We start from the raw sequence: 71,862 nt of genomic DNA, 5'->3' as shown, positions 1-71,862 counted from the left end.
CCACTTCACCTTGTTTTTCAGGCTTCGTACCGAAGTGGTGCACAGCCCTACTGGAAACCTCTTGCATACAGGCTGAGTAAAATGTATGTTGATACCAATGATGTGTGTGCCAAACATATGGATCTCAGAGTACTGGTTTTGAACGTATTTGATGGCGTTGCTCAAAGTTTGCAGTTTTTTAGAGAGAGATATGTAATATGATTTTACACCTTTAGATACCCTGATAATTCTATTCTGTTGGGTTATTTAGGGTGCAATCCTGTGCATGTTTAGACAGAATGAAGTCCTACAACTCCAGCATGGCCCAGCCAGCATGGAGTGGTAGGAAACTGTGTGCTTAGAGCAGTTTCCTTCAGGCAGTTAATTTGGAAGGTATTTACCACTGCAAGAATTTTGGTATCTCAAAAGTGAAGAAGCACCCCCATATCCTCACTTACAGAATGGTTAAAGAAATTTCAGAAATTGAAGAATTAACAAAACTAACACAGTTTATAAGAGGGACAGCAAAAAGAAAATTGAAAATTTAATATTAGATGGTTTCCTTTAATTTTAATAAATTAAGGTATACTTTTGATATTGATAAGAGTCTTTTCTTCTCATAATATTGTAGTATTTTATATTTAAATTATGGCAGTCATGGATTTATTGATAGACATTTATAATGTTTACAGTCTGCATAATGACAAGAAATTAAAAAAGGAAATAAAAAAGAGAAAAAGATGCATTGTACTCATGAGTTATTACATTGTGTTTTACATTGTGTTGATTATCTTATGCACCAACATACAATGTCATATCAAGATTGAGTCTTTCTGGCAAATCCTTCTAAGTACAGTGCTGCAGGTGGCTGATGTGATTTTGTTGTGCTTTATCGCTCCACAATATTCTTCTTCATCATGGTTTGGTTCATTGATCCTGCAGAAGAAAGGAAGGGACACTGACCTGTCAGGGTTCCAGGCTACGGCAGCTGAACCTCTAACTTTCCCTCTCTGATGATGTTGTTGACAACCTAATTGGGAGTCATTGCAAAACTGAAGGCTTCCATTGCACATTCAGATACTCTCTTAGGTTGTTCCCAAGACTTTGGGTGTCTTTAACCAATAACTTCCACAATTTGGCAAGGTGATTAACTGTTTATTAATTGCCTTTACAATGCAACTTCCCCCAGCTCTGCTCTGCTTGGCCCCTCCCTCTTTTAACCCTTTTGTCTTTCCCCCTGAACCAGGAACATCTCTCACTATCTCACCTCCAAAGTCTCCATGTTTTTCTGGCCAGCTTGAAAAGCAAAGGATAGTAAAAGAGAAACTCACAGATTCTGGTCCAACTGGGAGTCTGAAGTCCACATCCATTTCTTCTCTGGTAATGATAAGGAGAGTCCAATCCAGTACATATAATATTTATCCTGCGTAATCTGCATTACAAGCTCCTATATAAGAAAGAAAGCATTTTGGGTGGTACAAAATACTATTATTTTCTTATATTGTTTGCTAGTTTTGTCTTCTCCAAGAAAACCCAGAGACTGAGCATGGGACATCTCACCAGGGAGCTACTGCTTGCCTATGGATACATTCACACGCATGCATAGTCCTCTGTCCCTGCACCTTGCTGGTCTATATTTGGGGCTTCTTCACACAGAGCTTTTATCCTGCTATTGAGATTGCTCACTCACGGAAGTTTCTGGTCTTTTTCATGACATCATTAACCTCCAGGGCACATCCAGAGGTATTTCCTGGTTATTTCATCTCCAAAAGATCCAGAACTAATGAACTGTCTGTGGCAATTCCACATGCACAGTGTGTGAATGGTAAAGGTTTGTATACCAGGTGGCCCAAAAGTAGGTATACAGTTGTTTAGAATGTTGATGGGATGGGGAGAGAATGTGTGAGTAGAAGATGTGTGGGTGGAGGCAGAATGACAGTTGGGAACAGGGAGTGACAGTTAAATCAGTTAAGTGTAAAGAGTGAGGGGAGTGAGGCCCTTAAGTAGGTATACAGTTGTTTAGTTGTTTAGTGTTTTTTTTTACTGATATTGTGAACGATGGCAGCAAACTTGAGTCAAGAACAAAGAAAGTGGATTCTAAAGCAGTACTGGAAGACTGAAAATGCTGAGCGGGTGCGCACAGCGTGGCAAGAAGCATCTGACGCTCCTCCACCAACACGTCTGACAATTTATCGTCTTAGAGATAAATTTGAAGCAACAGGTGCAGTGGCTAATGTACCGAAATCTGGACGTCCTAGGATGTCTATGATAGAGGAAAATGAGATGAGAGTCGCTCTGAACTTTGTGAACAGTTCAAAAAAGTCCACACGGTGTGCATCTAAGCAGCTATCCATACCTAGAACATCCTTGCAACGCTTAACGCATAAATTGAAATTGAAGCCATACTGTCCAAGACTGTTACATGGTCTTCTGGAGGATGACCCAGACCGTCAGTTGCATCCTGTGAGATGATGCGTAACCAAATGTCTAACGAACCAGACCTTCTTGATAAGATCATCTGGTCAGATGAGGCTTCTTTCAAGTTGTCAGGCCACGTGAACAGGCATAACTGTGTGTATTGGGCAGATGAAAATCCTCATTTAACTATCACATCTCAACTGAACCAGCCAGGTGTCACAGTGTGGGGTGCACTGTCCAGTGAAGGTGTTGTAGGACAGGTTTTCTTTGATACAACTGTGGATAGTAACAATTACCTAAACATGTTACGTGATGTGGTAGTGCCACAACTCAGAACCAGTGCTAATTTCACCGAACTGCTCTTCCAACAAGATGGGGCACCTCCTAATTATGCTTTTGCATTAAGGGACTATCTTGACAACACCTTCCCACAGCATTGGATCGGATGACGTGGCAGTATTGAATGGCCGCCACGTTCACCCAACTTAACACCAATGGACTTTTTTGGGGGGGGCGTAGTAAAGAATAAGGTTTTTGAGAGGAATCCCTAGACAGTGGACGAATTAAAAGAGTTAATCTGAGAAGCATTTGTGTAGTGTAGTGGTGAGAGTGACGGACTGGGAACCGGGAGATCCGGGTTCTAGTCCCCACTTGGCCATGGAAGCTCACTGGGTGACTTTGGGCCAGTCACAGACTCTCAGCCCAACCTACCTCACAGGGTTGTTGTTGTGAGGATAAAACGGAGAGGAGGATAATGTAAGCCGCCTTGGGTTCCTTGCAAGAGGAAAAAAGGCGGGATATAAATGCAATAAATAATAATAATGCAGACCGGAATTTGTGTCATACTGTGTGTCACAGTGTTCTGGAAAGGTTCAAGGAATGTTGCAATGTTGATGGAATACATTTCGAGCATTACGAGATTAAACAGTGTTAAACAAATGTATATGTAATAAACAATGTAATAAAATGCAAATAAACTATACTGTATAGCTACTTTTGGGCCACTCTGTATATGCATGGTAGCTGGTAGGTATCTGGAATGATTGACAGGTGACTGTGAGGCGGGGTTTGGCAGAGCATGGGCAAGAATGACAGTTTGGCAGTGGAAGAAAGGGGGAGTGGCTGAGTGAGAATGGAATGCAGTGTGATTGGAGGAGAGCTTGTGCAGAAAAAGGTGGGGGGTGGCTCCTAGCAAGTCCGATCAGTCTGGGAGGAAGGTAGACTGGGTGCAGCTAGAGAAATCAAGATGAGGTTGGGAGATAAGAGTGAGAACAGCTAGTGAGATAGTCCGTGAGATAGGGAGTGTGTCCGTGTGAGAGAGAGTGTGAGAGGTTTTTCTGAACAGAGAATTAAAAGCAAGAGTTATATTGTGCAGTTTATAGTGCTGACTTATGTTAATCATCATCCCTGTTATCCTTTCCTCATCCCAACCCAGTTCCTATTTCCAATCCTGTTGTACCAAATGAACCTTCTTTGTTTTCAATTTTAGAAGACAGTTTCCTTTTTAGTTATTAGGAAGGGTTTCGTGGAATAACCCCATGTGCTGGCTGCTTGGCCTGTGCTACCAAAAAGGAAAAAAGCAGCTATAAAAGGGTTATTGGTGGCAGCAATGGAGAGAGTCATGAAGCGTCACAATACACAAACAGAGGGTTGTGGGTGACAGCCTAAAAGTGGCAGGGTGAGGAGTAACACTGACCAAAGCACCACACTAGGAAAGGCAGACCCGGTGGCAAGGAGTTCTGTAGTCACCCAGGGGTGTGTGGAAAAGAGGGGCTTTGGGGAGAATCTCGCCAGTGCAGGAGCATAGGTACCGGTTGGAAGAAGGGAGAGAGCCCCCCCTCAGGTAAAGGGAACCTCACAAGTGGTGACAAGAAGTGGGATCGTGAGGTGGTCAAAAAGGCCTCAGGGTCCTACACCATCTTTTTAACTGGGAATGTTAGTAGAACCTGATCTTCTGGCCCTGCACAGATGTTATTACTGGGGAAACTGAACAAGTGGGGAAGGGAGAAGGATTGGGCCTCTCAGCCTTGTTCCTGCCTTATGCATGTTTGGCATAACTTCTGAACGAGCCTACATGAAAGAGTACATGTTGTATAAGCATAGCAGAAATCACAGAAAAAACTGCACTTAAGTATATGTTTTAGTGCATTTTATCTCAAAAATACAGATTTATATGTGTATTTTCTCCTAAAGTATACAGGCTTCTCCACACAGAGGCTTTTTATCCTGCAGTTTTACCAGGGCTTCTGCGTCCAGATTCTTTGCAGGATTAAGATCAGCCCTTTTCATGCACTTCCCTGTTTTCTCCCCCTGCCCTTTATCGGCAAGTTCTATATGTTTCATTATATAACCACTAGATGGCGCTGTGGTATAGTGCCTGTTATTGCGTGACTTCCTCTTTTCAGGGAGAAATTCAGCTGGCTGTATTTTAATGGCTCCTTATCTCTGATCTTAAAAAAAAAATGAGATAAAGGACAGAAGATGGGGGGGGGGTGCCCTGGAGGCTGATGACGTTATGTAAAGGACCTGCAAACTTCCAAGAGTGACCAATCTCAATCGCAGTATAAAAGCCCCATGTGGAGAAGGACAGCATTTAATAATGCATTCCAACATGTTTTTTGAGCTGATTGCTGCAACAGTACATTTGGGAAGTGTGAAAGGTGGTGGATAACCAAGTTCCAATCCACCCATTGATATGGGATCAGAACTGGTAAAGATTGAATTCTGAACCTGTGAGAATATGATGGTATGGTACTATTGTTTATACTGTTGTTTTTAAATTCTGATATTTTATACAATTTTAATATTATAGATGATTTAATTATATTTTTAACTTCTGTATATTTCTATTTATATGTTTTAACTGTACATGTTTTTTAATGTTGTAAAGCTGCCTTGAGTCCCAGTATTGGGAAAAAGGCAGGATATAAATATAATAATAATGATAATAATAATAATAATTTCCTCATAGCATCCCTAGTTTTCCTTGTCAGCAACTTTTTATAAAGAGACAGGAGAACAAAGCTACAATTCATTGATTTCACCTGAGAAGCTGCCCTGGCTTTAGTTGCTGCAGAGCCTGCTTCTTAGGAGAGACTTCAGTTTGTCCGAAGAGGGGCTGCATTTCCATGTGTCAGTGTATCTGCCAGAGTCCCTCCAGGATTTTCGTTTCTCAGCCTCCAACTGCTGCAACGCTTCCCCACAAGAACAGCCACATAAATCAACAGGCACAAGGTAAAGGTTTAGCTTCAAAATAGGGAAGCCAAGGAATGGAAACAGAAGTGGACATTATAAGGGAGGGTGACCAACTATATAAGAGGATCGGACACCTGTATTTTTAATCCTGTTCCTTTAATCATCATTGCGAAGAGGAAGGAATTCTGGCAGGGACAGTTTGCTACACAGGGATGTGAGAAGTTGCACCCACAAAATTCCCTATTTATTAAAAGCACGGGAGTCCTATCCTATGAATATTATGAGATACCAGCACTTTTTTATATATAGAAAAGTGTTTTTTTTTCTTTCCAAAATTCCTCTGAAAGGAAGAATAATTTTATTTCTACAATATCCCCTCTTCTCTGCTACCCAAGGAGAAATTTTGCATTGGAATAGTAAGGGCATAATCCTATATATGTTTAGACAGAAAAAAGTCTTACAACTCCCAGGATGCCCCAGCAAGCAAGGAATGCTGGGAATTGTAGAACTTTTTTCTGTCTAAACATGCATAGGATTGCACCCTATGCTAATGAAAAAAGGAAGGAGCCAGGCTGAAAATATAAATTGCTTCTATCATCTTTTTTCCCCTTGGAAAAGTATCAGAATAAAACACTTGAAAGAAATCATTTTTTTCCCCAGTCTTAATGGTTAGGATAGATACAGACAACCATTTGATCACAAATTAGAGAGCAATCAGATGGTTGGATCCTGGAGGGGGTAGGATCCTGGCCTTTCTCTGTGCCGGTAGATCTTGGAGATAGTCCACCACTTCCATGCCAGTGTATTGCTAGTAATACATTGGGGTAACTTCACATCAGTGTAATCCACTACTGGTGGAACTTTGCCAGTAGAGGAACTGAATGTAGGTGGCATTGAGACATTTTAAGGGTCATGTAGTGAGCCCCCACTGATACAGGAGGCTCTCTTCTAAACAAAGTTTCCTCCACGTGTAGAGAGTGACAAACACAGTGATGGAGTGGGCCGGGGCTAGCCTGCTCCCCCTCCTCACATGTTTATTGTCATTGGTTATAGAACACCTGAATAGGTTATTTGTTATAGAACTCCTGAATAGGGCTTCAGTCTGTGGCCTCATAAGGCTGTGGCCTCATTATTCCTCATTAGGCTGTTTTGGGGTGCCTCCCTAGCCTTTTTCTAAACATGTTTTGTATTTCTGCAAATATTGGGGTTCCCCCAGGCCTGCCGATACCTCCCTCTTGTGTGGGTGGGTGGTGCTGTTTTGGCTGCATAAGCACCAGCGCTCGTAAGAACATAAGAAGAGCTATGCTGGACCAGATCAAGGGTCCATCTAGTCCAGCATTCTATTCACACATCTTGTCCAACCAGCTGTCGACCAGGAACCCACAAGCAGGGCATGAGCACAACAGCACCCTCCCACCCATGTTCCCCAACAACTGGTGTACATAGGCATACTGCCTCTGATACTGGAAGTGGTGTATAGCCAGCAGGACTGGTAATCCCTGATAGCCTTCTCCTCCAGGAATTTGTCTATCCCCCTTTTAAAGCCATCCAAATGGGTGGCCATCACTACATCTTGTGGTAGCGAATTCCATGGTTTAACTCTGCACTGTGTGAAGAAGTCTTTCCTTTTATCTGCCCTGAATCTCCCACCAATCAGCTTCATGGGATGACCCCGGGTTTTAGTATTTTGAGAAAGGAATGTCTCCTTATCCACATTCCCCACACCATGCATAATTTTGTACACCTCTATCATGTCTCCCCTTACCCTCCTTTTCCCCCGAGCTAAACAATCCCAGCTGTTGTAACCTTTTCTCACAGGGGAGATGCTCCAGCCCCTTGATCATTTTAGTTGCCCTTTTCTGTGCTTTTTCCAGCTCTGAATATCTTTTTTTTAGGTGTGGTGACCAGAACTGTACACAGTATTCCAAGTGTGGTCACACCATAGATTTGTATAAGGGCAGTATGATATTTGCAGTTTGATTCTCAGTTCCTTTTCTAATTATGCCTAACGTGGAGTTTGCCTTTTTGACAGTGGCCGCACACTGGCTTGACATTTTTATTGAGCTGAACCTCTGAACATTGGAAATAGAAGGCATTATAAATGCTTCAAGGAAATGCTAAAGACGTTCTGCTTTCGTTTCATAATGAAAACATTTAGAAAGGGGGTGGATTTTTTTTTGTTTACAAACTCTGTGAATACAACATGAACTTTATTTGTGAGACTCCACTAAAAGCCAATCACTTATAAATATAGATTCCTCTGATACTCACCCAGGGCTATCACAGCTGTTATGAGGATCACATTCCCAATATATGCTACCCACAGAGGGATCTGGTGCCAATGGGGATGCTGGGAAGCATCTGTGAAAAGTGGAATCTGATGTATGAAATTGAAGGATGGGTGTAAGAAGAGTTTTAAGTGCCTCCCTACAAGTGATTTCAGGTTGGGTTGACACCCCAGTGATGAGTAGTGATGGGCAAACTTTCCCTGAGTGGATTAGTTACAAGGGAAGCATCGAGGTATATTACTCATAGGCAAAACATTATGCACACCACTCATACGCACAGTATTTACAGATAAATAATTGGCCATGGCTTCCAGAAGGGAGCTCTGTTGTCCTGTCCTGATCTGAAAACAAGTGTTTCCAGCTGTTAGATAAAAAGTCCTTGCTTTCGGTTTAGAAGAAAAGGATGCCAGGCAGGCAGCAGTGGATCCAACACTATTTTATTGATCGTTTTGAAAAACAGGTGCAGAGCAGTCTGGACCCCGAGGCACGTGTGCAAAAGCCTTTTATACCTTATCACTTCTATTGTTCTTGCCAGTAACCAATGAAACAGTCAGTACATCAGCTTACCAAGCCATTAGTCATGAGCGCGTCAGTATGGTTCCCTTTTTGCTCCGCCTACATTTTTCCCGCCACTCGGGCTCCTACGTGACTGAGGTGCCAATGGTTATGGAGTCTCTTTTTCTAACAATTCCCTCCTTTAAGTCTTTACTCGTGTCTTAAAGCGTTTAAAATGGAGCCTCTTTATTGGTACAATAAAGCAAGAGCATCTGTTTTGACAGAGCGGTTTCTATTAATCGCTGGGATAAGCCTCTGACACAGGGGATAATGCAGCAACCAAATAATACCAGAACTCTTACCACCACTACAAGCGAGATAAGGATCGAGGCTGCTAGGTGTTTCTATTTTCCAAACCACTTTTCTAGCCAGGCAGTCAGGGGGTTGTTAATCCCTGAATTCTCGGCTAACTTCTCAGATAAGGTGGTGAGACCTTGTAATGCTTTTGTTACTGTGCCGTCTGGGGCAGTGTTGTTAGGGATGAAGGTGCAGCACCGCCCACCTAACATAACACATACCCCTCCTTTTTCTGCTAACATCATATCAAGAACACGCCGATTTTCCCAGGCCATTTGGCTAGTGGCATCTAGTTGCTCAGCCAATCCCTTTACAGCATCACGGGTATAGTTTATTGAGAGTCTGGCACTCCTCTTCTCCCCACGCGTCAGGGTGTTGGAACAAGCAGATCACACAGGTGAGGAGGGAAGGAGTGTCTCACCCCAGAGGAAAAGGCATCACTCTCGCTACCGATCTTCCTGCGGCACAAACAAAACAGTCAGACTTATTTAAGGGCTTGGCGGTATACTTTACCTATTCTATCCACACATTATCAGTCTCTTTTGTTATTGGGATCCCTAGTCTGGCTTTCCAGGGACGCTTTTCCACCACAGGAATTTGCACCAAAGGTGGTTTGGGAGACGCAGGTGGTCGAGGGTCTCTTTTGACGGGGATTAGTTTACCTTCTTTTTCTTTTGCCTTCCGTATTAGCTGATTGACGGTTTGGTGAACCTGTGATGGACTCCACTCACCTAACCCCCATTGAGGAATAGTCCTCACACTCTCTGGTTCTGGTAGCTCCCCTCTGCGGAGGCAAACTGTGCTACTTACTGGTAGAGTGCCTCTCTTTTCACCAGTGTAAAGTGGCTTAATCAATTGTACTTTATAAACCCTTATCCCATTACAAGTGGTGGATTTCTTGGACTTATAGTACTCCGCTCCCAAAGAGGACCTATCAAATGCCTCTCCCCAGTGCCCATTTTCTTGGCAACAGTTCCTTGTTGCCCCGGCTGTTATGCAGGAGAGCAACATCAGGATCCATAGCCACTTTATTTTAACAATAGTGGTTATGTTATCAAGCCCGATTGAGTCGGATCCTGGCCTTTCTTAGGTGCTGAGATTTATAAACAAGAGGCGATTGTGGCTCCCGGATGGCTTCTTTGCCTGTGTCCCTGGCAGCTTCCGGTGGGGTGCCAGGGAGCAGAGGACCGTTGCCCGTGTCCTCCTGTTCTCTCTGGGTGACAGGAGGAGGCAGGGGTCATCTAAATGGCTCCAATCGACTGCAATGTGTCCATTTGCTGGAACCTACAAGTTTTATACATGAATGGCTGGTTGGTCCCACTAGGTAGGGCCCTTCCCACCCTTCCTTTAAAGCTTCTTTATTTTACTTTTTCAGCAATACTTCATCTCCCGGTTGGAAGAGATGAATGGGGGCATCCAGCGGCAATCTCTGGAACGGGACAGAGTAGGCTCGTAGCTGTGAAAGAACAGACTGTAGAGAAGTCAACTGGCCCCTTAACATTTGATCTCCCATCTCCCATTTGACTTCCTCCCTCCTTCTGCAGTGTTCCCGAGGCGGGAATCCAAACATTAGCTCAAAGGGGGACAGCTTTATGTCTTTTCTTGGCATTTTTCGAAGCTTTGTTAGGGCTATTGGCAGAGCCTCAACCCAAGGGAGTCTTACCCCTTGCTGGAACTTGGTTAGAGTCTCCTTGAGACTCTGATTGGTTCTTTCAACCTGTCCACTCGCCTGGGGCCTCCAGGGGCAGTGTAAGTGCCACTCTACCCCCAGAGCTCGTGCCAACCCTTGCGTAACAGCTGAGGTGAAATGTGAGCCCTGGTCAGACTCTATAACTTCAGGCAAGGAGAACCGGGGCACCACCTCCTGTAACAACTTAGCAACTACAGTTTTTGCTTGACAGTTTCTGCATGGGAACGCTTCTACCCACCCCGTCATTTGACACACTATTACAAGCAAATACCTGTAACCCCTATACGGTGGCATTTCAGCAAAATCAATCTGTGCCCTCTGGAAGGGATAGTACGCCCATGGTCGCCCTCCTTTTGGTGGTGGGGGGTGCCCTGGGGGAGTTAGTTTTCTGGCAAACCTCGCAGGTTGCGGCTAGTCGATGGGCACGTACAGTTAGGCCAGGAGAGACAAACAGCCTTTTGCAATAGTCAATCATGGCTGATGCCCCAGGGTGTCCAAGAGAATGATGCACTTGTTCCAGGATACCTCCCTGCAGGGTCTGCGGGAGAAGCAGTCTTCCATCCATCATCTGGATCCATCTGTCGTCGCGGGGACTTACTTTGTGCTCTTGTGCCATTTGCAACTCGGAGGGGGAGTATGTGGGGCGCTCTTCCCTTCTGGGTAAGACAAGGAATGTCCCTTGGATTCCTTCCTTGGCTGCTCTCTTTGCGGCCTCATCTGCCCTTTGATTTCCCCGCTTCCACTTTTCTTCTCTCTCCCTTCCATGGGCTCGGACGTGGATAACAGCTACTTGCAAGGGTAGTTGGAGGGCATCTAGAAGGTCCACTATTAAGCCGCCATTGGCTACCGGGGATCCATTTGCTGTAAGGAATCCCCTCTCCTTCTACAGTTGCCTGTGAGCATGCACAACGGCAAAGGCGTTTTTGCTGTCGGTGTACTCGCTTCCCTTTGCCTGCCTGCAGGGCTCTTGTTAAGGCTACCAACTCAGTGGATTGGGCGGAGAAATGAGGAGGCAGTCGTTCTTCATGTACGCTCTCGTCTTGCGTAACAACAGCCGCTCCTGTGTAACGCTTTCCATCTAACATGTAACTACTAACTAGACCCGTCTACAAACAGATCTTCGGCTCCCTCTATTGGTTCATCTTCAAGATCTGGCCAGCTTTTGGTGTCTAGGTCTAGTACTTCGAGGCAATCATGATCTGGGAGCCCCGGTCTACTTGTGCCCTGTATTGTCAGCAGCAGTGTGGCGATATCGACTTGGATTTGGTACGGCCAGGGCAGGTGGCGACACAAGGGCAGCTTTGAGACTGAGGAAAGACTTATTTATTTCTTTTTAGTCCATTTCCATTTATTTAATTTATCTTTTTGCAGCGCCTCATATAGCGGTCGTGCCATCTCCCCATCCATGTAGACAAGAGGGTGGGCAGCTGGCTGGGGTTGAGGCACATGGAGATCCACCCAGGAGGAGATTTTACATCCCACAGAGTTGTGTCAGGGCAGGGCCCCTAGAGGTCTTCATCACCAATGCCCTCAAAGGCGTAGTTGCCATGGAAGTTGTTGGCCCCAATGTCTGCAGAAGAGCTGGAATGGCTGATGGCACGCAGACTGACGGAGCCCAGTTTGCTCGAGACCTTTGCAATAGACTCCCTGCTTGCATCAGGAGGATCCAAAAGAGGGGGAGCCTTTACTGCTTGCTGGCTGCTTAGTCAATAAGTCCCTTCTTAACAATGCCACCGGACAGGAGGGGGTACAGACAAACGCGTGTTTTGGGTGTGTTTTCCTAACCTTGGTGAGCAAGGGATGAGAAAGGGGCACTCAGGTTGCCCTTCGCTCGACCCCCACTATGGTGGTAGATCCCCCACTTCCCGTTGGTGGCCTGCTAAGGGGGAGGATGGACAAGGCGGCCCCTGTATCTACAAGGGCATCATAGGAGCGGCCCCCAACTTTAATTTTGACCATGGGGTCCCCTCTTGCCTCGGAGACGGCTAAGAGGGGGGCCGGGCCCCGGTCTGTCCTAATCTCTTGTTCATACAATACTCTTTGCTCTTCCCCTCTACTTTCTTTCTCTTTCTGTTTTAGGGCTTCACAGTCTCGCTTCCAGTGTCCAATCTTTTTACAGAAGGCACTGATCTTTTCCTAAGGGAGGCCCTTTTCTGTTCCCCTTTCCACCCTTCTTAACCCCTCCTTGCTCTGGCCTGAGAACGGCAGCGAGGAGTTTTGCTTGCCTCTTGTCTTTCATAAACCTTTTGAACTACCTCTAGTAAAACATTTAGGTCAGCCGCTAATCCTCTCTCAACCTTCTGCAACTTCTTTCTGATGTCTTGGCAACTATTTCCCACGAACTGAGTCGTGAGAATCCTTAAATTATTTGGGTTATTCAAGTCAACATCAGTACACTTGGCGAAGGCTTCCCTTAGCCTTCGGAGGAACACGGCAGGAGGCTCGTTTTTGTCTTGTTTTAAAGTCAGGACTTTTTGCAAATTGGGGGCCCTCCGTGCGGCTTGTCTCATGCCTACTAAAATGAGCCGAAAATACGGCATGCCTCTGCCTTTGTGCAGCGGTGGCTAGTCTCTGATCAGGCTGTCTTAAAGGCAACACCGCTGCTATCTCATCTTCGGTTACAAGGGGGAGCTCCTTTCTAGATGTCAGGGTGGACACTGAGCCCATAGAATCCCAGAGTAGTTCTGATGCTGAGGAAGAGCAGTCGCTCCTTCGGGAGAGGAGCACACTCCTTTTTTCCCAGGACCAACAACTGACAGAGCTTTCTCCCACCCACATTCCTAGTTTAGAAAGCAGTCCAGGGAGTGACTCAGCACAGATAGCAGACTGGGGGGGATGCGCGGCGCAGACGCAGAGAGCAGCGCCAAATGGTTCGCGCTCAAAGAACGGTTGCGCCCAGAGGATCCAAGGGAAAAGGGGAGGGATTCTCCCTAGTCCTTATATTCAGGGATCTGCCAGTTATTGCCCTTCAAACGGGGACCAACTGTTCTAACTTAGGGCATAGGGATGCTGCTGCTCAGATCTAGTTGCTACCTGTAGAGCTGTTAAGTTGTAAAAGAAAAATAAAGCTTTGAAAAGAATCCCTTTGTCTGTGTCTGGACTTGGCTACTAGATTAGACTGAGAGAGGCCTCCAAGGAGCCCTTGACACTAAGCTTGGCGCGTGCGCCAGCAAGAATAGTAGGCTTCTGACTGAGAAAACAAGTATTTAATAACATTTGAGTGTTATTTCAGGTGGGGTTGTGAGTAAGCCTCACATTCTCCATTAAGGATAAGAGCGGCCCAGGATCCTCATCAAAAGGGGGTTGAACTGTTTCTAATTGTACAAATCAGATGCCGTAAAGGGGACGTAAACAAACATTGTCCCCTGAGGGCGTTGGGCGGTAGGATCGGGGACCTCTCTGATGGGGAAGGCTAATTTCACCGGTGGCTGGGGATCTTTTTGCAAATTGTCGCTAGGCCTCCCTTTTGTCTCCCCGCCCTTTTCAGGGGCCCTTTCCTGTGACAAGGGTCCCCATGTGTCCTCTAGTATTTTCAACCCCTTTTCAAGGGATCTTGCAAAGTGTCCTGGAACTCAGCTAGAGGGACGGGCCCCTCTGGCACCACTTCGCGAGAGGTGTCTTCCTCGGGGGCATTTGGCCATCGAGTGGGCTCCTCAAGAGATGGTGGTGCATGTAATGGGCGCGGTTGTCTGGCTACGGCCGTCCCGTAGGGAGGAGGAAGCAGTGGGTCCTCCGGTGCCGTGGCCACGACCCTAGGTGTTCCCTTCCTCGTCAATTTTTTCCTCAGTTATCACAGGGAGGGCCAAGGACATACATTTAACTACCCACGGGGCGGGCCTGCCGCCGAGGGGTACGCAAGTTGCCCATGAATCAATATAGGGGAACTGATCCCAACTTCCCTTCTGTGTTACTATTATACGCACAGCAGATACGAGGGTTGGGTCAAATGACCCCTCGGGTGGCCATTTGGGTTCTAATACCGGCCATTCCTGGGCGCAAAGAAGGACAAGTCGATCCTTCGTCATTTTAGTTCCATAATCTTGCTTAAAATGTAACCAGTTGCGCAAACAACACTCCAAGGGTGTATGGGACTCTCCTGTAGGCCTGGATTGGGACCCACCCATGACGGTGGGGATTTCAATCAACAATTCTCGCGCTTCGCCCTTCTCTGACCCAACCCGTCACCGGGGTAGGGAAATGCAGATCGGGGCTCCTCACTCGCTTCGCCCGTAGGCGTCTCACACAATCACAAACGTACCATTGTCCCGCGTGTATCCCCTAAAGTAAGCTGTTTCACTTACCCCAAGGCCTCCTCTGTCCCGCCCGCAGCCGCGTCCAGCTGCCTATTGATCCACTGCCGGTGCCAAAAAGAAGTGATCACGTCTCCCTCTCCCTCTGGCGTTGGTCCCGAAGCGCCTCCGCCGCCGCCGATGTGAGGAGAAGGAAGTGTAAAACAACCGCCTGTGGCCACTTCTCTTCTGCGGCCCCTCGGCTCAGCGTGAAGGGGACACGCCCCGAAGCAGGATCCGAGTCACGGCACCAAATTGTTAGATAAAAAGTTCTTGCTTTTGGTTTAGAAGAAAAGGATGCCAGGCAGGCAGCAGTGGATCCAACACTATTTTATTGATCGTTTTGCAAAACGGGTGCAGAGCAGTCTGGACCCCGAGGCACGTGTGCAAAAGCCTTTTATACCTTATCACTTCTATTGTTCTTGCCGGTAACTAATGAAACAGTCAGTACATCAGCTTACCAAGCCAATAGCCAATAAACAGTCAGTACATCAGCTTACCAAGCCGTTAGTCATGAGCGCGTCAGTATGGTTCCCTTTTTGCTCCGCCTACATTTTTTCCGCCACTCGGGCTCCTACGTGACTGAGGCGCCAATGGTTATGGAGTCTCTTTTTCTAACACAGCCTTTTCCGAGGTTATTTTTAGGAGCGTAAAGGCCCCATTGCACGAGTGGTTGTTCCTGCAATCACAACAGAACCAGCGGAGGCAGAACGGTCCCATTGTGTACTGCCCACTGTTTTCTTGCAAATCTACATGTTCTGCAATTTAGTCTGACTTGTTTAATCTCTCAATGACTATAGTAAGTGCTTTCACAGATGATCCAAAACTGGAGTTGGCTTTGCAAATGGAAAAGCAGATTACAAAATAGTAATTCTAAGTTTAGAAGTGGCATAAAGGTGAACCATAAAATGCTGGGTTGTTGAATAAATATGGGAAAGCGTTGAATTAATTAAGGGTGCAATTCTAGCGAAGGCGATCTTCGGTCTTGGGTGTTTTTGCTAGACAGGCCTTTTAGCCCATCTAATGAGAGTGCTTCAGAGAGGGAGGGAAGGAGGCTGAAGGAGGCTCAGGATATCTCGTAACCTGGCCTTTCCTGTCTCCTTCCATTATCACACACCCAAATGCCCCCTTTTCTCCTTCTCCAAGGTCACTTTTCCAAGCTTGGAAAAGCAGCTGGCATGGTTCTCTCCATGCTGGCTGCAAGGGGCAGGGATCTGGGGTCAGATCTCTGACTCCTCCCTTCCAAGGCCAGAGCGCTGCCTCAGGGTTTTCCGAGCCATCCTATAGTCCCTGGGACACTCGCCCAGGGACCATAGGATTGCTCTCTAAATTAACATTTTGCAGAAGTGAGGGAAGGGAAGCAACCAACAAATGGATTTGATCTGTGAATTCTGGGAAGGTGTGCATTTATATTTTTTAGATGATAATAGTTTTTATGTTTTTTGCAAGGATTGAAATCTACATTTTCCTAACCCCTTCAGAAAACAAAAAGAAGTAAAGCAACAAGGTTTGACCCTTAACAGAGAACTAAAACTGAAGCAGAAAGAAGTTGTGGGGTAAACACATCGACCACAAAATGTGCAGGCTTGGCATGAGTTTATAGCAGAACAAATGAGTCACATATTTCTGCTTGGCAGTGAGAAAGGGAACGGGCCATAATGGTTAGCAAGTGTTAACAGAGATGGACAGATTAGCACTGCAGTAATCACCAGAGATGGTCTCCTCTGCACCATGGTCTTCTTGGAAAAGGATGTGGGTGTAGACAGAAAGGGGAGAAGGATATTTACAGCTTTAGATTGTGGTTTGACCAGAATACTATGAGAAAGGTCCAGTAGAGTGAGCTGCCGTCGCCCGGAACATCCGCCCCAGGTAAGTCTCGTCCCGGGGGGGATCCACGGGGAGGTGGGGGGGGTGGCAGGCTGTTCTGCCACAGATTTCGGGGAGCCGAATGCACTGGCATTCAGCCTCACCAACATCCGTGGCGGAATTCTCTGCCATCCCTAATGTTTATACATTTTCAGTTATGTTCCCTTTAGAGTTGTGAGTGAAGTTCGCTTACGCCAGGCTCGGAAAAGAACTTCAGTGGGGCTTTGAAAAACCTGCTTCAAAGGGAAGGCAAGCTTTACAAGCCCGTGAATTCTTCCCCTGTTTGGATTACAATCTGAGCTGGATAAGAATAGCCAGCTGGGGATCATCCAGCACATTCTCAGAGACTGGGCTGGGGGGATCCTGTAGGGATCTCTGAGGCTAGGCTGGTTTAGCATCTGAAGATTGTAGGAGCTTCTGCCATTACCAAAGCAACCAGTCTAGCCTCACTGCAGGGGCAAAAACTGAGATGGAAGGGAGACACGTGCCTGTGGGCCTTCTGTGCGGGGAAAGCTTCCCCTCCCACCGTTGGATTTAGCTGCTAAGGTGTCTTTTTCCATGCCCCCAAACATGTGTTATGCCAAGTGGGCAATCTTTCCCTGCATCCGTCTCCCCCGGCTTTAAAAATAATTGTTTTACAATGGCCGCTTTCCACTCTTCTAGTGCAGAGGGTGATTTTAGTGTCATTCCATTTTGTCTTTTTTAAAAGATCAGCAATTTTATGTTTTGAATTCCTTAAGAACTCTTGGATGCCCTTTGGACCCATAGTTTTGTGGCAGCCCATCATGTTTTTTTTTTTTTAAACCAACAAAGTTACAGAATTATGGAACTTCTAGGGCACTGTATTTTGGGAAAACTAAAATGGCAGCCACAACTGCAGCTACCGGGGGTCCACCTCATGGCATTCTGCCAAGTGCACTCTCGACGAGGGATGTATGGATTTTAAAAAATCAGTTCTGTCTGCGTTTTGCGGATTGTCAGGTGTCATTCATTCTGTCATCCACCATTTGATAGAATTGGGGGGGAGGGGTTACAAGAAATTTGTTCATTTGAAATATACACTTGTGCTAATGTGCATTAGCACAAATGTGACTTGTGCAAGTACACATTGTGCATATCAAGTTCTGAACAACTTTTGCCCAGTCTCAAATCTGCCATTTTTGGGCAAGGTGATTGAGCGGGTGGTGGCGGTGCAGTTGAAGGCACACTTGGAAGAAACTGATTATCTAGACCCATTTCAGTCGGGCTTCAGGCCTGGGCATGGGACAGAAATGGCCTTGGTCGCCTTGATGGATGATATGAGGAGGGCTCTGGATAGGGGTGAATGCTCCTTCCTTGTTCTCCTCGACCTCTCAGCGGCTTTTGATACCGTTGACCCCTCCTGGACCGCCTGGAGGGGTTGGGCATTGGAGACACTGTATTGCGGTGGTTCCGGTCCTTCCTCTCCGGCAGGTACCAGAGGGTAGCAGTGGGAGAGGAGGTTTCGGACCCGTGGCCACTTACTTGTGGGGTGCCACAGGGTTCCATCCTCTCCCCGATGCTATTTAACATCTATGTGAAGCCACTGGGGGCTATCATCAGGAGGTTTGGGGTGCAGTGTCATCAATATGCGGATGACACGCAGCTCTACCTCTCATTCAAATCTTCACCAAGGTTGGCCGTAGAATCCCTGTCCAAATGTCTGGAGACAGTGAGTGGCTGGATGGGGAGGAATAAGCTGAAGCTCAACCCTGACAAGACCGAGGTACTTTTGGTGGGAGACAAGAGGAGGCTGGGGGATGTTGACCTGGTGTTGAATGGGGTACAGCTACCCTTGAAAGACCAGGTCCGCAGCCTGGGGGTCATTTTGGACTCCCAGCTGTCCATGGAGGCTCAGGTGTCAGCTGTGAGCCGGACAGTGCTGTATCAACTCCATCTGATACGGCGGCTGCGCCCCTTCCTTCCCGACCATCTGCTCCCATCGGTAGTACATGCCCTGGTCTCCTCTCGTTTGGACTACTGTAATGCGCTCTACGTGGGGTTACCCTTGAAGATGGTTCGGAAACTGCAGCTGGTACAGAATGCGGCGGCTCGCCTGATTAAAGGCAGCCACCGGCGAGATCACATCACTCCAGTGCTGAAGGAGTTGCACTGGTTACCAGTTGTTTTCCGGGCCAAATTCAAGGTGTTGGTTTTGACCTTTAAAACCCTATATGGTTCCGGCCCAGCCTATCTTAAGGAGCGCCTCCAGCAACACCAGACAGGCCGCTTAACAAGATCAGCCTCGGATGGCCTTCTCTCTGTCCCATCAGCCAGGACAGCTAGACTGGTGGGGACGGGGGAGACAGCCTTCTCTGTGGTGGCCCCCACTCTGTGGAACTCCCTCCCTAGGGAACTCCGTCATGCCCCCTCTTTAATGAGCTTCCGTCGTGCATTAAAAACATGGCTGTTCAGGCAGGCATTTGGGGTGGGCTAGGGTATTTAAAAAAAAAAAATTTATGGTAAAATTTTATTGTTTTAAATTGTTTTATGGTGGGTTGTACATCGCCCAGAGTGGCTGGGTGACCAGTCAGATGGGCGATTAATAAATTTAATAAATAAATAAATAAAATAAATATCCCACCCCCAAGTAAAAACCCGTCTGCAAGTCTGCAGAATCCATGCAACTTGGAAAAAGCTGGTCCATTGTGGAATCTGCTTGTCAAATCTATAGAAATCCGATCCCACTGGAATCTGTTGTGGATTTCTCCAACATCCCTACCCTTCACCCCGCAGCTCTCCCTGTTTATAGGGTGGCTGAAGGGTTGCTGAAACTCCCCTATAGATATAAAAGAACTTTAGAGAGCAATCCTCTGGCTGCTAGACACTGTCTAGAGGGCCATAGGATATGCTCATTTCCGGGAACCAACCTCATTGCAGGAGGAGTTCAGAGTGACTGAAAAGGGGCAGCGCAGGGGGTGTTCCAGGGCGAGGAGAGCGGAGCTGTGCGTACGACACATCCAATGTGTTGTACAGCAGCTTCCTCTCCCGGTTGCCCCCCCCCGCCGCTAATGTCTGTCTAGCAAAAAAGAGCAAGGCAGGACAGGTGCGGAGGGAACGATCCCCCCATGCCTTTCCTGCCTTGCTTTGGATAGGTGGTCGCCTCCGAGGTTGGAGGTGGCCACGTATCTACTTAGGATTGTGCCCTTACACTGTCCGTGTGGATTGGAAACAATAGAAAGCTTTATATCTGGGTCTCAACTGAATTTTGTAACTGAACAAGATCAAACATGGGAAAGCGGTATCTTGTTTGCTAGCTGGAGAGGCAGATCCTGACTCGGTCTCCCTCCTAGGCTGGAAGTTCAGAGCAACATGGCCTCATTCGCCCATGGTGGTCCCACGACAAGTGTGCGAGAGACAGCGCCAGTGGTGCAGTGGTAAATTTGGAAGTGCGGGAGTTCATTGTGACAGACCCATAGCCATGCCCCCAAGGAGAATCCAATATGCAGGCAGCTGTGTTGATCCATATGTGTTTGTGTGTTTCTGTGCATCCATGAATCCCCGTATTGTCTATCTGCGGGCCAAACTAGACATGACATTAATTGTGTGGACGCAATTAATGTGCACTTTTTGTTATGTAAATAGCATTGGGATTAATCTGTCCCTCTCTGCCTGCTGTGATCCCGATAATTTTCACCCCACCAGTGCCAACATGGCTGCTATTTGCAATGGAAAAAAAACATGCAGTTTGACCATAAAGACACATTTCAAGTCATGTTGACTTTACCGTGTTTACCAGCTGGAGAAGAGGCAGTTCCCAAGGCAGCCCTTCTAGATGGAAAGTTCAGAGCAGCATAGCTGCCTTTGTCCTCCACTGTAGTCCATTGACGAGAAAGTCCAGACTTGCAGGCAGCCGGAGGAAGCACTAGAAGCTGAAGATTTGCCGGTAGCCTGGGTGATGGTCAAATTGCATCTCTTCAAATCAACCACAATGAAGAAGTTGGCGGTTGATCAGGATGTCATGAACAACAGTACAAGGTGGCAGACGCAAGATGCTGGTGTGTGCGCGCTTGACTCTTGTGGGAAGTGTGACTGGAAAAAAGCATGTTTGTCAGGGGATTTGGTCTAGCGCTGTGTACCAATGGCTTATAAAAATTCTCCAACCTAATTGTGAGCAGCAAAATTGGGAAGATCATTTCAGCAAATATCTCCAGGGGGAGGAGAAATTCTTCATCAGTTCCTCAGAGGTGAGGACCATCATTAGCAGTACTGATAGCTAGGGATGTTGGAGAAATCCCCAATTAACTGGGGAAGGAGAGAGAGAGAGAGAGAGAGAGAGAGATGGCACAAGACACATCATTAATGTATCTGACTAGGCCTCCCATTTCTAATGTGGAAAAACTCTTTATTTATTTCATTTCATTTCTATACCACCCAATTAGCGATGTCAGAGAAATCTGCAATGGAATCAAATGAGTTTGGATTTTCATGAATCTGACTCATGGATTCCACAGCGGACCAGCTTTTCCCCTGTCAGGCGGACTCTGCGGATGTGTGGACTGGTTTTCTAATTTTCTTGAGTTTTGCCTTTATTTTGTTGTAGAAAAATACGCACACACACACACACACACACACACCCCTGGCCAAAAATGTACATTTCTCCATAGGAAAAAGTGTGAGACGGTGTTTTTTGGGGGAAATTTGAGCATTTTTGCACATGTGAAATTGCACATTTGCACAAATTCGGATATAAAAAAAAATCCAATTCTATGGTTTAACAATGGGCTGTTAATCACGAATAGCCCAGGAAGAGAACCCATAGCTAAACTATAGTGCAAGGTTCGCACATAATGACAACCCATGAGTCAACAACAACCCATACCAACCCATATTCCGGGTTGTAGTTACGTGTGAACCAAATCTTACTTTTGAGTAGACATGTATGGGATTTGAGGGAAGAGAATTCCCAGAATATAGGCACCAATGAGAACCCACCCTGTTTCATGTCCCCATCTTCCACACTTCCACTGGTGGAACCACACATAGCAGGGCCTCCCCCAGCATCCACAGGATGAGGATTCAGGCAGCCTGATGTGGGAGGAGATGTCTTTAAGGTCAGAGGCCCTTCTCTGGGTGCCCCTGCTGAGGTGAGGCAGGTGGTTACGAAGGAGCGGGCCTTTTCCATTGTGGTGCCCCAGTGGTGGAATGCCTTCCCCAGAGAGGCTCGCCTGGCACCTGTGTTGTAGTCTTTTTGGCACCAAGTGAAGGCCTTTTCATTTTCCTGGGCTTCATTTTCCTGGGTCTCTCAGTTTTAAAATTTTCGCACCGCTGCTGGCTTCTACCCTTGGGTTTTTTTTTAAAGAAAAACATTGGTTTTATTCTGTTTTTATATATAGCTGGCTGGGGCATGCTGGGAGTTGTAGGACTCTTTCCTGCCTAATCATGCATAGGCTTGCACCCTAAATAAAGAATGTATTCAGATCCCAAACCAGGAATGCCGTGGTTTTGGAAAGAAGAATACCATCTAGATAAGGGCTGGGGAACTTGTTGCCCTCAGATATTGTTGGACCAATTCCAATCAGACCCAGCCAGCCTGGCCAATGGTGAGGGATGATGGGAGTAGTAGTTCATCGACATGTGGAGAGCTGCATGTTGCGCTAGATTCTCAGCAACAACTGAGTGAATGGTATCAGTTTGGGGGGAGCAGGGAGCTAGTGTAGCGGGAGACAGCGAGGCGGTCTGAGATGTGTTTTGATCCCCACACGGAAAAGGTGCAGATTCTGTCTCCTACAGAGTTAGCTGGCAGATCTGAACCCCACGAGAAAGCAGTGCAAAATACCTGGGCCTCTGTATAGTTCAGAGACCCTTATCCTCTGCATATTTTGAATCACACATGAGGAGGTGTAATCAAAGGGTAAGTTGATTACAATCACATTTGACTGAAATTATTTCATTGTTTGAAATAATTCATTGTTTGAATTGGAATAATTTCCTATAGCTCAATAGGACCACTCTGAGTGATAGACGGACCTCCATTTCCTATCACCCGCACCACCCACCAATGGCTTCCTGAGGTGAGTCCCTCATGGCCCAACACACAGGGAGGGAACTAACATCTTTTAGGGTTATGGGTCACTAAGAGGGCTGTATGAAAGTTGATGCCAGAATAAATGTGTTCGTCTTTAAGGTGCCACCAGACTCTTGGTTGTTCTTGCTGTAACAGAATCCAGGTACCAACCCACCCTGGAAAATATAGAAGCCTTTTCAGCTATGATAGGGCTTGGAGTTATTGGCCTCCCATCAGTGACCACTCGAGGGTGGGCAAGGAAAACAAAATGGATTGGGGGTTGGAGTTGCTTCACTCCTGTCAGGCTACTTCCAGACAGGAGGCTCCTAGCCCACACGTTGCTCTTCTGTTGCAAGCTGCAATTGACTTTCCATTCTGTTGGGAGGATTGTGCTTTTTCTATATCTTCTATATCTATATATTTTCTATATCTGTATCCCACACCAGTGTGGGAGGGGAAGATCCAGTTCACCTCAGCAGCTGTTTGAAGCTCGGCACAAATTCATTATAAACTCATTAAAATGCTTTTTCTAATTATATTTGTTTTTTAATATTAAAATATCAGCGAAACACCACTTAAATTAGTGTTATAACACTATAATGCAACTTTTAAAAAATGTTTTAAAAACCTTTTCCGATTAGTGCCATTAACCATCTGGCTAAAATGGTGGTGACCAGAAAAGGTTTTAAAAACCATTTAAAAATTATAGCCTTAAATCGTTATAGTGTCATAGTGCTATAACACTACTAGTATAACATAACATTTAAAAATAAAGGATTAAAAAAAACCTTTCCAGTCACTGCCATTTTAGCAATGTGGGCAATGGCAGGGATTGAAAAGGGCTTTATACAGGAATCTTTAACCTGCACTACAATGGGGATATAAAGACAGGAGCATTTATTGTGTAAATTTATTTATTTATTTATAACATTTCTGTCCTGTCCTATATCATTAAGATCTCAGGGCAACTTACAGATAAAATCAATTTAAACAGTATAAAATTATAAATAATGTAAACAGCTAAAATATTAAACATTAAACAAGCTAATGCGAATTAAAATCTAAAACAATAAAACAGTTAAAACAGTGTGCTACTTTAGCTACTATAAAGTAGTAGGTGTGTGTTACGCATGCAAATTCCAACCACAAACTCCACTACAGCTTTGCGCCCCCCCCCCCAAATTCCAGCAAACGCCCACATCACAGGCTGAATGACTGTGAGGATTTCAACATTTCAAATTGTACATGATCAAAGTATCAGTAAAACTATAAAAATATATATATTTTCAATCACACTTCCCCCAAGAGTTAAAAAACAAAAACAAAGCCAGCTTATTTCCCCCGCCCTGCCAGTCCCCGTTATTCAGTACACTCTGATAAACTACTTTGCTGTGGTTAACTCAAAGAGAAGAGTGGTTCAGGCTGTTTGACCATCATCCAGGCTCCTGACAGCAACCTCACCGGCTGTCTGCAAATCTGAACTGTTTCTCTGCAACCTTTCCTTGTCAACCATGCTGGAGGACTGAACACAATGGAGGACGAAGAAGGTTATACCGCTCTGAACCTTCAGCCTAGAAAGGAAGCCTCAGGAACTGCCTCTCCATCTGGGAAACAAGGTATAGGTTGAAGCTAGGCCAAAGCAGACCCCAGGGCATGGACTGAGGGCACATGAGGCAGCCACCTTGCTGAAGCTAAGCAGGTTTGGGTCGGGTGAGTGCTTGAGGGGAGGCCACCTGGGAACCACATGTAGCCACCTTGAGTTCCATGATGGAAGAGATATAAACGAAACAAATAAATAGTAGACATGACAATGACCCGGTCTGCATGATCGCGGCATGGTTAACAAGCCACAGGGGCTTGTTAACCCCGCCACACATGCCAGTCGTATGCCAGCTGGTTTTTCCTAACTACGCTCACCGCCATGGCTTGCCATATCATCCGAACCTGGGCAGTGTGGTTGTTTGAGGGGTTAGCAACCCTCAAATAAACCAGGGGCTGGTGATAATTATTGGGATCACAGCACACAGGGAGGGGGGTTTAATCGTTTGCTCCCCTCTGTGGTCCTGATGGAAATCACAACTCCAAAGCTGCTATCTGCATTTCAAGGGAAGCTGCCATTGAAATGGGAACCTCCCTTGAAATGCCAATAGCCTACAGGGATCATGGCAGGGAGAGAAAAAGTAACCTCCCCCTCCCCACCCAGCCCCAATGAATCCAAGGCTGCTCAGGTTACCCTGAGGTGGCTATTTACATAACAAAAAAGCACTGCAGGGCTGTCTTTTGGGGATGCTAGCCCGGAACCCCAGCATTTCATAGCTATATAGTAGGGGGAGTAGGGCTGGAGGCTGGAAAAGGGATCCTTGTCAGGCTGTTCAGGGTGGTTGTTTTACCAAGTTTTTTTTTAAATTTACAAATTTATGTATTTCTGTGTACCTAGAGAGTCCCCCATGTATGTAGAAACCACTACCTTATTTTGCTCTGGCCCCTTTTTGCTCCTAAACTGATAGGCACTCACTCACCTGAGTTCGCTGTTGGGGGGAATAATGATCGCACTGGGGACATATGGTAAAGACAATGGTAATTAAACCACATTTGCTAATTAGTTTAGAAAATGCGGGTCAAACGATGACATTTGGGAGATCTGTGAATGGATCTCTCTTGAGTTACTTTTCTTTTAGATCAAAGCACCTGGAAGGGTGCAACTTAGTTCAACGTGGGGGAGGATGGTGGGGCTTATTCTTCCCCACTTCAGTTTTTGCCCAGTTGAAATGGGCCTCTGAGGCTGCTTCACTGTGGAAAACGCGTAAATACCCATATGGCGCTTGTATGTTTTCCCCCTTGGAGCAAATAGCAATTACCGGAGGGTTTAAATTAGAAACATATCATGAGAATTCTCTTCCCCCAACACTGCTTCCCCCACTGACCCTATTCTGCCCAACCGCACCACCTCCCCACCTGTTTGGACTTTTTCTTTTTCTTTTTTTAAGGAGGAAATATGGCTCACAGATCTTTTGTGTCCTATGTAGTTTGGCCCTAAAATACTGTAATAGCCTTTAATTCCAAAAGAGATGTTCATTGGCAGTGACAGGGAGGAAAAGATAAGAAATATAAGAAGAAAAAAATTGTGTGAACATCAACTCAGGCCACCAGCACAGCTCTAGATCCTGATGCTGCCTCTTGGACTGTCTGCATCTGTAAGCTGCTTCTTTCCACCCTTTTCTTGTCAAGAGGCCACAAGGGAGGATGAAGACGGCTATACTGCTCTGAACCTTCGGTTTAGGAGGGATTCTGTGTCACCAACTGTCAGACAAGGTACTACTTTAGAGTTTTGTTTAATTTTGTTTCAAAATTCAGTTGAGATGCTGATATAAAGGTTTCTGTTGCTTCAGATCTCCACTGATTGTGTAGTACTTTTAGCAGACTCTACTGAATGATGGATGATCCTTCTTTTTGAATACTACATTGAAAGAAGCACAGTTTGGGGTCATTTCTGGATGGTGCCTTACTGCTTGGGGATTAAAGTAAGGAGCATGATGTAAAGGATATGGTCCATTTGGTCAGTGGTATATAAATCTATGTTTAATAATAACAACAACAATAATAATAAACCACTTATATTTACATGTGGTAAGGAACTCCCCAGATTAAGATGTATTCTTAATACATCTTGGGGATTAAAATAAGGAGCATGATGGAAAGGATATAGTCCATATGATCAGTGGTATATAAATATATGTTTAATAATAATAATAAACCTTATATTTACTTATAATATGGAAAGGATATAGTCCATATGATCAGTGGTATATAAATATATGTTTAATAATAAACCTTATATTTACTTATAATAATAATAAACTTATATTTACATGTGGTGAGGAACTCCCCAGATTAAGATGTATTGTAAAGAGATAATAGGTTACGTATATCATGATGGATTATGTCTTACCTGATGCAACAGAAGTGCTATTACTGGGTAATATTCAAGCAAACATTCCAAGGCAGGATTGAGACTTTATTCTGCATTCATCAGTAACATCAATAATATGTATTGCTTGAATGTGGAAAAATCCATGATGCCAAAACAGGCTTAACAGCCATGTGGTGTTCGTCACCGTGAGAGAGTCGGCTATAAGGCGACTCATAAATTGAATGAATGAATAAAAATAAATAAATGGGGTCTTTCCAATTTGGGAATTGGCTGTAATGGAAAAGGTGACAAATGATGCCCAAACTGAGTGAGGCATTTATTTAACTGTGTTTTGGAAAATGTCAAACACAGGGATGTCAACATGTTGTTGGTGATGTAAAAGTATGCCTTGCTTACAGGTTGATGTACTAAGTAGTTGATGTTGTATCATTATGTTTTTTTGTTATGATGATGCAATCTGATTGAACGCATGTCATGAAAATATCAGGTGAACAAAACAGCTTCATATTGGCTCTCAGCAACAGGTGCTGCCAGTTAGCTCCATACATTCAGGGGCTTCCAGACACGCAGTTGAACCATTGCCTGGCTTCATTCAGTGAGTGTTACAGGGGATCCAGACATCGTGGACTTCCACTCATAGCCCTCCCATGTTTTCTCACCATTTCTGTCCTCTTTTCTCTTGCCATGGAAAATCTGTTAAGGAAGAAAAGATGGAATAGCTGCATGATGCCTTCTGGTTGTTAGTGCTTCATTTGGAAGCATCCCGGTCTCTCAACTTCAGACTAAAATCACCCAGGAATCCCCAACATTTTACTTGGGGAAAGAAAAGGAACATATAAGCAAGTTTAATTTTATGTCGCCCATCGAGTTTTGTTTGAGTGATAAATTAAGTTTTCTTTCTGCCCTGCCGTGTGGTCACTAAGCACCATAGCAAGTTATGTCTTGCGAATCATCCAGTTGCACTTTCCCTTGATTATCACAGCGCAGACTTGAGGTCCAAAGAAGTGATCTGGGCATACGAAGCTGAGCCATGCATGCAGCCAGAGCCTTGTTTTCTACTTCTTGCACAGAACGCCACGTTCCTGCCACGCCTGCATGTCGCTCCATTGGACCTTGCCCACGGGGTTCTGGCCATGCACCAGCTGAAGCTGTTATTTTATTTATTCGTGTCAGAAGCTTCACAATTAAAAAACATACTATAACACATAACATTTAAAATATAAAATGTAGAAGTTAAAATATATAGAAATTAGGCCATTCTTGCCCCCAAACTAGCAACATTCATTGCGTTCCGTTGCGCTGTCATAAGGTCCTCACGTGTACATTGATCAGGGCACAAAGGACAAGTATACATATGTGTTGTTGTCTGCAAGTCTCCGCAGCTGCATAGGGCAGAGATCACCGGATAACCCCATTTATTCAAAGTGTCTCTAGATCTCGTTACACCTGTACGCAGTCTATTCAATGATTCCCAAACTTCCCAGCTTTCATCAAAACCGGGTGCCAGCTCCTCTGCTGGTTCCCTCCAGTGTTGATTCTTTGTAGCTTTCCATAAGTCCATTCTACTTTTGAATTCATCACTCTTCCACTGATCTGAGGAAGCTTTTCCTGGAATTTAATCTCTGAGGAGCTGGTTGTAGGCTGTTGTTTGGATATTGAGGATATTGAGGCTGAAGCTGTGAGCATCCTTCTCCCCTCCCTCCTGCCCACATCCTCTTCCAGTATGACGACACCTGTGCAGAAGAGGCCACTTCTGGCTGTACACACAAAGCTACTTTGTATGTTGCTGTTGACACTCGCTAACCGTTGTGGCCTATTTTCTTCCTTGCTGCCCAGCAGAAGTACGTGCATCGTTTGTTCTGCTGCAAACTCATGCTAAGTTTGCCCATTTTATAGTCAAGGTGTTTACCACAATAGGTCTCTTCACTTAAGATAATGGGGCAGGGGTGTGTGTGTCAAGATCCCCTTTGCCCCTACTGAGAACTCTAAAAGCCAAATCAAAACACAGACAAGAGGTTTCAGTTCCACAGCTTTTGATCCACTTACTCTAATGGGTTATACAGATGCAAATTGCTAGTGCCTCACAGACTACAAAGCCTTCAAGGAGATCAAAGAGAAGCTACGAAAGTTGGCCACCGTTTGGGAAAAGGGAGCAAACTATCCTAACTTAAGGGGTGGGAGGGGAAGATCTCCCTCTCTCCCATGACACCTCTAGATGCAGCTGTTGACGCCGAGCCAGTCAGGCAGACCGCCTAAGCTCTGCCCCTGTCATCTCCCTCTTATCTCTGTGTCTGCACCAGGTGTCTAAGAGTTCAGGTTGTCCTTCCCCTGCCTTCTCCTGTTTGCTATCTATCACAGGAATGTATGAAGAGGGGCCCTCTCCATCCAGCTGTGCCTCTGAAGCCTGGTAAAATTCCTCCCCCATGTATTGCAGCCCTTCCTCAGAATCTGAACTGCTCTGCCACTGTATATGCTCAGAGGCAACCCTGACAGGGGGGTTGCCACATGAACTTCTCCAAGCATTCAATGAAAGTGAGGCAGGTTTGCAAGGCTGCGTGGCCTGTCCCTGCCACACTGCCGGAAACACGCATTGCCTACCCCTTGGACAATGAGGCCAAGTAAATAATTATTCGGATTTGAAAAGGTCGGTGGATTTGAGCATTGTGCTGCCCAAGTCTAGCCCACAATGTACTAAAGAGCAAATGCTGGCTTCAGGACTATTTTGGTCAACATGGAAACACGTGCCAGTAAATGTCTGCAGTGGCAGGTAAACAAAAACCAGAAGGGAGGCACCCAAACTGAATGAAAAGCAAAAAGAGAATGTATTCTCAAGAGTGCCAGAGAGAAACCTCTTTCTCTGAACCCTTTTTTAGATGGAATAACCAGGAAATACCTCTGGATGTGCCCTGGAGGTTGACGACGTCATGAAAAGGACCCACAAACTTCTGTGAGTGAGCAATCTCAGTAGCAGGATAAAAGCTCTGTGTGAAGGAGCCCGAAGCTAGCTTACAAAGTTGGTGGCTACCCTTTATACACGATCAAGGCATCTGCATGAAATAGAAGTGTTCCTTCTTTTGCTCAACTACAAGGAACACTTGTAATTCATCTGTTGGCTTACTCGGTTTTCAGCATTTGCATTTAATAAGATTGCCCCTGACAAAGGAGCTTTTGTCTCTGAAAAGCATTGGGTTGAAATAAAGAAGTTTCCCATTGGCACCCCTGAGAGCATGTCCCCTTTTTCATTTTGTGCATTGGCTGGTAACATTGTATAGGGGGAAAGCCTTGACTTCCCAGAACTTCTCATCACTGCAGTGTTCCTCCAGCCTGAAATCATTTGTAGGGAGGCAGATTTAAAGCTCTTCTTATACCCCTCCTTCAATTTCATGCACTAGCTGTCTCTTTCCACAGATGGTCCCCAGTGTCCTCGTCGGCACTGTATCGCTCTATGGATCGGATACATTGGCAATGCCATCCTGGTGGCAGCAGTGATAGCCTTGGGTGAGTAGCAGAGGGATCTGCAAAGCGCTTCTTACCAAATGTGACCCTCTAGACTTGTATACCAACTTGCGCACCTTCTCAAGATACACATTCGTTAAGGGACCTTTTGACTTTGGCAATAGCATGTCTGGCAGGAGGAACCCGATGACTCAAGCAAGAATGTAAAGTGTACGCGCATTAATCAGGGAAATTAACTTGGTGGAGCATTCATGAATCAAAACAGGCATAAACATGCATCAACATACAAACCTTCAGGGAATGTGGAGAGAAAGGTTTTTTTTGGAAATTACCTTTGTTCTCTTGGTGACTGAATTCAAGCGCTTTGGTGCTTAAAGCCAGGCTGCAGGCAGGCCTGAACAGTCTGGGCTGACCTTGGATGGGCTTGTGAGTGTGAAGAGGTTGAGAGGTGGGGATTAAGTAAACCAGAGTCCCTAATGCACTTGGGAAGGAAAAAGAAAGGTTTGGGGTGAGCTTGTAAGGGTGGGGAGGAAAGGAAGGATTTTAGGGAGGCTTGTCCTAAGAAGAGGCTGATGCATGCTCACACCAGCACACTAATCCTGATGCATGGTCACTCTAACAAGAGCAGATGGAGGAAGCTGGTTACCCAGAACTCAAAACACACTGGGCCAGTTCACATGTCATGCTAAGCCACCCTGAGAATAAGCTGCAATGGGTTTGTGGCTCGCTGAACAACACACATCACTCCCGACAGGCAATCAGGTGTGGGGCAGCTGGGTGTGGCTTCTTTCCCCCTCAGTCCTCCATGCTGCTTCCTGCATGTATCTCAGTGTCCTTTGCTTTTCATAGCAATCCTTCTCAAATCCTCGTCCCTGTGGCAGGAAACTTTCTCTCCCACCCCCCAGCCCCCTCCAACCCTTTTCAGATCACTTACTTCATTTACAGCCTTTCCCCCCTTCTTTTTTGGGTGCTTTGGAAGTATGCAAATGCTTTTGTAATTTTTTTTAAAAAATCATTTTTCTGTTGTTCACAAGTGTGCAGTTTTGTCTGTCCACTAGGTATAGTCTGTAGTAGTACAGTCACTTTCCTTGTCTATTCCATATTCCACTTCGGCGCTTCTATTGACAGCTTTGGGAGTTCTCACTGAAAAAGAAACACTGAGAAGGAAAAAGAGAAAAAAATGTTTGCAAGCAAAGTAAATGCTCCGGAAAGAAGCTCTGAATGGGGGGCAATTTATTTATTTATTTATTGCATTTATATCTCGCCTTTTTTCCTCTTGCAAGGAACCCAAGGTGGCTTATGTTATCCTCCTCCTCTCCATTTTATCCTTGCAACAACAACCCTGTGAGGTAGGTTGGGCTGAGAGTGTGTGACTAGCCCAAAGTCACCCAGTGAGCTTCCACGGCCGAGTGGGGACTAGAACCCGGATCTCCCGGCTCCCAGTCCAACACTCTTGCCACTACACCACACTGGCAATGTCAGTATCATCCTCGCACCATTACAGTGACCTGCACTTGTCAGTTTCCTTCCCCTTTTGATGCTTCCCCGAGTCCGGTTCAGTGGTGGCTGAATGGGACAGAGCAATTGGGGCTCTGCACCAGCAGAAATTACACCTGCCCACTGCAATTGCTCTGTCTGGTTCAGCCGCTCCTGTCGGAGTTTGGGGAAGCGTTAAAAGGGGGGAGGAAACTGACAAGCGTCAGTTCAAGGTATAGAGGATGATATTGACAAGAGGGAGTTATTGCCCTCCCCCACCTTTGGTGCTCTTTTTCAGAGCAATTACTTTGTTCACATTTTATTTTTTCATGCTTCTGAATTGCACAAATGGGTTTGTATTTTCTTTTGGTATTGTTTTCCCTCTGGGTCCTTCTCAATTACAGCTATATTACAGCTTTGGGAGATCACTGTCAAGGGAAGCAGGAAGGGGAGTATGTAATATACTAAGAAATTGACAAGGCGAGACTGCACATAGCGGACAGGTGAATCTGCAAACTTGTGAAAGACGAGGGGAAAATAATAATAATTTAAAAATTGTGAACCTATTTGCGCACTTCTGAAGCACTGGGGGAAAAAAGGTGATGGCTGAGTTACAGTCCTTCCAAAGTGCCATTTTGGCATTGGTCAGACATCACTGGCAAAGGAGTAGGGAGGCTGGAGCTACTTGGGATAAGCCACACTGCCGGGAGTCAAGGGGGAGTCAAGCAGGTTAAATCTCTTCAGAATGCTTGGAGGGTACTCAAACCCACAGTAATAAAGGCTCAGCTGGAATGTATGCCGCACGTCAGGAAATGTAGCACCAAAAATGGGGTACGGCTACCCTTGAAAGACCAGGTCCGCAGCCTGGGGGTCATTTTGGACTCCCAGCTGTCCATGGAGGCTCAGGTGTCAGCTGTGAGCCGGACAGCATTGTACCAACACCATCAGATATGGCAGCTGCACCCCTACCTTCCCGACCATCTGCTCCCATTGGTAGTACATGCCCTGGTCTCCTCTCGTTTGGACTACTGTAATGCGCTCTACGTGGGGTTACCCTTGAAGACGGTTCAGAAGCTGCAGCTGGTACAGAACGCGGTGGCTCGCCTGATTAAAGGCAGCCACCAGCGAGATCACATCACTCCAGTGCTGAAGGAGTTGCACTGGCTACCAGTTGTTTTCCGGGCCAAATTCAAGGTGTTGGTTTTGACCTTTAAAACCCTATATGGTTCCAGCCCAGCCTATCTTAAGGAGTGCCTCCAGCAACACCAGACAGGCCGCTTAACAAGATCAGCCTCGGATGGACTTCTCTCTGTCCCATCAGCCAGGACAGCTAGACTGGTGGGGACGAGGGAGAGGGCCTTTTTTGTGGTGGCCCCCACTCTGTGGAACTCCCTCCCTAGGGAACTCCGCCATGCCCCCTCTTTAATGAGCTTCCGCCGTGCATTAAAAACGTGATTGTTCAGGCAGGCATTTGGGGTGGGTTAGGGTATTTTAGAAAATGTTTTTATTGTAGAATTTTATTGTCTTAAAACTGTTGTATTATATGTTGTACATCGCCCAGAGTGGCTGGGTGACCAGCCAGATGGGCAATTAATAAATTTAATAATAAATAAATAATAAAAAGTCCAACCAGTTACTGGTGTGGGTAATGAGCAGTGTCAAGAAAGCTATTAGAAGAAAGAAGGATTCCTTTAGATAAGGGAAATCTTGCATGGAAGGGCAAACTTGCACAAAAAGAACATAAAAGATATCTTCACCTTTCCATTTTGCCATTGCCAGAGAGCGCTCACCCCGAGATTTCCCCTGCTCCCCTCCCACCTGGAGACTCAGGGCAAGGCCCGGAGAGCTGGGAACCCTACCTGTGGCCCTGTCCCCTCTACACAGGTTCCGATTTCCTGTTCAGGGCAGTGCCCAAACAGGGCTACAGAGACTGATTGTTTTGGTCTCTGCAAGTTCTGGAAAGTGCATTTGGGGGGATAGTGTCCCTCCCTGGAGATCTGATGTGGGGCCAGGGATTTGACTCTCTGCTGGAGTGTTAAGTTGTGCCTCCATCTTTGTTCTGCCTGCAGATTTGTAAATAAACTCAAATATTACAAAATGCCCTAAGCCTCCACTGGCCTTCTTCAAAAGGAAGCTAAACCTGGGTAAGCCCTGCACCCCTGGAACTTCTCAGCACTGGGAGGAGCAGGGTGAGTGTAATATTTACACTCTGAAAGAAATGGTTTAAAAAAAAATTCTATTCAGGTAAATTCTCATTAGTAGGCGGTGTAGCCAAAGAAGGCCAAGACTTCTTAATATCAGTATAGGAGGGAACTCTGGCTGGTGCAGCTTCTCTCATCTCTGCCTGACGAACCGTACCTGCCAAAATGCCCTCATGATCAGAGCTACAGGAGTCTTGTCCTCTTTTGCAGCTCGTCCCCCCATCTTATTGACATTCATCTTGTTTTCCCAGCCTTTGACATCCATATTTTGAGCCTTAAACATATGCCTATTTATTTAAATGCCTGGATTTTCATTTTGGGTTTTTGGAAGCTCTGCAACTGGAGGCCAAGGAAGAAAAATCTGGGACTGAAGCCGGCAGAGCTATCAGCACATGCTCAGCGAACTGCAGTGCCTGTTTGGAAAAGTTCCAGTCTCGTCTAAGAAGCAGAATATGCAACCAACACCAGAGCAGCTCCTCAGGTAACCCCAGCGTATTTTATTTTTCTTTTGTTGTCCCTTTATCAACAGTCATTGACAAGGAAACACAGCAGTTGTGTGCAGGCGCTTGTCTCTGCTCCTTTACTGGACATTCATCTGTGCTGTTTTGTGGCATCTGACTTCCTGTGAACAAAGTTGCTTTACTTACTATTTATTATTTATTTTTATTTTATTTATTTAAAACATTTGTATCCCGCCCTATATCATTAAGATCTCAGGAAAGCATACAGATAAAATGGGTGTCTGTGCAGCTCCCAGACGCTAGCAGTTTTATTCCAGCAGCACCTTTGCAGTAAAGAACTTCAGCTTGTACTGCTCACGCAGTGACAACTCACTTTCAGGTAGGGATGTACGAATCCCTTACATTGCTCCGCTGAGGGGCATCCGCGATGAGGGGGAGGCGCTCCGTCCCTCCCCCCGGAATCCTCGACGGGGGGGGAGGCGCTCCATCCCTCCCCCCGGAATCCTGCCTGGCCGGCTCCACTCCGCGGCCAAGCTGCAGAGCCGCCAGCCGGCTCCGGCCGCCCACAGCCAGACATCCGGCCACTGGGCAGCCCTGCAGGGATGCAAATGGCAGCTGTCGTATCCGCTGCCATTTCTGTCCCTGTATTGAGCCGTGATAGGCTACGTAAATATTTACATAGCCTATCACGGCAGGGGGAAAAACCCAGTGTACGCAAATGGCGGTAGCCACCACCATTTGCATACGCTGGGTTCCCCCCCCCCGCCATGATAGGCTATGTAAATACGTATGTAGCCTATCACGGCCTCCACAGGGACACAAATGGCGTCCCTGCGTTAGCCGTGATAGGCTACGTAAGTATTTATGTAGCCTATCATGGCTTGAAGAGGAGGAAGTGAATGGCGGCCACAGGACGGCCGCCATTCGCAAAGCAGCGCGGATGGGAGCAGGTACGTACTCTGTTTCGCACACCTTTCGTGGTGTGGGGGTGGCGGGGACTTCGTCCCGCGCGCCTTTCATGGGTTGGGGGGGCGGGGGCTTCGTTCCGCGACAGATTTTGGGGGGCCGAATGCACTGGCATTTGGCCTCACCGAGATCCGTCGCGGAATTCTCTGACATCCCTACTCTCAGGTACCAGTTTCCAGAGGGCTGCATACATTAAGCAGCCACAGGACTCTTGGCTGTCTCTACTGATGTCACACATCAGTAGTGTGACATGTATGTTCCATGCCGAGCCCTGCCCCCAGAGGGTGCCAGGTTGCCTCTCTTGCGCTAGCTCAGGCCCACCAAACACATATGCAAGCAAACCAGCCAGCAAGCAGCCAGCAAGCAGCCAGCAAGCAGCCAGCCAGCCAGCCAGCCACATATTTGCCTACTGAATATATTTGCTGACTGAACTTCCATTATCTAATGCAGATGTGGAGGCCTGTGGACCTCCAGTTGGTAATTGGACTACAACTCCCAACAGCCCTGATCACTTGCAATGCTGGCTAGGGCTGAGCCACAGGTTCCCCACATCTAACCTGATGCTGTCCCATTGCCAGCGCTGCATTAAGATTCAGCTGCTGGTTCAGTCGGCTTCTGTACGTGGAATAGGGGAGGCGCCATCTTGTCCTTTGCCTCAGGCAGCAAAACTCCTTGAGCCGCCCTGGTGCCCCAGCTGCTGTATAGTGTCTTTTTAAAGGCAGTGAGAGCTCTGATCACAGAGTTCCTGAGTCACATGTAGCTAGGCCGTGTAAAGACAGATGACAAGCACTCAGTCCAGACAGATCAAAATCCCAGATTACTAAATCCCAACAAGTTGGATAAAATGGTAATGAGAAACAGTGAATCGACCAAAAACTCATGAAATTGACCCAGTCATCCAGGGAGAGTTCATCAAATGCCCCCCCCCCACACACACACACACTTTGTTTCACTGATTTATCAGCACATATACTTGGGAGGAAGTTCAATTGAACTCAGTGGGGCTTACTTTTGATTAGACATGCGTAGGATTATATTGTTAGCCTCTTAGTACGGCAGTAACTGGTTTTCCATAGGAAATTAGTAGTACAATATTGGGGCACAGTTTTTCTTCAAGATGTCCCTCCTCCCCCCATGGTTTGGAATCCACATGCTACAGTGGGGCTGGAGGGGGGAATGGAAGATTATGCCGCCTTGTCCCCAAAATTGACCCTCTTTTGTGATTGTGCAGCAACCATTCATGATTTGAATCAATCATAACTGTATGCTCTGTAACTTTGGTCTAGGTTTGGATTAATAAGAACAGGTGTTAAGGTGCTAAGTGCAAAAAAGGGGGGACCCATGTTTTCGCAATATTTCCTTATCAATAGCACCTCAACCAAAATTTTGCTAGAAACCAATATTGCAGAGCCTCAAATTACTGTTATCTGAGCTAGTGAAGAGCCGAATAAGAATGATATAATTTTATTTATGTATTCAATTACTCATCAATACATATGCATGCAATACATGCAGATGTGAGCAAACAGGTTAATCTAGGTGTTGTCATCTGGCCCCATCACTTCCTGGCATATAGAAGGGGAAGAAATGGAAGCAGTATTTTCTTGGGCTCCAAGATCACCACAGATGGTGACTGTAGCCATGAAATTAAAAGACGCTTGCTCCTTGGGATGAAAGCTATGGCAAACCTAGACAGCATAGTAAGAAGCAGAGACATCACCTTGCCAACAAAGGTCCGTCTAATCAAAGCTATGGTTTTCCCAGTAGTAATGTATGGCTGTGAGAGCTGGACTATAAGGAAGGCTGAGCGCCAAAGAATTGATGCTTTCCAACGGTGGTGCTGGAGAAGACTCTTACGAGTCCCCTGGACTGCAAGGAGGTCAAATCAGTCCATCCTAAAGGAAATCAACCCTGAGTGCTCATTGGGAGGACAGATACTGAAGGTGAAGCTCAAATATTTTGGCCACCTAATGGGAAGAGAAAACTCCCTGGAAAAGACCCTGATGCTGGGAAAGACTGAAGACAAAAGGAGAAGGGGACGGCAGAGGATGAGATGGCTAGATAGCATCACGGATGCAATGAATATGAACTTGAGCACACTCCGGGAGAGAACGGAGGACAGGAAGGCCTGGTGTGCTATGGTCCATGGGGTCATGAAGAGTCAGACACAACTTAACGACTGAACAACAACAAAGGTGTTGTTGTTTTATACTACAAAAGAAGGCAATAGTAGAAACATGTTAGTGATAGCAGCATATATCGTTCATGGATCTTATATAGTGCACCTCAGACCAAGACAGCATGCATGCAACAGGGTCATATATGTATCATTCGCTTGTCCTCACCATCTGATTTTCACACTTCTGAGTGCCATTCGCATCTACTTTCAATACAACTACACGTCAGTACCTGCCAATCCATGGTGATGGCAGCTGCAGAGCTTTGACAAATATCTGGTGTTCAACTGTTCAATAGTCCATGGAGCTGGTGACATTGTAACCAACTTGGGTACAAAATTGTTCTCTCGTATCTCCCATTCATAGCCTGCCTCTGGAGATGGAATAACTAGACTAGTAACGATGTCATTTTGCCAGACCATACATTAGCAATGTGCCCCGAGTTTGGCCATTTGAAGAGCAAACAGGGCTGAAGGCATCTTCTCTGATTCAGCAATTTTCATTCTGCTAGCCAGCAATATTGTGGAACAGAGCTCATCCACATCATTCATTTTTATAGGGATGGGCAAAACCCACTTGCAAACAAAATGCCCCAGTGCAGCAGCTGTAGCACCTGGTGGCGTTGCTTCCAGGCCACGGTCAGCAAAACCCATCAAAATGTTTCTATCAGATTGCCGGAAAGCCTTCCGACAAGAAAGCTTGCCTGGGCTGGTACCACAAAAAGCAGTGGTGTGCTGTGGTGTGCTTCCCTGGATCTCTCTGACAAAGGATCTCTCTCTGCTAGTTTATTCTTTTGTATTTATTTTATTTTTTACTCCTCTTTGACACTAGAATTGTCGCAAATTCCTCTCCAGAAATGACTAGCCTGAGACTTGTCATTGGTTCCATGGCCTCTTGTCAGCTACACCCCTGGTAACGGCGAAGGCCAATACGTTTATGCAGGAAGAGTCTTCCTGTCCGTGCCCCTGGCTGAAATGGCATCATCTAAATCTAAAGCTGGAGGCTTGCGTTGTGTAAACTAGCTCCAGAGCCTAAACACCGTGCCAGCCAAAGCTATATAAGCAACATTTACTTTCCCCCCAGTCACCCGTGAGGTAAAATACATTCTACCACAATCTTTTGGAGCAGTGTCTTCTTTTGGAATCCATGAAACAGGACTGGAAGACAGGCAAGTTTCTTCCAGCAGCTACAGTCCGTGACAGCGCAGGCATGAAGCGCTTTCTCACTGGAGTGCACTACTGTTGATAGAGGACATAAGTGCAGACACACCCTGTGGCCCAGGAGGAGAGCGAATGGCTTGACCTTGTAGATAAGTAGGCCCTTCGCAACAGCTACCGAGCTGGCATGCTTTCAGCAGGGGGTGTGGGAATGCGATCCCTGCTGCTCTTTGTCTTCTCTTCCAGCACCGTAGCAGCTGTATGTACTGAATACAGCACATACAAATACCCGACTGGGAAAGTCCGGCAAAACTGCAGAATGTGATTTGTTTTGTCTCCCCCGCCCCGCAAATTGGGATTCCAGACAGTTGCTTACAAAGGTAAATGTAGGCCACTCTGGGTCCCAGTGGCTGCAAAATCCACTTTTCCCACTGCGAATCGCTCCTTCCCGAGGACACTTTGCTATGGAGCAGCAACTGTCACTCAGGCTAATGTTACATGCAGATGTATTGTGATGTGTGGTTTGGGCCAAATATGTCTTTCGGTTGGTTTAAGACGTCTTTCTCATTTTCTGTGACTAATTTAGGCAGATGGAATGTTACAAAGGGTCTAGATGTCATTGTCTTCCACCTGTCACCCTCTCATGTTCCCGACAGCCTTCTGACTTTTTTTTTACTGCAGAAAATCTGTGAAGGAAAAAAGGAGGGAATAGCTGCACAGTGCCTTTGGATTGGTAGCACTAGGAACCCTCCATCAGTTTATGGAAATAGAGTAGCAGAACTAGGTTGAGTGAAAAGATCCAGGACTCTTGATGAACTGCAAATGTTTAGCTTGCTGAAAGTGGCTCCGATACAGTAGAATCCACTGTTTGCTGCATGACTGTAGGTACCCTAAAGTCATTGGACTCCTACATTTGCTGACTTCTAAAAAAATATATTCCACATTAGAAATGGAGGCCTGGCCAGAAATATTAATTATGGGTGTGTCTCCCTCTCTCCCCTTCCCAGTGAATTCCACTTGCAAACTCTGCCCTTCACAGTGGCATGTCCACAAGGACAAGTGCTACTGGCCATCACCTGATGTTAAATCCTGGAATGAGAGCCGAGATGATTGCTCAGCAAGGGATTCTCAACTGCTCGTGATCCAAGACGAGGAGGAGATGGTAAAGGAAACAATTATGCATTCATACAGTGCACTTCATACAATGCACATGCTTATTCTGAAGGCAGTCTTGAGTTTGAGGTTGATTCTAAGTAAAACTACATAGGAGCGCAACCTTAAATAAATGGCGTGAACTGAGAATCGTGTGAAGTGTAGGCCCACTCAGTGCTCCATCCCATTTCCAAACAAGGATAAATTCATCCGTGTTTTAATAATTCCACAGACACCCAGTGGAACAGGGCTTGAGAACTTAATTGGAGCCAAAGCAAGGCTTCTTTTGGTCCCTGCCTAGTCCCATAACTAACAACCACGAACAGAACGGAAAATGCAACTGAACTAGATCAAGTGCTTTGCCCCTAAGAGTGGCCATTTCAAAATTACTAAACGGTATGGTTAGGGAATGTTCCCAAGTGCCCACAGCAGTTGTTCCTCCTGATGTAACAAGTGTATAGACCAGCCTGGTATTTTAGCACTTGCCTGCTAGCCGTACGTGACATGGAATCGTGTGCAGATGGGGGAGTGGGGTGCTGGACGAAGGACAGAATCTGTCTCTCCTCTGTGCCCAGTTTACAAAGCCAGTGGCTGCCAGAGTAGAGAAACCTCCTCCTCTGCACACAGCACAGGAATGCAGTGGGTGGGGTTGCTGCAGGAAGGGCAGAGCTCCCTGTTTTTCCCTTGCCAGCCTGCAGCAGGCTAATAATTTTTTTTGTATGGGCCAGTAACTTTTCTATGCTTATTTTCAAGGTTGGTATAGGCAGGGACTTTGAAGAGCATGGCAAGTGAGAGCCAAATTATGTTGTTGTTCAGTCGTTCAGTCGTGTCCGACTCTTCGTGACCCCATGGACCATAGCACGCCAGGCCTTCCTGTCCTGCGCTCTCTCCCGGAGCGTGCTCAAGTTCATATTCATTGCATCGGTGATGCTATCTAGCCATCTCATCCTCTGCCGTCCCCTTCTCCTTTTGCCTTCAGTCTTTCCCAGCATCAGGGTCTTTTCCAGGGAGTTTTCTCTTCGCATTAGGTGGCCAAAATATTGGAGCTTCAGCTTCATTATCTGTCCTTCCAATGAGCACTCAGGGTTGATTTCCTTTAGGATGGATTGATTTGACCTCCTTGCAGTCCAGGGGACTCGTAAGAGTCTTCTCCAGCACCACAGTTTGAAAGCATCAATTCTTCGGCGCTCAGCCTTCCTTATAGTCCAGCTCTCACAGCCATACATTACTACTGGGAAAACCATAGCTTTGATTAGATGGACCTTTGTCGGCAAGGTGATGTCTCTGCTTCTTACTATGCTGTCTAGGTTGGCCATAGCTTTCCTCCCAAGGAGCAAGCGTCTTTTAATTTCATGGCTACAGTCACCGTCTGCGGTGATCTTGGAGCCCAAGAAAGTAAAATCTGTCACTGCTTCCATTTCTTCCCCTTCTATATGCCAGGAAGTGATGGGGCCAGATGCCATGATCTTAGTTTTTTTAATGTTGAGTTTCAAACCAGCTTTTGCACTCTCCTCTTTCACCCTCAACAAGAGGCTCTTTAGATCCTCTTTGCTTTCTGCCATTAGGGTGGTATCGTCTGCATATTGGAGGTTGTTGATAATTCTCCCAGCAATCTTAATTCCGACCTCTGATTCATCCAACCCGGCATTTCTCATGATGTACTCTGCATATAAGTTAAATAAGCAGGGTGACAATATGCAGCCTTGTCGTACTCCTTTCCCAATTTTGAACCAATCGGTTGTTCCATGTCTGGTTGTTACTGTTGCTTCTTGACCCTCATACAGGTTTCTCAGGAGACAGGTAAGGTGGTCTGGTACTCCCATCACTTTAAGAATTTGCCACACAAATCACAACAAATTGTTGTGATCCACACAATCAAAGGCTTTAGCGTAGTCAATGAAGCAGAAATAGACGTTTTTCTGGAATTCTCTTGCTTTCTCCATGATGCAGCAAATGTTGGCAATTTGATCTCTAGTTCCTCTGCCTCTTCGAAACCCAGCTTGTACTTCCGGTAGTTCTCGGTTCGCATACTGCTGAAGCCTAGCTTGTAGGATTTTGAGCATCACCTTGCTGGCATGTGAAATGAGCGCAATGGTGAGGTAGTTTGAACACTCTTTGGCGTTGCCCTTCTTTGGAATTGGAATGTAAACTGACCTTTTCCAGTCTTGTGGCCACTGTTGAGTGTTCCAGGTTTGTTGGCATATTGAATGCAGCACTTTAACAGCATCATCTTTTAGGATTTTAAATAGCTCGGCTGGAATACTGTCATCTCCGCTAGCTTTATTGTTACTAATGCTTCCTAAGGCCCACTTGACTTCACTCTCTAGGATGTCCGGCTCAAGTTCAGTGACCGCACTATCATGGCTATCAGGGACATTCAGATCTTTCCTGTATAGTTCTTCTGTGTATTCTTGCCACCTCTTCTTAATCTCATCTGCTTCTGTTAGGTCCCTGCCTTCTTTGTCCTTTATCATGCCCATCTTTGCACAAAACGTTCCCTTGAGATCTCCAATTTTCTTGAAGAGATCTCTAGTCTTTCCCATTCTGTTGTTTTCCTCGATTTCTTTGCATTGTTCACTTAAGAAGGCCTTCTTGTCTCTCCTTGCTATTCTCTGGAACTCTGCATTCAGTTGGGTATATCTTCCCCTTTCTCCCTTGCTTTTCGCTTCCCTTCTTTCGTGAGCTACTTGTAAAGCCTCATCAGACAGCCACTTTGCTTTCTTGCATTTCTTTTTCTTTGGGATGGATTTCGTTGCTGCCTCCTGAACAGTGTTACGGACCTCCGTCCATAGTTCCTCAGGCACTCTGTCTATCAGGTCTAATCCCTGAAATCTATTCCTCACCTCCACTGTATATTCATCAGGGATATGATTTAGGTCATACCTGAACGGTTTAGTGGTTTTCCCGACGTTCTTCAATTTAAGCCGAAATTTTGCAAGAAGCAGCTCATGATCTGAGCCACAGTCAGCTCCAGGTCTTGTTTTTACTGACTGTATGGAGCTTCTCCATCTTCGGCTGCAAAGGACATAATCAATCTGATTTCGATATTGACCATCTGGTGACTTCCATGTGTAGAGTCGCCTCTTGTGCTGTTGGAAAAGAGTGTTTGCTATGATCAGCATGTTCTCTTGGCAAAACTCTATTAGCTTTTGTCCTGCTTCATTTTGTACACCAAGGCCATGCTTGCCTGTTATCCCGGTGATTTCTTGACTTCCTACTTTAGCATTCCAATCCCCTATGATGAAGAGGACATCTTTTTTTGGTGTTAGTTCTAGAAGGTGTTGTAGGTCTTCATAGAACCGATCAACCTCAGCTTCTTCAGCCTCAGTGGTTGGGGCATAAACTTGAATTACTGTGATGTTGAATGGTTTGCCTTGGATTCGTACTGAGATCATTCTATCATTTTTAAGATTGTACCCCAGTACTGCTTTTCCCACCCTTTTGTTGACTATGAGTGCTACTCCATTTCTTCTAAGGGATTCTTGCCCACAATAGTAGATATGATGGTCACCTGAATTAAATTCGCCCATGCCTGTCCATTTTAGTTCGCTGATTCCCAAGATGTCGATGTTCAATCTTGCCATCTCATGTTTGACCACCTCCAGCTTACCTTGATTCATTGATCTGACATTCCAGGTTCCTAAACAATATTGTTCTTTACAGCATCGGATTTTCTTTTCACCACCAGACACATCCACAGCTGAGTGTCCTTTCGGGTTTGGCCCAGCCGCTTCACTCTTTCTGGCGCTACTTGGAAATACCCTCTGCTCTTCCCCAGTAGCATATTGGACACCTTCCGACCTGAGGGGCTCATCTTCCGGCGTCATCTCTTTTAGCCTTGTGATACGTTCCATGGGGTTTTCTTGGCAAGAATACTGGAGTGGGTTGCCATTTCCTTCTCCAGTGGACCACATTTTGTCAGAACTCTCTGCCATGACCTGTCCGTCTTGGGTGGCCCTGCACGGCATAGCTTATGGCTTCACTGAGTTACGCAAGCCCCTTCGCCACAACGAGGCAGTGATCCATGAAGGGGAGCCAAATTATACATTGCAAAGAAATCCATGCAGCTGTAACCTCAACACTCTTGTTTCAAAAGCCTCTTTGGGAAGGTGAGATTGACAGTGGAGAAGTAGCAGGGGGATGGCACCTAGCGAGTGAAAAAAGAGTTCTCTCCCCATCCTCCCCCCCCCGCCCCCCACCCATAGCCTTCCAGTGGCCTTTCCGCATGCAGGGTTTCAAATGCAGGTATGTTTCTGTGATTTGGAGTAGGAAAAGAAGTGGGCAGCCTTGCCCCTTCTTTATTAATCATCTTTTCCTGGAACAGAGTTTGAAACAAACGAAAAGGGCTACTGTCTGGGCTACAGTTCTGTGTGTGTGTCACATGTCATCTGCCTCTGCGTCTGAAGTGGAAGTCAGAACATGTCCCTCTATGCAGTTCACAGTAGGGCTGCAAAATTATAAAACTGGCATCGCTCATCTTCTCATTGTGTCAGTGCTGATAAGCCGCCAAAGAACCCTGCACTTCAGTTTGAAAACCTCCGCTCTAGAGGAACAACTCCCCATGTGATCACATGTTCCTGGACTGTATCGCCTTAAACTGTGGGGTATAGGTGTGGGTGTGTAGCATGATAAAAAATGCAGCTCACATTCATTAAAATATCCACACTGCACATGGAAAACTATACGTTAGGAAGGAGGGTTCCACTGGGGCCTTTCCCCCAACACGCCGGCTTTCAAAATGTTCAGGATCGTTTCATGGAAGAACTTTCGCTGGAACTGGAGCCTGAAGTGGAACAGTCCAGGTTTCTCGTGAGACAAACTCTTTCTCTAGGCCAGGGCGGCAGAAGCTTTTCCAGCCCAAGGGCCGAAGTGCGTTTGGGAGCCGCCCTCAGGCCAAGGGCAAAATGGCTGGGCTAAAGACAAGGGGGTAGGGCGGAAACACCTGCCTATTTTAGCTTCAAGCTCTTACCGCCCATAACGAAGCCTTAAGGGAGGCATTTCAGCCTTTTGGGAAGGGGAGGGAAAACTGCCCAAACACTCGGAAACCACAAACAACTGGTGGTTGGGAGGAAGGAGGTGGGGCCAGGGGAAAGGGTGAGTGTAACAATGCCTATTATGCCAATGTATGTGTGTTAGTTGGTAACTTTAACCCAGGTGAGGCTGGGTTGATAGTGTGCCAGAGAGTGAGTGAAAGGCGGGCGGGGCCTGAGTGTGTGTGAGGATCCTGAGGTTATATAAGGAAGGAGCCAGCAGTCAGTCCTAGGGCCTTAGGGATTGTGGCAGCAGCGGCTAGTTAGTGGGGCTTGTGTTTAGGACGTTAGGACGGTGGAGCTGATGGGGAAGTTAGAAGCAAGCCTTGATTTATGCTAATTATAACATTTCATGTTTTAAATAAACCTTTGTTTTTTAAAAAAACAGATTCCCACATGTTGCTTGATTTTGTGTTGTTGTTGTTCAGTCGTTCAGTCGTGTCCGACTCTTCGTGACCCCATGGACCATAGCACGCCAGGCCTTCCTGTTCTGCGCTCTCTCCCGGAGTGTGCTCAAGTTCATATTCATTGCATCGGTGATGCTATCTAGCCATCTCATCCTCTGCCGTCCCCTTCTCCTTTTGCCTTCAGTCTTTCCCAGCATCAGGGTCTTTTCCAGGGAGTTTTCTCTTCGCATTAGGTGGCCAAAATATTTGAGCTTCAGCTTCATTATCTGTCCTTCCAATGAGCACTCAGGGTTGATTTCCTTTAGGATTGACTGATTGGACCTCCTTGCAGTCCAGGGGACTCGTAAGAGTCTTCTCCAGCACCACAGTTCGAAAGCATCAATTCTTCGGCGCTCAGCCTTCCTTATAGTCCAGCTCTCACAGCCATACATTACTACTGGGAAAACCATAGCTTTGATTAGACGGACCTTTGTCGGCAAGGTGATGTCTCTGCTTCTTACTATGCTGTCTAGGTTGGCCATAGCTTTCCTCCCAAGGAGCAAGCGTCTTTTAATTTCATGGCTACAGTCACCATCTGTGGTGATCTTGGAGCCCAAGAAAATACTGCTTCCATTTCTTCCCCTTCTATATGCCAGGAAGTGATAGGGCCAGATGCCATGATCTTAGTTTTTTTAATGTTGAGTTTCAAACCAGCTTTTGCACTCTCCTCTTTCACCCTCAACAAGAGGCTCTTTAGATCCTCTTTGCTTTCTGCCATTAGGGTGGTATCATCTACATATCGGAGGTTGTTGATAATTCTCCCAGCAATCTTAATTCCGACCTCTGATTCATCCAACCCGACGTTTCTCATGATGTACTCTGCATATAAGTTAAATAAGCAGGGTGACAATATGCAGCCTTGTCGTACTCCTTTCCCAATTTTGAACCACTCGGTTGTTCCATGTCTGGTTCTTACTGATGCTTCTTGACTCTCGTACAGGTTTCTCAGGAGACAGGTAAGGTGGTCTGGTACTCCCATCACTTTAAGAATTTGCCACAGTTTGTTGTGATCCACACAATCAAAGGCTTTAGCGTAGTCAATGAAGCAGAAATAGACGTTTTTCTGGAATTCTCTTGCTTTCTCCATGATGCAGCAAATGTTGGCAATTTGATCTCTAGTTCCTCTGCCTCTTCTAAACCCAGCTTGTACTTCCGGTAGTTCTCGGTTCGCATACTGCTGAAGCCTAGCTTGAAGGATTTTGAGCATCACCTTGCTGGCATGTGAAATGAGCGCAATTGTGCGGTAGTTTGAACACTCCTTGGCGTTGCCCTTCTTTGGAATTGGAATGTAAACTGACCTTTTCCAGTCTTGCGGCCATTGTTGAGTGTTCCAGGTTTGTTGGCATATTGAATGCAGCACTTTAACAGCATCATCTTTTAGGATTTTAAATAGCTCAGCTGGAATACTGTCATCTCCACTAGCTTTGTTGTTACTAATGCTTCCTAAGGCCCACTTGACTTCACTCTCGAGGATGTCCGGCTCAAGTTCAGTGACCGTACTATCATGGCTATCAAGGACATTAAGATCTTTCCTGTATAGTTCTTCTGTGTATTCTTGCCAACTCTTCTTAATCTCATCTGCTTCTGTGAAGTCCCTGCCTTCTTTGTCCTTTATCATGCCCGTATCATGCTTGATTTTACACTACCTTTACTATATCTATTTCCAGGTTACTTCTCCTGTAGTGGGTGGAGAGATCCAATTGAGCATTCTGAGTTTCTCTGGGACCCAGAGAGAGTAAAAGGGGCTGAAGCTTGTTGGACAGTGGGTACAGCTGTCCCAAAGTGAAAGCAGGCGTTTCTGAGGGGTTTGGTTCTCAGTTTCTGAGGGGAGGTTGAAGAAAGGTGAAACCTCAGGCAGGAATGCCACAGTGTGGCTTTCTGAAGTACCCACAGGGGCAGACTGGAACCCCTGTGGGCTGGATTTGGCCCCTGGGCCTAAGGTTCTGCACCCTGCTCTAGGCAGTCATCTGAGTTGCGATTTATTTAAAGTATTTCTGAACTGCCCTCTGTCAAGAGATCCCAGTGAAGTGGAATCCCAACCAGTGAGTGAGACCAGCTTTGTGTTGCTTCTGGTTTGGAATCCACAGGTGGGGCTCAAAAGGGTACGACGCAGTTCTAGAAAGTCTTCTGGCTCATCCAGCTCTGGGGCTCCAGCCTGGTGCTGTTTGGGGCGGCATTTAGCTACATCCCAACCTGAGCCAGAACTCTGCTGTGTGGAGTGTAAACCTGGGGCTGATGCAGAAATAAAAAAATACACATTAAGATACAAGAAACCCAACTAGTAGTCACTGTGATGGGTCTGGATGCATACCTGTGATTGGATTCAGACAAGTGGAGATGAAAGGAATTGGGCGTGTAGATGGAAAGATACACAAACACTCATTAATTGGAGGGACGCTGGATCATGTTGAATGTAGGCAGGCTGTAGTTCTGATGCTCAGAAGTTCTGGGCTTTCCTGAAATAGGTAGGACAATGCATACAACAAAAGAATACTAATGCCCCAAATGCTTTCTCTTTGATACAGGAGTTCATTAAAAAAATTATAGTGCCTGCACAAAGATACTGGATTGGACTCTACCTATCATCATTACCAGAGAAGAAATGGGTGTGGATTACAGGCTTGCAGATTGATCCCAAGTTGTGAGTTTCTCTTTTATACTACCTTTCATTTTTTGGTTGATGGAGAAAGGTATGGAACTTTCAGAGTTGAATATAGCTGGACTTTCACAGTCCAATATAGAGGTAGTGGTGAAACCTGTAATAGGTTTGGGTCCATATCTTAAGGAGATAACATTGTGGTTTTATTAAATGGAGTTATAACAATGAACAGTTCTTTGTTGGAGCTCCCTCAGCCAGTCCAGGCTCTGCTCCCTCACCTCGCTCTCTGGGGATCATCTCCAAATTCCCATCCCAATGTTTCTTGTAAGGAAATGTCTCTAAATTACTACAATCGCTACAAAACCCTGGTTGAAAAAAAATCACAACTGGATCCTGATTCTGGCTAATTATTATCCAGTACCTAATGTACTATGCTTGAGTAAGATACTGGAAAAGCTGGTGGCTTCTCAACTAAAGATAGTCTTGGCTTACACTGATTACCAGGTTCAGGCCTGGTTCTGTGTCTTAAACGGCCTTGGTTACCCTGGTGGATGCCTTGTTCTGGGAAATGGACAGGGGGAGTGCAACCCTGTTAGTTCTGCTGGACCTCTCAGCGTCCTTCAGTACCACTGACAGTGGTATCCTTCTGGATGCCTAGCTGGGGTAGAAATGGAAGGGGGCACAGTATTACATTGGCTCCAGTGCTTTCTGGAAGGACATACGGGAAGTTGTTGCTTGGGGACCCCTGTTGTGCCTCATAGACATTGGTCTTGGGGTGCCTAAGGTGTCTATTTCCCCCCACTTTTTAACATCTACATGAAGCCACTGGGAGAGGTCATCTGGAGGTTTGGACTACAGTGGCATCAGTATCTGGCACCTCTTGTTTCCTCCAACTAGTCCCAGGAAGGGTGTGGAAACCCTGAATCTGGTGGCAGTTTTGGGATGGATGAGGGCAAACAAGCTGAGGCTTAATCCAGATAAGATGGAAGAACTCTGGGTGGCGGAATCTGCCAGCCTGGGTGGAGCTATGAGACTGGCCTGGGATGGGCTTGCACTCCTCCTGAAGGGCCAAGTGTGCAGCTGGGCATTCTCCTAGATTTGGCACTACCTATGGAAATGCAGGTTGTGCTGCTTCACCAGCGGTGCCTTTGTCAGCTTCAGCTGATTCACCAGCTGTGCCCCTATCTGGAGAAAACAGACCTTGCTACAGTCATCCACGCCCTGGTTACATCCAGACTAGGCTACTATCATGTGCTGTACATGGGGCTGCCTTTAAGGACAGTTGGGAAGCTTCAGCTGGTGCAGAAGGCTGCCTGCATGCTTGCTAGGGCTAGGCAATCAGAGCATAGACCACCAATTCTGTAACAGATGCACTGGTTGTGTGTTTCTGGACCAAGTTTAAAGTACTGGTATTCATCTCTAAATGCCTTGGGGCCAGGTTATTTGAAGGACAGCTTGCACCTACATAAACCTGCCCAGCCCCTAAGATTGTCCATGGAGGCCCTGCTCAAGTGGCCAATTATAAGACTTGTTAGGTTGGTGGAACAAGGGACAGGGCCTTTTCTGTGATGGCCCCAGACTTGTGGAATCCTCTACCATGGGATGTGCCTGCAGCTCCCTCCCTGACTGTTTTCAAATGGGCTAGGAAGACCTGGATGTTCCAGCTGCTTTTAAATGAACGGATGCCTATTTCTGTTTTATAAATTGGGAGTTCTTACTGAGGGCAAAAGGAGAAGGGGACGGCAGAGGATGAGATGGCTAGATAGCATCACTGATGCAATGAATATGGACTTGAGCACGCTCTGGGAGAGAGTGCAGGACAGGAAGTGCTATGGTCCATGGGGTCACGAGTCGGACACGACTGAACGACTGAACAACAACAACAACAACAACAACAACTGGTTTTATATTAAATGTTCTGTACTATTCATTTAGTAAATTTAATTTTATATTTTATTGTTTTAAAAGTTTACCTTATAAACCTCCTTGAGGAGGTTAAACTGGAATTTGCTACCACTAGATGTAGTGATAGCCACCAACTTGGACAGCTTAAAGGGGGATTAGAGAAATGCATGGAGGATGAAGCTATCAATGGCTATTATTATTACTATTATTATTATTATTATTATTATTATTATTATTATTTACATTTCTATACCACCCCATAGCAGAAACTCTCTGGGTGGTTTACAGAAGTTAAAACATTAAAATACAATATACAAAGTGTAAAATCCATTTACATAAAAGCACACAGATAATATACACAAACATATAACTAAAAACAACTTTGAACTGTCAGTCATAACTAAGGACACATCCAGCGTAAGTAACTCCTGCTACTCACAGAAAGGAAAAGAGCACCCCTCTTATAGTTAAGGAGCATCAAATCACTAGCTACTATCAAATCGAAGCTACTAGACACAATGGCTATATGCCACGTCCAGTGTCAGTGGCGGTCTCCTTCCCAGTGCCAGTTGCTGTGGAGCATGGGCAGGAGGGGGCTGTTGCGCTCATGTCCTGCCTGTGGGCTTCCCATTGGGGCAGCTGGCTGTGTGAACAGAATGCTGGAGTAGACAGGCCTTTAGCCTGATCCAGCACAGCTCTTCTTACGTTCGTATGTTCTGAAAAGGCCTAAGACACTCGTGCAGTTCCCACCTTTGCTGTCTTCTCCCCTCCGCTGGGGCCCAGCAAGCTAGCTGCAGTGGGTGCTCCCGGGCTCCTGGTGGAGAAGCCGCTGCCATCTCCTTCCCGTGGGCTTGAGGTAGGGAAAGGGGGAGGAGTGGCGCTCGCAGTTTCAAGGCGAGCACGGATTTTTTCACCCTGTCTTTGATACTCCCTGTGCTGCATTTTTGAACTATTCCTATTCCCATAAAGACCGTATTACAAGGTTTTGTATCATTACCGCGTCTCATGAAAACAGAAGAGTTACTGCAGCCCTCAGCTCTGATAAGCAGGTTTTCCCTTTTCTTTCACAGGTTTCAAGAACCAAAGCATGCTACAGAAGACTATTGTGCTGTGATGAAGGATGAAATACATCCTGAAAGCTGCCGTGCAGTACGTAGGTGGGTTTGCCAGAAAGACCCGATGTTGCTGTGATATTTTACTTGATATGTAAGAATTATGTAGATTTTTTGTTTTTTGACACAAACACAAAATAAAAAGACTTAACTCTGCTTATGTAAGGAACTTCTTGGTCTTCCTCAAAATACCTCTTTATGAAATTCAGGAAACCAGACTAAGAGGGCAGTTCCATGCCCTAAGATTAGAGCCTCTGATATCAGAGGCTCAGATCTACCCAAAGCCTTGCTGGGTTCTTGCCAGCAGGGCAGAAGTCAGGAGGAAGACCAGCGGGGAGGCCAGGGGGCTGTCTTCACGAGTGACTTAGTGCGAAGTTAGAGCAGTTTGAGTTCCTTGTGACAGATGGTGTCGTCACCAATCCGCTGCCAACCAGCCATTTCCCTCTTGAAAAGCCGCATTTTCTGAAACTCCTTTTATTCTGACTTTTTAGCGGAAAGCGGCTCCCTGGAGGTTTTAACCACAGTGTGCCATGTCCCCCCACATTAAATCCTGGGCGTGCCTTTGTGACCTGGCCAGACATGGTCAAGGGGGTGAGATGACCCATTCCCTCTTGTTTCCCCAATGGAAGTAGTTTTTCCCATTGGGAAAATCTCCGGGAGCGCAGCAGCGACCCCTCACATTACCGCAGTAGTGGGGACACTCACTCACCTTAGCTAGCCTGCTTTTCATCTTTAACATATCCCCCCTTCTGTGCATGTTTACTCAGAAGTAAGAAATGCATCTCGCTCACCTGCAGTGAAAGGGTTAAAGCCTAACTTTAGTACTCGCCCTAAAGCACTCTCTCGCTCCTCCAGTGCTCCAGTGCTCTCATAAGTGGCTATGTTGTCCTTCTTTGATGTTCTGTAGTTTCTCTGATGTAAAGTCCTTTCTTTGTTGGTATGTAAAGTCCATTCTCCGCTTTATTTTTCTTTTGGGTTTGGGAGCTTCTCATTGCAAGCAGGGAGAAGGAGAAAGGGGGGTTGGAAGCAATAGGCAAAAGTGCATGCATGAGGAAAAATGGGGTGGGAGCAATAACTCTGTGGCAGGTGAAAATTAGTTGGGGAAAATTAATTGCTCTCCATTCATAATAATGTCATAGCAGGGGGAATGTGGACAGGGGTGGGAAACAAGCCTCTCTCATTCGTTGAGCAGCCCCTGCCAGTTTGATGACATTCCGTTCTACTCACCCCACCCCACCTGGAAGTATGTTCCTTTCAGGTTCTGTGTGACCCATGAAAACCAGATTTTAAAGGTATGGTACACTTGGCTTATCTTGCTTCATGATTCCCTGATGGACCAAAGCCGATTCCATGAAAATTTCGGTAATACTCCAACACACTGCTTATTCTGTTGTTGAGAAGATCCCCCCAGGGTTTCCTTTTTTCTCTCTCCATTTACTGAGAAAAAAAATCAGGGCAGTTCTGTTGATCCATATTTAGGGATGGCGTGGGAGTCCGAAAAGGGGGTGGAGTCTGACAGACCCCCCCGCCATCCGGCCTCCTGGACCCCGCTTGCCGAGCCCTGGGGTGGCGGACCCAGCTGCCAAGCACCCCGGAGCTTGGTGAGCAGCTGAGAGTGCCGTGGCACCCCAGCGCTCTCACCCTCGGGAGGAGGTCAGGGCAAGAGCATTGTGGGCTGGCCATGCAGGGACCTGTCCTGCCTCCACTGGCTGTCAAAGGCTTCCTTAATGACCAGGGTGGGGAGGAATGGCCTTGGCGGCACCCCAGTGCTCTCGCCCTGGCAGCTGGCCGTGCCGAGGTCTCGGTAGTCAAGCCCTTGTGCACATAAAGCATGAGGGCTTGACTGCCAGAGTCCTTGGTGCATAGAGGAGGGGTGACTTGCATGGTTCCATGGGGCAAGCAGGGAGGCTCGTCAAGTGGGTCTGGGCCGTGAGAGCTGGGCGGGGGGCAGCTCATCGAGCTCCCTTGCACCCTGGATGGAGTTGGGCTGTCCATCCCTATCCATATTAACAAACCAGATTCTGGTAGCTTTCATCTCCACCTGGAGCAGGTCTTTTGTAAAGCCAATGGGTCTTAATTGCCCATTCAAAACCAAGCCATTTTGCAATACAACAGGGAAAAATGTATTGTTGCTGAGAAAATCCATTCCTCCTCCTCAGCTACTGTGAAGATTGCAGCTAAGCCCAGGGGGAACAGGGCCATCAGAGAGGTGCCACACGTTACATCAGCATCCCTGCTAATAAAAAAGTGCTGCTACTGCATCCCTGTGAGCAGGGAGTGGGAAGCAGGGCTCATACTCCAGTTCGTTGGGCCCCTCCGCTGCTACCCTAATATGCAAGCTGCATATTATTTGTGTCATGGGCTCTTTAAAAAGAGCTTCTGATCCTATTGGAGGGTTCATGCCAGAATGATATGCCAGATAATTTGGGCCCATGAGGGCATGAAGCAGTTAATTCAAAACAAGACCCAAAAGGAGATTCATGTGGGTAGGGTGGCAGAGGCCATCTGCATGCTTAAACTTCCACCACTGGGCATAGTACCAAAGAAAGCTTGGGTGAATTCAGCTTGATCCACATTCTTTCCTTTCCCACAGGACCTTCAGTGAATGGCAGAATATTGAACAAGCTCATGTCCATAAGGTATATGTCATTTAGGGCGGAATCCTATGCTTGTTAAGACAGAGAAAGTCCAATAACTCCCATTATTCCTTAGCCAGCTATGCTGGCTAGGGAATGCTAGAAGTTGTTGGATTTTTCCTGTCTATACTACTTTGAAGGTGCAATCCTGTGCATCCGTGAGCATGGTCAGGTCCTGGCAGCCCTGATGGGCAAAAGTGATATCGTCAGCCTTCCAGCTGCTGCTGCTGTGTACATGACCTTTTGCAACATCCTTCTATTATATATAAAAATATATATGCACCTAGGGCACAATTGGCTGAAATAGGTATTTATACTTCTTGCCATTTATAAGCTTCCATTTCATATGTTCAAAGAAGCTTACAAAGAAAAAGCTAATAGTCACCAAAAATGCACTCCAGCTCACCACTTAAAGCTGCCACCAGCTAAAATGACCCAAAGCCTGTCAGACTAGATAAGTCTTCCAGGGCCTCCTAAATGCGTAAGAAAGTCACACCTTTGCAGGTTGAGAGCAGGGGGAGATCATTCCATGACCTCAGGGTCACTACTGTAAAAGCAGAATACACAGCATCTCAAACAGCAATAAGAATATTCCGAGAAAGAAAACTGCATGGATTGTTCTTTTTATACTGGAATGTATTGGGAATTATCTTTATCAATGAAAAAAAATATTACCTGTCAATACAAAGACAGTGACAAACAGGCAACACCCATTAGAATAGCTTCCATACATTTTACACCAAACACGATATTCTAAAATTGTAATATATGTGACAGCATATGATCTGAAAACTCTTGCAATATTTGGACAATATGCAAAATGAGTAGTAATATCATTTTAGAAAAGAAAGCTGGAAGACCGCCCAGTTCCTTGCTGCTGCATTCTGGACCCACCAAAGTTTCTGGAGACACTTCAAAGTCAGCCCCATGTACAGCAAATTATAATAGTTCAATCTGAACGTAACTTAGGCATCTGTCATGATAGCTATGTCTGATCTTCCTAGGAACAGGCACAGTTGATGCACTAAGCTAAACTAGCAAAGCAGCAAGATCAGCCCTGACCAGGAAGGGACAGACCCCATGCAATAAACAGAACTGATAACGTGCGATCCTAAGATCGCCACCTCAGATACCTGCTTATCAAAAAGCAGAAGCAGGGCCAGGAGTTCTGAACCTAATCATAGAGAGGAGTTGCAGCCCCATCCATTTTATGCACGTTACTCTCCCCACCTACCCAAGCCCCACTAGGATCACCTCTGGGATTTAGTTTCCAGTATATCCTCATTCACCTGAATACTGCCTCCTCGTTCAGGTCTTAGACAGATTTAGTAGCATGACTTTTAGGAGACATTTACATCATCCTATCTTCCAAGGGTGCTGAGCTTCAGACATCCTTTCAAGAGTTATAATTCCCCAAGGGGCTATTGGATATAATTAGGCCCAGGGAGTGTGCTTTGTATATTGTGTCTGTAACTTTTCCGCATGGCATCTGGAAAAAAATAGATTATCAAGTTTTGTTCCACTCTTCTTTTGTTGCGGGTGTTAGGACCTACTGTGAGTTTGCTCTTCTAAATGGTGGTGTGGAAATTCTTGAGTTGTCCTCAGACATGGGCAGCTAGACATTATTGGCTATTTCTTCCTTCTGGAAGACAAATTCTCAGACATTTGTAATATTTTCCCCATGTCCTAGCTGCCCATGGCTAAAGTGATATTGTGATCCAAAGCACATGTGAGTTTAAAAGCATCATTCATAGCTATGTCTCTTTTTCTTATTTACTCTACAGTAAAATATTAACACAAGGACCCATGTCACAGTGTAAGAGTCAACAAAGCAATTGCAAATGCCCATTACACAGCATGGAAAGTGGTGGTGGTGATGCTAGCTGTGTTTTACAAACTCGGGCACCATCAGACTAACTAGCCACACGTAAAAATCCCAGAGAGAAAATGGATTACAGCAAGCAAATCTGCAACAAACCTTTCACCAGAAGCCATTTCAAAAAAGTCAAAGTGATTAGACTCAGAGAACAGGGGTCCATATACACCGGACGTTTTCTCCAATGCTGCTGTGGCTTAAAGTCGTTAGGGACACATGACATCATGGCCAACCAGCTGCATCCCTCTTAAAAAGCCGCATAAAGTCCTTTTACTCCATAGGTTTTACGTAAAGCGGCTTCTAGGCAGTTCCCCTGCAGTGTGCCCCGTCCCTCCGCATTAAATCCAGGGCATGCCTCTGTGACATGGCTGTGACCTGGCAGTGAGGTGGTTGCTTCTCCCCACCACCTCAGTCCCTCTTTTCCCCCATTTGCAGTAGGGCTGCTTTCACAATTAATAGCCCCCTTTTCCCATTCAAAATATCAGTAGCCCTGTTTCATTCACCACAGTGGAATAGCCAGTTTATATGTAGTGCACAATAAAGAATCATAGCATCATAGAATAGTAAAATACACAGAGCAGAAGGAGAAAGGGTGGCCAGATGCTAGGTCTCAGTGGCGATACACCTGCAACTTCACAGTTGCACAATACACCTAGAAATACACAGATAGGAAGGAGAAAGGGTGGCCAATGCAGCAAAGGAGCATGGACAGGGCTGGGAACAAGCCTCCCAATTACAGAATCGCACTGGGTCACCGTTATGGGGTTGATGACGTTCACTTCTACTACTGGGACTCTGCCCATTCAGCCACAAAGTAAGGCGGATTAAAGTGCAGTTTGACCTGTGAAAAGCGGGTTTCAAGGTTGTGTTTACTCCACATTTTTTGCTTTGTGTGCTCCTGATGGACCAAAGGCAATTTCATGAAAATCCGCATTAAACATGAAAGCCCTTCATATTCGCTGCCATGTAGATCTGGCTTTGGGCCTTTAATCAGTTTTAAAAGAATTCTTTCTCCAGTTACCAAACCAGACATTTTCCTACCTTTCTAGAGTTGAAAAAATGTATAAAATTTTAATTTCCTCTTTTTGCAAATAAAACAGACAAATCAATTCATGTTTCTGGAAGTTCCCTTGGCTTTAATCTTTCATCTCACCATGAGAAAGAGTGATATGCCTCCCTCCTCCAGCAGCCAGCCCCATGTTGCTAAAACACTACACTAAACACACATGCACCCCAGACATGAGAAAAGCACACATGGGAGATGATGGCCGCAATCCTATATCCACTTACATGGAGGTAAACCCCATTGAATTAAGTAGTATATAACTGCATTCTTTTTACAAGGGGCACAGATACCAGTTTTCAAAAAAGAAAGGCGGAAGTGAAAGATACGGAGTAAACAACTGTCAGTGAAAGAGAGAGACTTATTCCTGTATCTGGGGACTAGAGCAAACCCCCAGACACAATGGGACTTACTTCTGAGTAGTCATGCATAAGGGGAAAGACACTTTAGGGAAAGAGAAGAGGCATCTCTACATGAGGCTTTTATCATGTGCTCATGATTGGTCACTCATGGAAGTTTGTAGGTCCTTTGCATGTCATTGTCAACCTCCGGGGCCTCTCCCGTAGGGATGTGCGAAAGTCACTTACCTTTTCGTGATTCGCGGTGGGGGGGAGGCGCTCCGTCCCTCCCCCCGAAATTCTGGCCGGGGGGGAGGCGCTCCGTCCCTCCCCCCTGAAATTCTGGCCGGCCGGCTCCACTCTGCAGGGATTCTGCGGAGCCGCCGGCCGGCTCCGCCAGCAGCTGGACATCCGGCCGCTGGCTAGCAGGGACGCAAATGGCAGCGGCCATAAATGTTTATGTAGCCTATCACAGCTGATTTAAAAGAAAAAAAAAACACGCGCGTACGTAAATGGCGGCGCTCATGGGCGCCACCATTTGCGTTCCTTATTTTGGCACGTCTTAGTCTACGTAAACATTTACGTAGACTAAGACGGCGAAAATAAGGGGAACGCAAATAGCGTAGATGCTACGCTATTTGCGTTTCCCTTATTTTCGCCGTCTTAGTCTACATAAATGTTTACATAGACTAAGACGTGCCAAAATAAGGAACGCAAATGGCGGCGCCCATGGGCGCCGCCATTTGCGTACACGCATTTGGCGAGATATGAGGGGAGATATGGGGATATGAGGGGAGATATGATAGCACTCTTCAAGTACTTGAAAGGTTGTCACAGAGAAGAAGGCCAGGATCTCTTCTTGATCATCCCAGAGTGCAGGACACGGAATAATGGGCTCAAGTTACAGGAAGCCAGATTCCGGCTGAACATCAGGAAAAACTTCCTGAGTGTCAGAGCAATACGACAATGGAACCAATTACCTGGGGAGGTGGTGGGCTCCCCCACACTGGAGGCCTTCAAGACGAGGCTGGACAGCCATCTGTCAGGGATGCTCTGACTTGGATTCCTGCACTGAGCAGGGGGTTGGACTCGATGGCCTTGTAGGCCCCTTCCAACCCTACTATTCTATGATTCTATGATTTTTTTTTCTTTTAAATCAGCCGTGATAGGCTATGTAAACATTTACGTAGCCTATCACAGTGTTTTTTAAAAATCTAGCCGTGATAGGCTACGTAAATCTTTACGTAGCCTATCACGTTTTTTTGTTTTGTTTTTAACTGGAAATGGCGGCAGCGGCAGCTGGTTGGAAGACTGGCCACCACTGCCGCCTCTGCCAAACCGCCGCCGGAGCCGCCGCCACCAGGAAGATCCGCCCAAGGTAAGTCCAGTCCCAGTGGGGGGCGGGGGGGCAGACCGTTCCGCCACTGATTTCGGGGGGCCGAATGCGCTGGCATTCGGCCTTCCCAAGATTCGTGGCGGAATTCTCTGACATCCCTACTCTCCCGTACTTCATAACTTTTATCCCCTTTTTTTAAAGATCAGGGAAAATCCAGCATTCTTTTCTAGAAGCACAATGAAGCGCTGCAATGGCTGCGTGTACTTCCACAATTCTGCTATACCACAGCGCCATCTAGTGGCTCTATAATGAAACATATAGAACTTGCAGAGAAAGGAAATCCCTGGAAAAAAGCAGGTATAAGCACATGTAACTGAGCCGATCTTAATCCTGCAAAGAATCTGGAAGCAGAAGCCCTCATAAAGGTGCAGGATAAAACCCTAGTGTAGAGAAGCCCAGATTCTCCATGAGCTCTCCCAATTTCAAGCCCCACATATGAATCTGCAGTAGTTGCTCACCCCCCTTCTCTGCCCTGCCACTACTTTCTAAGCCACTTTAACCTGACTTGCCTTCCCCTCCCTAGTGGGAAACCACATTCCCTCCACATATGTGCTTGTTGTTCCATCCCTTACCTTTGCCAAGTTGACCCCTTCGAGCTCCAAGTGCAGGGGAGCTGCCCTCATGCTATCGCTTTCGCAGCACCCAAGTGAATCCTCCAGTGCCAGGCACTGCTGCTGCATCCCTTGGGATTCTCTCATACAGGCACAATCTAAAAACAAACATCAAATACCGATTGGCTATGGGCATTAGCCTTTGTCGCCCATATCCCCTCATTATTGAGCCTACTGGTTGGGCCGTTATTGGTTCTGGAGAACTGGATCAAGACCATGTTCAGCACTTGGGCAGAGCAGTCTGCTTGGATGACCTATCCGTGCCTGCCCTGCCTATGCAAGCCGGAGAGGACTGAGGGGGAGGATGCACAGGGAGTGGCAACACTGCAGCAGAAGGCAGCACCACAGCAGAAGCCATGGAGTGCAAGCTGAAGCCACAGAGAATGTGCAGCACAAACCACTAGTAGCCACAGAAGGAGCCCGTTACCATTGGCTCAAGCAGCATGCACACACCAACCCTTTAGCAAGTTATTTGGTGGGGGTGGGGGAGGGCTCTAGGGCTGGGGACAGAGAATCTTGAGGACTATCCAGCGAGGACAGGTGGGAAGGGCTCCTCCCTGCCTGCTCATAGTGACATCCCACCCCTGAAAGATGGACCATTTTAAAGCACCATGCACTGCAATTTAATGGTCGACCTTTGTTTCACTTTTGCAGAATATCCTAAAGCACACCATGTCAGCAGATCAGTCTCTCAAGAAGTGTCCTATAAATATGCAGCCTAGTCTTTTGGAAAGAGATTTCAATTGGACTTAGAAGGAGTGAGGCAAGGGGAGCAGGGAGTTGCTAACCTCACACTTTCGACCCTCCTCCCAATCCCAGATCTGGTTCCCCCTATGACCTTAATCCTCCAATCCACTTTTTGCTCTTCCCTCCTAATCCAAGCTCTCACTGCCCCAACTCATGCTTCTCCTTAACCCCCAATCCTAAAAGGAACATGGAAGAATAACAATTTATGTTCTGAAAGGCCTAGGGAATGTTTACGCAAGTTTATGGGCTGCTCTACATCAGGATTTTATTCCTCACCTTTACTGGGGCTTCTGTTTCCGGATTCTTTGCAGGATTAAGATTGGCTCCTTTACACATGCTTACACATGCTTCCGCCCCCCCCCCCCCGATTTCCTTTTTCCGCAAGTTCCATATGTTTCATTATACAGCCACTAGATGGTGCTGTGATATGGTGGGATTCTGGAAATTCAGCAGTCGTTGGAGCACTTCAAAGCATGATCAAAATTTATTACTGCATTTTCCTCATTAAGAAAAGAGCTAGGTTAAAGGCTATAAAGCACAGGAGAGGCCCTGAAGGTTGACAACATCATGTAAAGGATTCCCAAACTTCCATGAGTGACCAATCATGAGTGCACAAGAAAAGCCTATTGTGGAGAAGCCCTTAGTAACTTTTTTTACAGTTGTATCAGGATCAGAATCACAGATAGAAATGCTACCTAGAATCATAGAATAGAATCATAGAATAGTAGGGTTGGAAGGGGCCTACAAGGCCATCGAGTCCAACCCCCTGCTCAATGCAGGAATCCAAGTCAGAGCATCCCTGACAAATGGCTGTCCAGCCTCGTCTTGAAGGCCTCCAGTGTGGGAGAGCCCACCACCTCCCCAGGTAATTGGTTCCATTGCCATATTGCTCTGACACTCAGGAAGTTTTTCCTGATGTTCAGTCGGAATCTGGCTTCCTGTAACTTGAGCCCATTATTCCGTGTCCTGCACTCTGGGATGATCAAGAAGAGATCCTGGCCTTCTTCTCTGTGACAACCTTTCAAGTACTTGAAGAGCGCTATCATATCTCCCCTCAGTCTTCTCTTCTCAAGGCTAAACATGCCCAGTTCTTTCAGTCTCTCTTCATAGGGCTTTGTTTCCAGTCCCCTGATCATCTTTGTTGCCCTCCTTTGAACCCTCTCCAGCTTGTCTGCATCCTTCTTAAAGTGTGGTGCCCAGAACTGGACACAGTACTCCAGATGAGGCCTAACCAGTGCTGAGTAGAGGGGAACTAGTACTTCCCGGGATTTGGAAGCGATGCTTCTATGAATGCAGCCCAAAAGAGCATTTGCCTGTTTTGCAGCCACATCACATTGTTGGCTCATATTCAGCTTGTGATCGACGACAATTCCAAGATCCTTCTCGCTCGTAGTGTGGTTGAGCCACGTATCCCCCATCTTGTAACTGTGCATTTGGTTTCTTTTTCCTAGGTGCAGAACTTGGCATTTGTCCCTATTAAATGCCATTCTGTTGTTTTCTGCCCAGCACTCCAGTCTATCCAGATCACTTTGAATTTTGTTTCTGTCTTCCAAAGTATTAGCTATCCCTCCCAATTTTGTGTCATCTGCAAATTTGATCAGCATTCCCTGCACCTCCTCCTCCAAGTCATTAATAAAAATATTGAAGAGCACTGGGCCCAGGACTGAGCCCTGCGGTACCCCACTCGTTACCTCTCCCCAGCTTGAGAAGGTCCCATTGATAAGCACTCTTTGAGTCCGATTCTGTAGCCAACTGTGGATCCACTGGATCGTTGTTTCATCTAGCCCACTTCGAGCTAGTTTGCTCATCAGGATATCATGGGGCACTTTGTCGAAAGCTTTGCTGAAGTCGAGGTATATGATGTCTACAGCATTCCCACGGTCTACAAGGGAGGTGACTTGATCAAAAAATGAGATCAGATTTGTCTGGCAGGACTTGTTTTTGACAAATCCATGTTGGCTTCGAGTAATCACTGCATTGTTGTCAAGGTGCTTCCAGATGGATTGCTTTATGATCTGCTCCAGAATTTTCCCAGGGATTGATGTCAGACTGACTGGTCTGTAGTTCCCAGGTTCCTCCTTTTTACCCTTTTTGAAGATAGGGACAATGTTAGCCCTCCTCCAGTCATCTGGCACTTCCCCGGTCCTCCATGATTTCTCAAAGAGAATAGACAGTGGTTCTGAGAGCTCTTCTGCCAGTTCCTTTATGACTCTAGGATGCAGTTCATCTGGCCCTGGAGATTTGAACTCATTCAAAGTAATGAGGTGTTCCTTGACCATATGCCTGTCGATCTCAAGCTGCAATCCTGCCCCTTCAGCCTGTACTTCGCCTTTGCCAGGGGGGTCATAGACCCTCTTTTGGGAGAAGACTGAGCCAAAGTAGGAATTGAGCACCTCTGCCTTTTCTTTGTCCTCTGTTATCATTTTGCCATCCTTATTTAATAGCTGAACAACCATTTCTTTCCTCTGCCTTTTACTATGCACGTAGCTGAAGAAAGCCTTTTTGTTGTTTTTAGCATCCCTCGCTAACCTCACCTCGTTCTCCGCTTTAGCCTTCCTGACGCCATCCCTGCAATTCTGTGCTACCTGCCTGTACTCTTCCTTTGTTACTTGGCCTTCTTTCCACTTCCTATATGTGTCCTTTTTTGTTTTCAGGTCATCCCTAAGCTTTTTGTGAAGCCACATTGGCTTCTTCTGTTGTCTTCCACCTTTTCTTCTTGTTGGAATTGTTTGTGATTGTGCCTTGAGAATTTCCTTTTTTAAAAGTTCCCACCCATCTTGGACTCCTTTTCTCGCTAGCATTGCTTGCCATGGGACCTTACTGATCATTGTTCTGAGTTTATTAAAATCAGCTTTCCTAAAATCCAGGGTACGCGTTTGAGTACACTCGGCTTTTGCTTCCCTTAGAACCAAGAACTCAAGTACAACATGGTCGCTTTCCCCCAGAGTTCCTGTAACTGCTACTTTATCCACTAAGTCATCTCTGTTGGTTAGGATCAAGTCAAGGATAGCCGATCCTCTAGTTCCTTCCTCTACTTTCTGTAGGAGGAAGTTATCCGCCACACAAGTCAGGAATTTCCTGGAGGGGCCATGTTTTGCAGAATTTGTCTCCCAACAAATATCGGGGAAATTGAAGTCCCCCATTACTACTACATCATGCTTCCTTAAAACATTGGCTATTTGCTTTTCAAAAGTTTCATCCTTGGCTTCTCCTTGATTGGGTGGCCGGTAGTAGACTCCGACCACCAGGTTCCTTTTATTCTTTGCTCCATTTATTTCAACCCAGATGCTCTCGATGGGGCTACCAAGCTCCTCCTCCTGTATTTCTGTGCAGAGATATGTATTTTTCACATACAGTGCAACCCCGCCTCCCTTTCTGTTCCTCCTGTTCTTTTTGAACAAGTTATATCCTTCAACTGCTGTATTCCAGTCATGAGAGTCATCCCACCAAGTCTCAGTTATACCTATCAAGTCATAATTTCCCTCCTGTATTAAGAGTTCAAGTTCGTTCTGTTTGTTTCCCATACTCTGGGCATTAGTATATAGACATCGAAGACCATGTGCTTCATAGTCTGGCTTTCTTCCTACATGTGTCTGAAGACTATTATTGGGCGCTATCAGCGCTGTTCTCTCCATTGCAGTGCATGCGCCTACGTCCATTGTTACCCCCAACATTACATCTCCCTTCCCCGTAGGATTCAGTTTAAAGCCCTCCTGATGAAGTTCTTCATGCTGTGGCCAAACACATTCTTCCCAGCCTTTGTGAGGTGCAACCCATCCCTAGCCAACAGCCCATCTTCCAGGAAGTATAGCCCGTGGTCCCAGAATCCAAATCTCTCTCGTCGGCACCACCTTCGTAGCCAGTCATTCACCCAGAGTATTTTTCGTTCCCTTTCTATCCCTCTTCTAACTACTGGAAGGATGGATGAGAAAACTATCTGGGCCCCAAAGTTCTTGAGTTTCCTTCCCAAAGCTTCAAAGTCTGACGTGATCTCTTCGTAGCTCCGCTTGGCGGTATCATTTGTTCCCACATGGATGAGAAGAAAGGGATACCTGTCAGTGGGCTTTATGAGTGCAGGCAACCTTTCAGTCACGTCTCTAATCTGTCCTCCCGGGAGACAACATACCTGGCGAGTCCACGGGTCTTCGCGACATACTTGGGTCTCGATCCCACGCAGCAAGGAGTCTCCCACTACTACCACTCTTCTCTTCTTCTTCTTGTAGGCCTGGGTTTCATCGCCTCAACCTAAACATGTTCGGGCTGCCTCCCACCTCAAGGAACATTGTACATACAGAGAGGAATATAGTAAGGAATTTGCATGCATAAGAAAAGGAAGGACAGATTATGAAGGATATTGGAGTTGTTGCAACTGAGTTGAGGGTTATTTTATTAGGTTAACAGTGCAGTCTTATGCCTATTGTGTTCAGTGGGGTTTACTTTCATGAAAGTGTGCATAGAATTGCAGCCTTAGTCTTCCTATAATATATAATTGTTTTAATTTTTATTTACTTTTTGGAAGTTCAAATACACATTTCTAAGAAGACCCAACCATCTGTTTCCTTCCTGAAAAACACACACACAACAACTTTGAAAATGGTGATTTAGAAAAGGAAATCAGTAGGAGGGATAGTGTTAATGTTTGCCCAATTCACCACATTATTTGCATTATTTGCACAATTAAGTTAGGCAGGTGGCTACAAGAGAGAGAGCCTTCTCCGTTGTTGATCTCTCCCCCAAAGGGCTCAGCTGGTGCCCACACTGTTATCTTTCCAGATATTTCTCTTTTCCCAGGCACCTTTGATGCTGTTATTGTGTTTAAACCTTTTAAGGCCCAAGTAGCCTGCAGCAGCAGATAAGCCTTCAAGGTGGGGCTATGAGAGAAACCAGCTCATTCCAACTTAAGCTGGATCCAACTTGTAAGCATCCCTTTCTTGCCATCTTTGTACCTCTGCCTTGCTGTCCCTTCATTCACTAAGGTCTTATCATGCCCCACCAGCAACCAAATCATAATTCAACTCACATCATGTTGACATGCCTAGAAAGCTTCTCAATGGGTGCCAGGTGTGCATAAGATTAATTCCAAAATGTGAATTAAGGGAACAGAAGGTTGAGGAGTATTGCATTAAATGTGCAGCACATAAAGGTCATTTCATTATTGTTCCCTGTAGGGACATCTCCAATAGAATCTAATTCTCCTAAAAGAGCAGAGCTTACCCACCTCAGCACACAGTATATTGTGAGTTCTCTCTGAGAACAATAGGAGGGATGTGAGGTTGCAATACTAAGCACCTTTACTCAGGAGTCAGTCCAGTTGAACCCAATGGGACTTCTGTATAAACATGCTTAGGACTGTGTTGCACACAAATAATATGGTAAGATGGAGGTGGGTATGCATCAAGAAAGCATGTCTGATCTAACCACACCCTAGTAGATGGAAACAGCTTTAGGCAGGTGGGGTGAAAAGGAAAGCCTCTTGCTATGGCTGTGTGTGTTATGTGGTTTCTTTGTTTAAAGAAACCGCATTACACACACAACCATAGCAAGAGGGAAATCCGCTCCCATATGGCGTTGCAGTCATTGAGCCAAACGTTCTCAGCAAAGTGTTGTCTGAGATAATTTCTGAGAATTGTTTACCCTTTCTTTGTAAAGGCCATTCTTCAGAATACTCTCCACTTGTGTCTTTGTGTGTGTGTGTGTGTGTGTGTGTGTGAGAGAGAGAGAGAGAGAGCTGTCAGTCCCCTCACCACACAGTTATTCAGAATGATGTAGAAGAAGACAAAAACACTTCAGAAAAAAAGAAGTCATGCTGCTGATGCCACTGATGCTGCTAGGCATCCCTGTCCCAAGGCAGTGTTGGATAACTTCTCTCCCTCACCCCCCCCCCTGCCCGGAGAACATTTGCCTAACGATAGGGTGGATAATTTTGAGGGGTTCATTTTGCTCTGCTGTACATGACAAGAACCCCCACCCCGGCAACACACACACATAATATGTACAAGAGCTGAAGGAGATAAAAAAAAAAATGGCCTCCTGCCCTGCCCTATGGAGTTCCAGGTATATAAAGCAGCCCAGAAAGACAATTTGGGATGCGCCAGTGGCTGGAGCTGAAAGGGTTAAGCTCTGTGGATCTCCCCCCCCCCCCGCCCCACTTCTCACTGTAACCTTCCAGCAGTGCTGCTCTGCCTATGAGCCTGCTGGGCAGTTGGAGTCCCAAGGGCCTGGCAAGCCCAAAGACAAGCTATGGCCATCTGCCTCCAGCTCAGAGAGCAGAGGCCATTTGGTCTGTCCGACTTTGTGTTGTGTTTCAAAGCTGTAGCATGAGGTCAGGGATGAGACCCTCCCCAGTGGGTGTGGGAGAGGAAGAGAGAGAGATAAGCCGGTGGCAGAAAGCCGTGGGGGCTGGTGGCTCCGATGTCAGTGGGGTGGTGAATCTGCTCCGGGTTTCAGTCAGAACTCTAAAGGAGCGATCCAAGGTGCAAAGAGTTCTGACTGGCTCCGACTGAAACCCGCACCTTGGATAGCTCCTCTAGAGTTTTGTCTGGTTCTGATTAAAAAAAGAGAGCGAATTCACTGCCCCACTGACATCAGGGTGGCTCTAGGTTATGAAAGCTCCTGCCACAGGAAGTTATGAAAGCTCCTGCCACAGGAAACACCTCTTTTTAGGTACTGCAAGACTCAGAATGAATAAGTCATGTGAATTCATTAAAAACGTTTTGATCAGCTAAAATGTGCCCCCAATCAATTGAACAGCTTCTTTAAACATTTTAAAATTATTTTGAATGCAAGCAGGGCCGGCCTTAGGGGTGGGTGAGCTGGGTGATCGCCCAGGGTGCCGAGCTGAGGGGGGTGCCAAGCTGAGCTGAAGGGGGCTGCTACAAAACTGCTGTAGGAACTGCCACACACACACACAAATTGTAAGTAAAATCTGAGACAGGCCTGTTGTGTGGCATTGTGCACTGCCACTGCTCAGAATGTGGCTTTTTGAACTTGGGTTGTGCAAACTGCAGGAAGGTGGCTGAGAGATCAAGGTTTTGAGCAATGTCATTCTCGATGGACATTGCACCTTCACCTGGCCCCATAAATCCTCTGGGTGTCCCTGCAAACTGATGGGGGGGGGGCACCAAAAGCAGTCCTCGCCCAGGGCGCTATTTATCCTACAGTTGGCCCTGAATGCAAGTACTTATAAAAAATTCCATATGGCAACTTCCCTCTTAGGAGAGGCATTCTCTCCTGTGCATGCTCAGCTCATTCCCTTCAGCCTCAAGAGCCCTCAGAGGGGAAAACCTTTTCATTTGTGTTCACTGAGTATAGCCCCGCTCCTTTGCTTTTAGACCCTCCCACCTCTGGAATGTAGGGCCCAGGACCTTTATTTTACCAACCTGATTTATCAGTTTATAGTAACGGTAAGAGTCAATTGCATGCATATTTACTCAGAACAGAAGTGAGGTTTCCTGCCATGCAAGCTTGTTACTCAGAAATAAGGGCCAGCAAGGTACACTTACAAAGGCGTAGAGGAAGTTGAAAGGAATTCCCACCCCCATCCCCCACTGAAACAGACTGAGCGTTCAAAAACAAAACACTTATTGCAGCAGAGAGAGTGAGAGAAGTCACAATCAAGTTTCTCCTCCAGGAAGTCTCAAGTTCAAAACAGAAGCAGCCGCATGGGGAAGAAATGACTGCCGGTTGAGCCTTCCTGAAAGAGGATCAAGGGCAGTTCTAAGGCCAGTGGGTGGTGATGTCTGCAAGGAGGGTGGGGCAACCTGGGGAAGCCCTGGGGGCCATACTGGGACCCCAGCCCAGCTGGATGAAGTCCATAGGCCGATTGCTCCCCTGTGATAGGAGGATGTTGTGCATGAGATGTTCTCAAGAACTCAAGGGTTTGCATTGCTGGGCACTTTCCATGGCCCACATCCCAGCAGGGGCCCTACCACCAACCCCTGCAGCCCACTGACCCTGCTGCTAACCCTCCAAACAAGGCAGTAGTGACCAGAGCGAGGAGAAGGACCAGCAGCCTCTGCTTGCCTCCCCCGCCCCGGGACAGCTGTGAAGACTGGGGCTGAAGGAGAGGCCAAGGGAACAGGCAGTGGCAGTAGCAGTGAGACAAGTTGGGCCCTCTCAAGAAGGTGACCAGCAAGGGCATCTTGTTCAACCTTCCCTTCTAAACCTGGAGCCATAAAAACCTGTAGGGGATCCAGAAGTGATTCCTCTGCATCCCATGTCAGTTAGGGTGCCAGGGCAGGGGTAGAATCCAACTAAAGTCTTACTTAGAGTAGACCCATTGAAATGAATGGAACTTAAGTTAGTCACAACTAATAACTAGCTTAAGTCCCATTCATTTCTAAGTAGGACTTTAGTTGGTTTTTACCGCAGGTTGTAGTCCTCAAGGTCTTATTCTAAACATGTGCTTAAAATCCCCCCAGCCACTTTTGTGGGACATCTCTCCCTTGTAACTGGGGGTGGAGGAAGGAGGATTTCAGCTCCTTTCAAGGGGGAGGCAAATTTCAACTAGGTTTTCAGAGAGTGGGGTGTTAACCTTAGTTATAGGATGTAGCCAAGGGGTCCTCCCTTTTTTAAACTCTGAAGAAAGCCTTGTGGCTAGCCAGATCACCCTGCTGGGGTGGGGCTGAATGCCCCTGCAAACTACACCATTCTGTCATTCCCAGGGGCATCCTGGCCTGCCTCTAGCAGAAAATGTAGCCAGGTCAGGTAGGGATGGACAGATCAGATTATTTTCAGTCCATTTCAGTGTTCAATAATGTCAAATTCTCCCTGTTTCCACATTCATCTGTGGAATTTTTTTTTGGGGGGGGGTCCACATAAAATCCATTTAATATGCATTTTGTGGTGCATTTTTGTGCATTTTACATTTTTATATGGCCTCTTGCCTAGGGATGTTTAAGGATTTTATTCAGTCTGCATTTGGAAGTGAACAGACTTGATTTGTACCTCCTGCACTAATATGCCTATCCGAATGCAGTTGTCCTTCCAATTCCATACTTTGCATTTTTCAATGCTGTATAACTAAGGTATGCCAAACTTTGCCCTCCCAACACACACACAATATCACCAAAATTGAAATTCACCTGCTCCAAATCTTTGGGAGTGATTTCATGCCCCTGCTCCCACAGTTGCTGAAATCAGCTGGGCTAAAAGTTTCAGCCTAGCTTTTTCATCTTTATACATGTTTTCCTTCACCCCACTGAAGAGGATCCATATGGAAATCCCCCCCTAAAGAGTTTTCACATGAATAGCCTTCCTCCCCAATTATGTAACACTGCACCTTCTTCCCCATAAAAGTAATGGTGTAGAACATCCCACTGTATTCACAGACCAATCTTGGGGGAAGAAATGAAAAATGAGCTGCCCATCAAAGGTTTCTGAATTGCATTCCTTTTTCTTCCTCTCAAATAGTCCCTGACAAAGGGTCTTCAGTTATATAATATATATATATATAGTTTTATATATATTGCTTGCTTCTGTTCATGAGGATCCCATCTATCTTTTATAGACCTCTTTTATAAGACCATGAATATGTTTAATTCTTTCCTCTTTTTTTGGCAGGAATCCAACCTAGCAGCCTTCATCACATCTCACTGTGGCAGTGAATTGCATGATGTTTATGCATTTTGTAAAGAATTTCCTTTTGTCAGTCCTGAACCTATTGCTGATCAGTTTCATTTGGTGACTGAGTTCTAGTATTGTGTGTGTGAGGAAAAAACCTGTATTGATGTTTTCTTAAGGGACAAACATCCTTTTAGGAAGTGGGTAGTTGTGTTGTGTGCCTCCTGGGATCAATTTGTGCAGTATAAAACTGTTCAGAGAATATAACAGTAGTCAGGGGGCATTGCTAGGTACTAAAAAAGACCCTGGCCCCTAGGACACACATTTGCATAAGATTTGCACATGGTGATTTATATGTATATATACAGATTTAGAAATAATCACTAGAATTCAAATTTCACACAAGGAAGCCGATTAATTCCTGATCCAAATCACCCCAAATAACTTATTCAGTTCGTTTGTTTTCTATAATTTCCAAAGAAAGAAAGCTGAAACAATGTAGCTTCCCTGTTCAGGAAGGCATGGTTTGAGGTTATGCATGCGCTAGCAGCAGCAGCAAGGCTTCCTGAAGCTGCATGGCTGAGTTCTATCAGGACCATGGTGAAATAAAGAAATGAGTCCCTATATTTATAGTCCATGCATTTTCCTTTCATAAGCTCCTTTCACTGACACTTGATTTTGATTTCTATGCTTTTCACTCATTGTTTTAAGGGCCTGTCTGGAATTTCCCTGAAACCCAAGAAGTATTAAAACTTTGTTTTTCTTTGTAGGGTTGTGCAGTTTTGTCAGTCCCAGAGCAGCTTTTTATACAGCAATTGGGAGTTTGATCCTTAATAGCATTCTGACCATAGGCATCGCTGTATTACTGGGTGAGTGGAGAGCCGCATTGTTCCACTGTGCTGTTGTTGTTGTTGTGCTGTGTCTTCTGTCAATTTAAATATAGACCCACCTGCGCTCAAAAACATCTCTTTCCTCCCTCTTCAGATATTGCTTACCACCAACTTTATTGGTGTTCACCGAGCTAACTGGGAACAGTGGGTAATATGAGTGGGTGTCCACAAACCCATCGAGACAGCAGTTGTGCACCCTTATTATATGCCAATGCACACGCATGAATGGTCTAAACTTGAGCACTTTGGAGGGGTTGGGGGCCTCATGCACAGTCCAATGATCCTGATACTGATCACTCTTTCCTCCTTTCTGTCACCAGTGACAACAAAGGAAACACATGCATCTCTTCCTAGCTACCCAGTGGATGTCTGTCCAAGTGGCTGGGTTGGGTACCAATGGAAGTGCTCCTGCTTTGCCAGTGCTGAAGCAGACTGGAAGTCTAGCAAGATGAACTGTTCTGCTCTCAGTGTCTCTCTTGCTCTGATTGACTCCCAAGAAGAGATGGTGAGTACAGTGATACGGAATCACAGACTGGAGGCTAGGACTTCTCCATAAAAACAGCAAGCACCCAAGAGTAGTGGATGACAGTGCTTTAGCTCCCATGCACAATTAATAACCTGATGTGGCTTCTCCACATCAGGATTTTTATCCCACAAATGACCGGGGCTTCTGCTTCCAGATTCTTTGCGGGATTAAGATTGGCTGCTTATACGGGCTGACACTGGCTATTTTTCTGGGACTTCCTTTGTCTGCAAGTTCTACATGTTTCATTATACAGCCACTAGATGGTGCTGTGGTATAGTGGAAGTGCGCAATTATACACAGCCAATATATCAGATCAATGGTCCTTACCGGCTTATCTCCGATCTTTTCAAAACTGGGTTAAATGTCAGAAAGAGCAGGAGACGTCTTGGAGGTTGATGACGTCATATAAAGGACCCGCAAGCTTCCATGGGTTCATAGAGTTCATAGTTCATAGAATCATAGGGTTGGAAGGGGCCTAGAAGACCATCAAGTCCAACCCCCTGCTCAGTGCAGGAAACCTGATTCCCAGGCGGTCTCCCATCCAAGTACTAACCAGGGCTGACACTGCTTAGCTTACGAGATCAGACGAGATCAGGCTCAGTTCACCTCTGTGAGACCAATCACAAGTTTGCAATAAAAGCCTCATGCAGAAATGCTCTAACCATTAGGAACTATGCATGTAGCTTTTGGTCTTGAAGCCAAAAACCTTGAAGCTTTTCATGTGGCAGGTTTAGACCTTCAGCATACTGTCATGACACAAACATTTACATTCCCCTAAACTGATACTCATCTGGAATACTTGCACCCCTCCAAGCTTTGCATGATCTTTGAAAGAGACTGACAAGGCCCAACTGTGTCACCTCTTAGTTCAGGGGTGGGCAGCTCATGGCCCTTCTGATGTTTTGGCCTACAACTCCCATCAGTCCTAGTCAGTGATGAGGGATCATATGAATTGTATGCCAAAACATCTGGAGGGCCACAAGTTGCCCACCCCGTCTTAGCTGAAGTTAGCATCTGGGTGGCTTGCAGGAATGTATGTTTTTCTACCAGTATATAAATACTCTTAATGTGCATGGTGGTTTGGGGAGTAGTGCCTTACAAACATTTTCAAAATTGAGCACAGCTTTAAATGCAAGAATCTGCAGGAGAAGAAATGACTATTTCACTTTACAAAATCTTTCTTATCTAGATAAAGTCCCTCCCTTTGCTGGGAGAAGCTCTCATCTTAGCACTCACTTTAGCAGATTCAGTCTCACTCTGTACTATTAAGTTTTATTCTAGAAACCTATGACATAACAACGCAATGGTATGCCGAAAACCGGCGACAACGAATTTTAGATTTTTGTGGTAACCAAAACAATTCTGGGATTGATTTTGGAGTTAAGAGCTTGCGAGCGTACCTACACCACAGATGTACAAAGTGGCCCTATACCCCAGGGATTGTGAGTGGAAAACACTTACCTTGGTGCAAAGGCTGAATAATGTATGAGGTGCAATGGGGAGAATGCCGTGACGAAAGGCACGGGACAGAGCAGTGCTGCCGACCA

At 46.1% G+C, this 71,862-nt stretch overlaps 1 protein-coding gene across 1 annotated transcript; it reads left to right on the top strand.

Annotated features, from left to right (window-relative positions):
- Positions 1 to 23,494: 23,494 nt before the first annotated feature.
- Positions 23,495 to 64,194, top strand: LOC146355333 (killer cell lectin-like receptor subfamily B member 1A). Its single transcript, XM_084829872.1, has 9 exons — positions 23,495 to 24,218; positions 25,831 to 25,914; positions 29,942 to 30,031; positions 33,998 to 34,147; positions 39,435 to 39,589; positions 47,581 to 47,696; positions 50,630 to 50,716; positions 53,265 to 53,310; positions 64,168 to 64,194. The coding sequence occupies exons 1-9, from the start codon at positions 24,134 to 24,136 to the stop codon at positions 64,192 to 64,194; spliced, it is 840 nt and encodes a 279-aa protein (XP_084685998.1). The 5' UTR covers positions 23,495 to 24,133.
- The last annotated feature ends 7,668 nt before the right edge of the window (positions 64,195 to 71,862 follow it).

Source organism: Heloderma suspectum, chromosome 2, assembly GCF_057233095.1.
Source record: "Heloderma suspectum isolate Gila_16-S chromosome 2, 16-S_ref, whole genome shotgun sequence".
In the NCBI taxonomy this organism is placed as follows: Eukaryota; Metazoa; Chordata; class Lepidosauria; order Squamata; family Helodermatidae; genus Heloderma; species Heloderma suspectum.
The sequence above is the reverse complement of the archived record's forward strand: the minus strand, read 5'-3'. Positions and strand labels throughout refer to the sequence as shown.

Coding starts and splice junctions, on each gene's coding strand:
- LOC146355333 (XM_084829872.1), top strand. CDS start 24,134: ATGGAGGACGAAGAAGGTTATACCGCTCTGAACCTTCAGCCTAGAAAG. Junction 25,915..29,941: donor GTCACCAACTGTCAGACAAG/GTACTACTTTAG, acceptor CTCTTTCCACAG/ATGGTCCCCAGTGTCCTCGT. Junction 50,717..53,264: donor AGCTGCCGTGCAGTACGTAG/GTGGGTTTGCCA, acceptor CCTTTCCCACAG/GACCTTCAGTGAATGGCAGA.